General features: G+C 42.9%; 1 protein-coding gene across 1 annotated transcript; it reads right to left on the bottom strand.

Annotated features, from left to right (window-relative positions):
- Positions 1-27,794: 27,794 nt before the first annotated feature.
- Positions 27,795-65,943, bottom strand: C7 (complement C7). The gene is made up of 18 exons (XM_077817188.1): positions 65,812-65,943; positions 64,188-64,243; positions 63,420-63,495; positions 62,286-62,427; positions 59,475-59,616; positions 56,188-56,326; positions 54,486-54,620; positions 49,957-50,200; positions 49,088-49,201; positions 45,795-45,961; positions 44,717-44,945; positions 43,018-43,189; positions 42,504-42,591; positions 41,294-41,426; positions 39,553-39,744; positions 34,833-34,929; positions 29,684-29,868; positions 27,795-27,982 (listed from the first exon to the last, which is right to left on the bottom strand). The coding sequence occupies exons 1-18, from the start codon at positions 65,941-65,943 to the stop codon at positions 27,795-27,797; spliced, it is 2,631 nt and encodes an 876-aa protein (XP_077673314.1).
- Positions 65,944-68,729: the final 2,786 nt, after the last annotated feature.

Raw genomic sequence — 68,729 nt, 5'->3', positions numbered from 1 at the left:
ATATCCTTCCATAGATTTCTGTCCAGCAACTTCTGCTCGTGGCCTGAATAATAATATGGGCTTAAAACTCATCTCACTTAGTGCTGACCGTTGACATTGCTTATGGAGTTAAATTGACGAAGAAAGTTACAAAATGATATTTTGTGTTCAGTTAAAACTTAACTAAAACAAACCCTCTGATATGAGGGGTCAGTTATATTTCTTGATTTGAAGGGCTGTTTTCAAACTGCTCCCAGAGCTGTGTAGGGTTATGTATGCCTGTGAAACTGCATTCCAGTTACTTGGCAGGCAGCCATCGCCTTTTGTAAATTGTCAAGCAGACTTGCTGTTCCATGACTTCCCACAATCTCTGTGTCAAACACCAGAGGAAATCTGCATCTTTTAAATGGGATCATTCATACGCATTGTGCATGTGGTGGACAATGGAGCCCAAGGGAGTTAGGTGCCCAAATTCCATCCCTTAGTCCAGCATAGAATCATAGAATATCAGGGTTGGAAGGGACCTCAGGAGGTCATCTAGTCCAACCCCCTGCTCAAAGCAGGACCAATCCCCAATTAAATCATCCCAGCCAGGGCTTTGTCAAGCCTGACCTTAAAAACTTCTAAGGAAGGAGATTCTACCACCTCCCTAGGTAACGCATTCCAGTGTTTCACCACCCTCCTAGTGAAAAAGTTTCTCCTAATATCCAACCTAAACCTCCCCCCTATAAACCTTACCCCCACCCTATAAACATCCACCGCACACAGGACTCGAAGGGGTTAAAATGGCCAGTCAGGCCAATTAACTCCACCGGCTGCACGTGGAGGAGAAGTCAGGGAGCAGGGAATTGATTGGAAGCAGACTCAGCTGGAGGGGCCTAAATAAGCCAGGAAGTTGCCACAGAAGGGGCTGGAGGGAAGGAATCTCCAGTCACTACCTGGGAGAAGGGAAGTGTGTCGGGGGCAGGAGGCACAAAGCCTACAGTTACTCCCTGGGAGGGGAGGGATTGTGGCTGGGAGAGCCAGAGAAGTAGACAAGACTGAGGGGAAAAGCAGCAAGGTATGGGGTAGGTCAAACCTTGGCTGCCAATGGGAGGGCCCCTGAACCTGGGCCTGGGTCCCCCTACCAGCCACTGACGAAGTGGCACCGGCAGGGCAGTGAGTAGGAAGACTGCCTCAGCCTGTTTGTGAAGAGAGACTTTCCCACCCCAGAAGGGGGAACGCTGGAGAGACCTGGCCAGAGGGCTAAGTCACAAAGAGGAAGCTGCAGTTCCTAGAGCAAGAGGGGGTCAGCAGAAAGAGAGGACGATAGAAGAAACACCAGAAGGGGAGAGTGCAACACCTGGCCAGAGCTAATCCCAAGGATTGCCAGGAGAAGGTGCCACAAGCAGTGAATGAACCCGAGACAGGCACTTTGCAGCTTCTAGATGTTTGTTTACAGCCTCATCCAATGTAGGCTGGACTGACACTAGTGATAGGGGCTGCATTTACATATCTTATTCCTCCAAAATGCCCACTGATTTCAATGGGAGTTATGCATGAGTAAAGTCTTCAGGATGGGGCTCCTTTAAAGAAGTGGAAGAGAGACCCTTTAAAGAATAAGAGTGCAAGACCTGGGAGATCCACATTTCCTCCCAGGCTGATTTTTGTAGTTGGGTGAATAAAACCTGAATAGATTCATAGATACATAAGTACATAGATCTGAGCATCACACAGATGAGCGTTTCACCCAGTAATTCCTGCAACAATTTTGACTGAGCTAGAACATATCCTTTGGAACATTGCCAATCTTGATTTACAGATCTCAAGCAATGGAGAATCTACTACACATATCCCAAGGTCAGTTGTTCCAATGGTTACTTACCTTCTCTGTTTAAAAAAACTGTACCTCGTTTCTCATCTGAATTCTTCTAGCTTTACCTTCAAGCCACTGGATCTTGTTTAGCCTCGTGTTTGCTAGACTGAAAAGTAAAGCTGGGCATAACATTTCTAGCAAAACAGGATTTAATCAGAAAATGCTGATGCGTCAAACCCACCATGTTTTGCAGAAGCATGTATCAGCTTTGACAAGCTACAAGCAAAGTTCCCTTAGAAACCTGCCTGGTTTCCTGCTAGCTCACCTGCTGGGCTGCTGGTAAGCCCCAGGTTCCCAGGGTCTGCATCTCCAGAGCAGCCTTGCTATGTGGGCAGTCCCACGGTTGGGTTTCCAGGGCTTAAGTGCTCCCTGCCTCAGAGCTGGCAGCCTGGAAACCCTGGGGGTTCTCAGCGCTTCTAGGGTCCTTGGCACAGAGCTGGGAGCCCCAACTCCCAAGCTAAAAGGCTCCTGACTACCAGGGCTTCTAAGCTCCTGTCAACCCTAGTGGACTGACAGGGAGCTGGGAGCCATGGCTGAGCCAGAAGCCTCACAGCTTCAGCTCCCAGGGTCAATTTCATTTTGAAATGAAACCTTTTGATTAGTTCAAAATGAATTTATTATGGATTTTCCTTTCCACAAAAAAATCTACTTTTTGTTCTGAAATGGAACTAATTTTTTTCAGAATTTCAAATTTTCCTGCAGGATGGAAATTCTGACTTTCAGCCGGCTAAGAGCCATCTATTATAAGAAATCTTCCTCTGTTGGTACTGTTAGACGAAGAGAGTAATACAGTTTAGAATGAAAACACTGATTAAACTGTAACCTTCTCAACAAGCTGAAATATCCACGGTTCCATTTATGACAATTCACTATTTCTCTCCTGAAGAGGACCTGACAGACCCAACACAACCCCAACACTTTTGAATGTTTTGTTCACTCACATGTGCATGAATGTGGCTCCTTTCCCAGCCAGTGTGAGCCCCTGAGGCAGGTATTTGGTGAGTGGGCCGACGGGCTGTGAATGGAGGCCACTGCCACTAGACCTCCCTATTTATGGTGAGAAAGAGATAAAAGAAATGCCACTGGCATGGCCACTCAGGCAAACATGGGGAGGAACAAGAAAGCTAGCTAGTTAGCTAGTGGTCCCCTCAATAGAGGATAAGTAGGCAAGGAAAAAGCAACTATCCTTGAAACAAGGAACTAAACCTGCTATGCTGCTTTCCAAAACTATTCCGTTAGTAGCAGGACTGACAACCCGACCTCTCTCCAGCCCCAACAAAGGGAAAAGGTTTATTGTCACTGCGTTCCAAGGAGCATAAAAGAACCACAGAGAACACCCACCTTTTGGGCAAGTGACCCATCCTATTGCACCTTGGAGACCAGATCTACAGTGAAAAGAACAAGCCTTCTCCAAGTCTGTTCTTGTTGGTGGTGGGGAGGGAGATCACAGAGCCTACTTTAGGAATACTACTGTATTACTACTCCCATATTACTGTAATAATACTCCTTCTCCTACTGTCAAGGAGGAGAACAACAGAGGCTCTACCTGCAGAGATAGCCTGGGTAGAGAACTGATCTGAACCAAGTGGCTTGCATGGCTGGAGCCTTGTGGTGCAATTTGGTGAGACCATTGGATTTTGCTGAGACCATTGGGTTTTGCTTGAGACAGGACAGTTGGACCATGTGGTTTGCTTGAGTTGGAAGAACAATGGGATAGGACTAGGCCATTTAAATAAGGGCTACATAGCCTTTATATTGTGAACTCTTTGGGGCAAAAACTCATTTATTTGGCACAGTTTACTTTCTATGTATAGTTATGTACATGTACTTATAGAATAAACAACCAATAGTGATATGCCAGAATCTGCCACACTTACTCAGATTGGGCAATACATCTTCACACCATTGAAAGCACTACTTCTGATGCTGTATGATTGAAGATGATCATTTGTATCGTTGTTGCTATCACTGTTCTACAATTGCAACTAATCTTATACAAAGTATGTCATGTTAAGGTATCAATGGCAAAGTTATAATCTGCCAAGTAAAACAATCCTATTTATATGCCTGTATCATCTTTGTATCTGAAGGTATGAATATTTGCTATGTATTTGTATCTCAAACATGTGTTTTGTTCTTGGGTGACGACCACAAGATAGTTTTGCATCCAGTCTAGCCAGCTCAGCTGTGATGAACCATTCAGTTGTTCATGGACTATTGAAGCTTGATGGGCCATTAAGAAAAATCAACTATCCAGATGTCTCTTCCTGGAGATGCTTCAGACAGCAAGGAGCCACTCTTGTGAATCAGCAACACGTGTAAGGGCATGTGATATGGAGATGTGACCTAGGATTCCATCTTTGTCAGTAACTTTCCATCACACAGGGGCTGAGGGCTTTGTTTGGGACAGTAAATTTCTATGCACATGGCAGAAGATGTAAAAGACACCTGAGACAGCTCCATGTTGCTTCATTCCTGCTCCAGTCAGGGCTGGCTCTACAGTTTTTGCCACCACAAACAGTGAAAAAAACTGCCTCTGCGGATGGCAAAAGGAAGAAGCTGTCGCCGATTTGCCACCTCGGCAGGCGGAGGAACTGTCGCCCCTTTCGAACTGCAGCCCAAGCACCTGGAGTTCCTGGAGCCGGCCCTGGCTCCAATTCTCTGGACTGTGGATTTACAACTAAAAGGAGTATTTTGAACTATGGACTGAGGACTTTGCAATCTTTTGGAAGTTACCAGAGAGACTTTTGCAAGCCAGCAGTCTATTCCATCACTGCTCTGATCCTGACCTATGAACACTGAAAATCACTTGTATGTATATGATTCTTTAACCATTCAATAAATCTCTTCTTTTCTTTTATTAGTAAAGTCTTTAGTTAACTACAATGAACTAAGAACTGGCTGCCAGCGTGCTATTTGGGTAAGATCTGAAATACATATTGACCTGAGGGTAAGTGTCTGATCCTTTGGAATTAATAGAACCTCATATATGGTGAATTGAGTTTTCAGTAACCTCTCACTCTATTAGACCAGTTTGTCTGGATGGGAGCCAAGGGCTGGAATGCCTTAAGGGGACAGTTTGGGTTCTTGTTAACCAGTGTGGTGCTACAGAAGCTCTTTTGATACTGGCTTGGTGAATCTAACTATAGAATAAACCGCCAGTTTGCGGGGGATTGTCTACCCTGTTTCTTGTAATCTGCCCTGAGTGTGGCATTTTCAGTATGGTCCATCCCAGGCACACGGTCACACTACTCACCGTGGATAAGGACCACAAAATTGGGCCAAGAGACCATAGGAAATGGTGGACTTGTAGTAATAATTTTATTCGCACTGTCATAATTCCCATAACAAATAAATGTTCTTATGTCTCTGAATAGATAAAGGCATTCCAGTTCTATCAGGCACCAGGCACTCTTCCCTTAGGAAAGAGTGCACATCCCCTTCCAGAGGAGTTCAGGGCATAATGAGAGAAGCAAATCTCTCAGTTTGCCCTCTTTGTCCATATAATAATTTTTAGCAGTTGCAGCATTGGATAAAGAGAAAGGAATATGGCAACATTTCATTTTCAGCTGTTGTTAACAAGCAAAAATGAAGTTAAAAAGCCTGTTTGTGTTTTTAACTTGACTGTGTCTCAAGTGATTTGGGGGGACATTTGACATGTTTAACAGCTTCTGAATATCAGAATACAGTGAATAACATATATTCATATTCTGTAGTTGGATACCTTCAAACCTTTGGACAAGGTTATGTTAGTATACTTCATCCTGCTGAGGGGTCCTACTGTGACATTACCCATGGAGTTCATGGGTCAAGCTGTTCAAAACCCTGCAGTAATGGAGCTGAGAGCAGAGAGAGATGGGTGTGCGCTGCTCCATTGCTTTTATGTATTCAGACATAATGGGCCTCTAGAAAAATGAAGTTAACAGTCAGGGAAGTAATTGTTCTGGCATAGGAAAGCCTAAAAGAACCAGAGGTCTGTGTTAAAAATCACATTTTCCCTTTGGCAATTGTTGCTTCCATAACCTTCCTGATAAAACAGAACTGTTCATTTATCAGAATACTTAGATGGCAAATAAATTTCAGACCCGTCCCAAAGCATATAAGACATTTACAAATTCTCATGAGAAAGAATTAAGAGTTAGAGTGGGACATAATTAGTAATTGTGTTGGCAAATGCAGACTTGTTAATGATTGATTAAATATTAATCTGTGCATTGACCTAAATGTGATCACCAAGAACTCGTTATATTTCTCTTTCTCTCCCTTAGAAGCTGCTGAACAATGAAGCTGGTTTACAAGACATAGCTCTTTTTAATCTTGGATCCCACTGTGAGCAAAGCACATATATTGTACTTGATGATAATGCCATAACTAACTACCCTTTTGCTTTTCAGACAAATAAGAAATGACACCTACTACATACAAAAGTCTTGTGGCCAACTGTGTGCAATGTGGGATTCTCAGGCATGCAACTATCAGGCTTGTCTTATCAATTACCAGCTTGGAGACATTGGTCTTTGGTCAGAATGTGACCCGTGTGTCAAAAAACAATTAGGTAGAGAATAAAATGGGTGGGTGGTTGTAGAGAAATGGTGACTATTAATGGTCACCTTTATGTCAAGCAAGTATTTTGATACTGGACAACATGTAGTTTATTTGCTTTGTAAGGCATATGTATAAGTTAGAACATAAGAACGGCCATACTTGATCAAACCAAAGGTCCATTTAGTCCAGTATCCTGTCTTCCCACAGTGAACAATGCCAGGTGTTTCAGAGGAAATGAACAGCACAGGTAATCAAGTGATCCATCTCCTGTTGCCCATTCCCAGCTTCTGGCAAACTGAGGCTAGGGACACCATCCCTACCCATCCTGGCTAATGGCCATTGATGGACCTATCCTCCATGAATTTATCTAGTTCTTTTTTTAACCCTGTTGTAGTCTTGGCCTTTGCAATATCCTCTGGCAAAGAGTTCCACAGGTTGACTCTGTGTTGTGTGAAGAAATGCTTCCTTTTGTTTGTTTTAAACCTGCTGCCTATTGATTTCATTTGGTGACCCCTAGTTCTTGCGTTATGAGAAGGAGTAAATAATACTTCCTTCTTTGCTTTCTCCACATCAGTCATGATTTTATAGACCTCTACCATATCCCCCCTCAGTCGTCTCTTTTCCAAGCTGAAAAGTCCCAGTCTTATTAATCTCTCCTCATATGGAAGCTGTTCCATAACCCTAAACATTTTGGTTGCCCTTTTCTGAACCTTTTCCATTTCTAATATAGCTTTTTTGAGATGGGGCGACCACATCAGCACCCAATATTCAAGATGTGGGTGTACCATGGATTTATAGAGAGGCAATATGATATTTTCTATTTTATCTATCCCTTTTTAAATGATTCCCAACATTCTGTTTGCTTTTTTGACTGCCACTGAGTTTTTGACTGCTGCTGCACATTAAGTGGATGATCCACAATGACTCCAAGATCTTTCTTGAGTGGTAACAGCTAATTTAGACCCCATCATTTTATATGTATAGTTGGGATTGTTTTCCAATGTGCATTACTTTGCATTTAAGACCATAACGTAATAAGCCTACAAGCCTCAAGACCTTGAAGACAATAACTTAGCTAAACTAATTGAGGCATAAGGCTTCAAAAGCCTTAGCATAAGCAGCTAACCAGGAGTAACCTTGGATCATAAGATATCACAAGATATCCGCTGCCAGGACCCCCAGGCCCTTTAAATCACCGGCCTGGGAAAGTCGGTCTGGTACAGCACACTGGCTTTTGCCAGTACGCCGTACTGATCCATACCGGCTTACTTTCACCTCTGGACTAAATACACAGATAAAGTTTCCACACTATCTGGATTCTCTTATGGGGAAAGACTCGAGACAAATTTGAGAGGCAACAAGCTTCTTTGTGTTGCCATGAAAAAGCTGATATTTGTCAAAACACCACAAAGTTAGTTGGTGACATGCTAAGATTTCAGTATTCTCAGAAGAAAGAAGAGAAGAGGAAGATCCTAATGAAAAGAGTAAGTAGCATGTGAAAATACTAAATAGAATGTGCTATCTTATGAAAGACTTGCCATTATACTGAACAAGTTGAAAATATGCCCTTCAATGGAGAATTTGACTGTAACTTTATTCAACCGCTCTGTTTTGAAGGCAGAATATGATCCTGATATTCCAAAATGGCTGAAAAGAGTCAAGACAAATTCACTAGTCCAGTTATTCAAAAATGAGATACTAGAAATCACAGCTCTTAGAAATGTGAGGGATGTTTGAGGAAATTTCTGGAAGATGAAATACAATGGTGGTAAATGAAACAACAGACTTCTCCAACAAAGAGCAAATGGTTTTATGCCTGTGATATGTAGATGATGACATGAATATTCATGAAGAATTAATTGGATTGTATAATATAGCCTATATATCAGCGGAGGAAATAGTATCAGTAATTAAAGATAAATTATTGTCCAAATCTGAGGATCAACAACTGTGGCTGACAAAGCTATCTTGGTGTCACTAACATGGCAGCCTTAGTATCAGGTGTTAGCAGATTGCCACAGGAGAACCGATGAGCTGCTTATTTTCATTGCTGTGAGCATGTTTTGAATTTGGCATGCTCAGAACATTATTAAAAATAATATTATCCTAAGAGATCATTTTGAAATGGCTTATGAAATTAAAGAAATCACCCAAATGAGCTGCTATATTTCAGAACATAAAATATGAAGTGTTAAGTGCGTCTCCAGGCATCCGTGTCCTCTGCCCAGTGAGATGGACTCTCCATGCAAAAGCATTGGCTTCCATTTCAGAGAAGGACCTGGCACTATGTACAACTTTGGGAGGATGCAAAGGATACAATGAGAGACTGTGAAATGGGAGCTTGAATTGGTGGCACAGCAGTTCAAATGGAAAAGTTTTAACTTCCTCTTTGGTGTTGACCTAGGTTGACTGCCATGTTTAGGACTTTTCATTCTGTCCAAAACTCTGAAAGGATTGGACATCTCAGCAACAAAAGGCCAATCTCTTATTAAAACAACACTTAATTCACTTCACTCCATCCAATCAGATGAAAGCTACATATTTTAAAGTTGGAGATAGTTGGAATGCTTGAGTTTACAAGGAGGAGATAAGTTTCCAAGAAAATGCAAATAGGAACAGGTGACCCATCTACCCAAATTCAGCAAAAGAATTTTACAAGTGCATCTACTTTGAAGTAATTGACTTTACAATGTCCAGTATTCAATCAAAATTAGGACAGAAAGGCTACAAAATTATTCAAAATCTTGAAACTCCTACAATTCAAACACAAGTTGAAATGTGCTTCGGGTGTACGGTTCCAATTTCAACCATGATCAACTGATTACCCAGCTTCATCTGTTGCAAGCCGACAGTCAGAAAGATTATTGAAGTCAGGTCAGAAATATCTCAGTTCATTTGGTCAAGTCAAATGTCAGCTGTTTACCAGAGTCACGAAGTTGAAGAAAATAATTTTGGTGTAAATGCTATAAGTGAATGCTTTGAATTTCAGTGCTCTGCATTGTATTAAAAGATTACTTTGATCCACAATGGAATAATCACGGCTGAACTGGTGCATGACTTTGCATGTGTATGAGGACAAAACTGATAGCTTACAGTTTACAGAAAAATGTTGCAGAATAATTCATTTAAAAAACACAGGGTGAAGATAATTGTTTGGAACCTTTTTAGCTGTGTCATTCTCTTTACTCATGTTTGAAAAAGTAATGCTTTAATAAGTAGTTCTGCACCATGACTAAATCTGTCCATTTTAATAAGGTGAGATAATTGAGCGTCTGTTCCAAATTCAGTGTTTCGTTTATTTATTAATGCAATCCCTAATTTTTGAAATAGACTAAAGATTCCCCAAATCCCAAGCTGTCTACATCCATGAACTAAAAACACTGTATAGATATGTAGAGGGATGGTTACCCTGCTCCTGAAATAAGAGGAGTGTGAACAGCTGGGAGAACACAGGTGTGGCCAGCACAGTCAGGGCCCAGCTGGCCCTGATAAGAGGGCTGAAAGGCAAGAGGAGATGGGGAGCTCCAGTCTGGTAAACCCCCAGGCTGCAGGTCTTGTTAAAGGCCAAAGCAGATACTGGGGTTGCAGAGGTACAGCCTGGGGTTAGGCTGAGGCAGCTGGTCCAACCCCTTTGCTGATGTTGAGTGGCCATCACAGACTGCAGTCTGCCCCAGTGAAAGGGGGCTAGATGATGACTGGCAGTAGCCACTGAGGCAAGGTGGACTTAGAAGCTTGGGGGTTCCCCTGGGAGGGGAGACCTAGAGCATGGAGACTGCTGTAGGGCAGAACCTCTAGGGTAAAGGGGCACCGGGGTCAAGGAGGGACATGGGGCCTGGGGCAAGTGAGACTTTGGCCAGCAGAGGGCACTCCAGAGCTGGAGTTGAGCTAATTCACAGGATGACCAGCAGGAGGCACCATGCCGGTGAGTCTCGGCTTTGCGACAAGGTACAATCTGCCTCTCCAGAACTGTGAATGTCTTCTACTTATGTGTATGTACAGCTACTAGCAAAATGGGGCTTTGGTCACAGCTGGGACCTGTATGTGTTACAGCAATAAAAATGAGTACATTCCTGGTATTTGAGCTTTGTGAGTTGGAAATTCTTATCAGTAGTTCTTTCACAGTGCTGTAAAATTTTTTTACTCTTCTGTATCTAATTCCAGTAAATTACTTTCCCTCTAGATTTAAACTTCTGGTGGGAGAAAGCTGTGGTGAAATCCTTTATAATGTGTTCAATGGAGGAAAATGCACAACAATAAAAAACAATGACACAAGGAAAACATGTCATGTTCCTGCAAATCTTGAGACCGTCAGCTTTCAGGTATTGTATGAGGATTTTAAAATATCCAACAACACTTACCTGAAGGACTCATAATAATCTTATGGCTCACAATGTACATGACTATATTAATCAGTGATTTACGTTACCTTTTAGATACACTTTTGATTATGACTCATATGGAAAACTCTTCTTAAATACTTGTGCACTCTGGTCATGTTGCACATCAATTTAGTGCAATATGTTTTGGTTTTTAAGCATTCAGGCATGATTTTACCTACCGTAGACCACATCTAAAGGTCCTGTTTGAATAGATTCACTGGATGTGCACTGTACATATCACATACTGTAGGTCCAGCGATTGCACCAATGGCTAATGCAGGAATATATATATATATAATTTCTTAATGGAGGAAATAAATTGAAGTTTGCTCAGTTGCCCTGATAATAGAAACATTTTTCCATGATGACTTGGACACCCATAAAAAGTATCAGTAATGGGTGCACTTCAGAAAGTTTGGCAGAGTTTAAGCAAATAAACATCAACACTTTTTGGAATTTTTAATCGAGCCTCTTTGATCTAGAAACCTTGCTGGAAATTTCACAAGAACAGGCTTTCTTTAGAGAGTTTGGGTTCCAGATGGATTGACAATGCTGTGAGAATTGCCTTTCACAAAGAGAGAGAGTCTGCTGAAAATGAAGTATATAAAATATTCAGAGAAGTCATGATAGACTCTGCATATCATAAAATCATAGAAATGTAGGGCTGGAAGGGACCTCAAGAGGTCATCCAGCCCAGCTCCCCCTATGCCGATGCAGGACCAAGTATACCTAGACCATTTATGCCAGGTATTAAAAACCTCTGATGATGGGGATTCCAGAACCTCTCTTGAAAGCCTACTGCAGTGATTAACTATCCTTATACAGTAGAACCAGAGTTACGAACACCTCAGAAATGGAGGTTGTTTGTAACTCTGAAATGTTCGTAACTCTGAATAAAAGTTATGGGTGTTCTTTCAAAAGTTTACAACTGAACATGGACTTAATATAGGTTTGAATCTTTACCATGAGGAAGAAAAATGCTGCTTTCCCTGTATTTTTTTAGTAGTCTACGTTTAACACAGTACTGTACTGTATTTTTTTTGTTGTTGTTCATAGAATCATAGAACATCAGGGTTGGAAGGGACCTCAGGAGGTCATCTAGTCCAACCCCCTGCTCAAAGCAGGACCGATCCCCAATTAAATCATCCCAGCCAGCGCTTTGTCAAGCCTGACCTTAAAAACTTCTAAGGAAGGAGATTCCACCACCTCCCTAGGTAACGCATTCAAGTGTTTCACCACCCTCCTAGTGAAAAAGTTTTTCCTAATATCCAACCTAAATCTCCCGCACTGCAACTTGAGACCATTACTCCTTGTTCTGTTGTTGTTTTTGTCTCTGCTGCTGCCTGATTGTGTACTTCAGGTTCCAAATGAGGTGTATAGTTGACTGGTCAGTTCGTGATTCTGGTGTTTGTAACTCTGAGGTTCTCCTGTAGATAAAATGTTTTTCCTAATATCTAACCTAAATCTCCCTTGCTGCAAATTAGGCATATTGCTTCTTCCCCTACTTTCAGTGGACATGGGAAAACAACGACAACAACCTTTAAAATATTTTAAGATTGTTATCAGGTCCCCTATCAGTCTTCTTTTCTCAAGATTAAACATGTCCAATTTTTTAAACCTTTCCTCATAGGTCAGGTTTTCTAAACTTTTTATCATTTCTATTGCTCTCCTCTGACTCTCTCCAATTTATGCACATCTTTCTTAAAGTGTGGCACCCAGAACTGGACACAGTACTCCAGCTGAGGCCTAACCTGTGCCAAGTAAAGTAGAAGATTTACTTCTGGTATCCTGTATCTGACATGTACATGATGGTCCTATGCAATGGTTTTCTTTCTTCTAAGAGGAAATAAGGATATCATGAAGATTACTGATATAGAGTAGTTTTATTAATGGCTGTGGTTTTGCTCCTTTCCAGTGAACAGGAAACTGTATTGACTGTATAATTTGAAAAATAGATATAGATTAAAAGAATAGCTTTTCTTCAAATATCTTCACTTTTGTTTCCAGTCCTCCTGACTGAAATCAGGAAGCACAGAAGTGTGCAAACTTCAAGGTAAGACTATTTTCTCAAATGCTAAGGTTTCAGTTCAAGTTTTGGATGATGGAGGAGGCTATTTTTATATCCGTGTACCTTAATCTGTGTATTCATTGTTATTCTGTATAGAAGCGGCACGACTGCGGAAGGTGGGAAACACAAACAACTTGGCCCTGATCCTGCAAACTGATCTACATGAGCGGACTCCCACACATCCCCATTGAGATTATTGGGGCGTGGCATCTAAGGTATTTATAATGCCCCTTATTACCAGGGTAACCGATTGCCTCACAGCCTTTGTATTTATTATCTGTATTTTACAGGGAAGGAAATGAGGCACAGAGAGGCTAAGTGATTTGCCCAGGGAACCACAGCAAATCTCTTGCGGAGTACAGCATGAAGCCAGCTTTCCCAAGTCCCAGACTAGTGATCTAATCATTGGACAGACACACATGCCCCTTCCTCTCATACACGAGAACAAAGGTTTGCTTGCCTAGATCAACTTTTAGAGTTGTGGCCTTAAGAGACTAGTTTTGTGGTTCTGTTTCTTTGGGTGGAAAATCAAGAGGGTGATTTTCAAACATTTTTATAGCAATACAATTTCAAATTCAAAGTCATAATAATTCCTGGGAAAGTCCACCCTCTCTAGTGATGGTTCTTCTGGGATCTCATATCTGTGGTCTACAGGTACAAGCATAAGAGTCTAATCATCCTCCACCATAAGGGAAGCCGCTGATTCCTCTCCTATAAAGGTAAAATAATACAGCCCTCACTTTGTTACTTTTCTAATATCAATCTGCTTTCATCATAGTATGACAGATTGACTGAAGGAAATTTTTCTTCCTGAATATGGCCATCAAGTTGTCTCTCTGCTAAATGAAAATGGGCAGGTTGAGTTGGGTTGACTTTTATTTTTCTCTGGGGGTGCTCCACCCCCACTCCACGCCAAGACCTTGCCCTCGCTCCACCTCTTCCTGCTCTGCCTCCTCCCCCAAGGCCCCGCCCCCACTCCACCTCTTCCCATGCCCACTCTGCCTCCTTCTCCAAGGTCCCCATCCACCGTTCCCTGCTCTGCGCCCTCCCCAAGTGTCTCCTCCAGCTGCCGAACAGCGAACAGCTGTGGCTGGTGGGTGTTGAGAACTCACTATTTTTTTCCATGGGTGCTTGAGCCCCAGAGCACCCACGGAGTCGGTGCCTATGTGTTAAATCCATGTTTGTTTGCTAGGTACAGTGCACACAGAATTAGGTTGTTTTGTCTTCAAAATTCCTAAAAGAGTTAGTATGTCAACATTCATCGTGCAACTCTGCTATTTACCGTGTAACAGGGTGATAACAGCAGTGAATTTTCCTGTAAACTTGCAAAATTTTCTTGGCTGGCACCATGCAAAAAGTAGTTCTGCCAGGAAAAAGGGTAGCTGGCAAACACTTCCTTCACATGTGGCGGGCGGGGGCAGGGGGGAATGTTTGCACTCACAGATGAGAGAGACCATCAAAAGGTGCCCCTCAGAGTGTGCAAAAATTCAGAGACATTGCTTAACTGACATTGCATCCTCATAACATATGCCCCATATTTCCAGAAAATAAGGGGATATGTGAAAATCAAGAATCCTGTATATAATCCAACAATGCAAGTGTGCAGAGCAAGTTCCTACATCTCCTTGCAAGATTCAGTTTCAAATCCCCCTCCCCCTCTTTTCTACTTTGTTTCATCAGTGCTGACACCTGCTTCCTTTCTTCTAAGTACATCTCTAAGCACACCCAAGTCATTATACCTTTTTGAGTAGGTGCATCTGAAAAACATTGAAAGGGTTGCTGTGCACATCATGCGCATTTACAGGGTTGAACTTAAATACCTAGGCCCTTTTACAACCACTTCTCCATATGTTAGTGCTCACGCATGTATTTTCTCAGTTTACACAGAGAATGCCACTAACACTAGTGACAGCTTTTGTATCTTATCTTTTTGCTCTTGCCTTAATGCCAGCCCCAGGGATTAATTGCTGTATAACCCAGCAAAGAAAGCTGAGACAAACCCTTTTGCAAAACTGGTTTGCATATAACCCCCAAACTCTTCCATTCACAAAGTCAAAGTGCCTCTGCCTCATGCATTATCGGCGTCCAACGGATGAGAACCAGCCTATCAGAATGGGATTTGCGTGCAGAAAGAAGAAATCCAACCTGTGCAGTGGGAGCAAGGAAACGTGCTAAAATGAAATCTGAAACATTGCATCCTGGGAAATGTTTGACTTAACATGTCATGCAAGATAATAAAGAATAAGTCATCCTCATTGAAGAAATTCTGGCCTTCACTTATAAGGATGTTACTTTACTTAGAAATATTGTCTTCAGAAAAATCAATGAATGCTTGTAGAGGGCCTAATCCTGGAACCTTCACTGAAGTGACTAAGTAGGTGTTACCCATGTGCCAGTGGGACTTCTTGCATGAGTAAAGACTACTCTATCTGTTTCTCCATTTAGGTACTTATATGGCCCTCATCGACTTAATACTTGAGCATATAAGTAAGGTTGCAATATAAAGCCCTAAAAATGTAGGAATATTGCATGTTAGCCTGCATGGAGTTTGTGTTTACACAAATAAAGGCCAATGGTAGAAGCATATTGAGACATAGGAGTATTTATAACTTGTGTGTAGTTATTCAAGATCATAATATTAGAAAGAGCTCTAGTATAACCTCTACCTACAGCATACTGCAGAAATGTTATTTTGTCACAGAAGCTGGCCACATAGTCATGGTAAATTATCTCCATGCTCCCAGGCTGCTTGCCTCTTGCTAAAATTAATTCTGTACATTTAATTGTAACTAATTTTTTTCAAACCAGTGAATAGAACAAAAATAATTTTAAGCAAACATTACCAGTGCTAAAATGAGTGAGTCAACAGTTCTGTCTGCTCCTGTCAGGGCAGAATTCGGCCCAATGACTTTACAGAACCTAAACAATAAATGGGAAAAAAAAATCCCTAAGGAATACACAGAGAACGAGTTCCTGAAATAGAAATCTGAACCCTAAATGAGCTAATACTTCTCAAGAATTCTGTCAGAAAAGAACCCCATATGCCTCATCCCTCCATAGGGCCAGAATCCATCCTTTCTGGTGTTAATCCAAATCGATCCCATCTCTAATAGTACAGAGAGAAAAAAAATCAATAACATTTTATTTTACTTGGCCAATAGCCATGGGCAGTAATTACTCCATAATTAATTGTGAGAGTGGAGCATCAAATTGCATGGAGAAGTAAATGCACAGTCTGAGAGAAGTGGAGCTGATATATAATGTTATGAATAGCGAGATGTAACAATTTTAGGAGCACGGTATGTGCCCGGGTCAGTGAGGGGGAGTAGTGTATTCGATTATAAGGACTTCCTTCCTAACTGCATTAATTTAATTTAGATTGGGGGCTGAGAGGAGAATGAACAGGGAGGCAACACAATGGCTACCCAGTTAAGAATACCCAGTCTCACACTTGAAAGACAATGTGTAAAAGTATCCTCTTCAAGGACCTTGCACCTGTCTTGAAGGAAAATGCAAGTTTCTTTTGCCAGGCTGGGAACTTGGAGCTCAAAAGAATGCTAAATAGTTAAAAGCCCTCTGAGAAGAGATGGGCAGTCACTTGTCAGAAGCTGACTAGAGAGACAAGCTAACAGAGTGAGAGAGAGAGAGAGAGACTCTGCGGAGGGCATCTGAGCAGAAGGGCCTTTCCAGATCCAGAGAGTGATACACCTTAGGGATAAACTAGGTATGTGTACGGTCCATTATATTGGTTTTGATATGTTGTCTCTGAAATGTGTTTGTTCTAAATGTAACCCCTCAGGAATTATTTGTCCCTGACATATTATGCTAAGATTCAAGGGGACTTGCCCCTGGACACTGGAGGCTCAGGACTCCAGTTCCCGGATTGCCTGAAGTCCTGGATGCAGATAGAACAAGCTTGTTGGGGACACTGGGCACTACACTAGGTAACTCGGGAGGGTGGAAGACCACGAGTGTTGAGGAAGCCCTCCTGCTCTAGGCCCAGATAAACCAAGGCCCCTTTGTTCCTTGAATCCTCTGTGATCCTGCATAACTCTGAGGAAGCTAGCACACAAACAGAGAGGTTTGCACACGGCTCGCCAGCCAAGGCCAGCTTCGGCTTGGGAAACAGATAGATAAGGCAGAAATGTTTAGCAAAAACCAGTAACAAATAGGACCAAATAAGGCAAGGCTCGGGCAAGGCTACTGAGGAAAAACACAACTGGCTCCTTTAGCTGATTGGCTACGGTATTGTACGGGGCAACAGGTAATTGGTTGCATAAGCTTGTGTAGTGAAGTAGGAAAAGGTATAAAATGTATACTGGACTCTGCTGCACTGCTGCAGGATTTGAGACAGCTCAGTCCCCCTGCGCCCTATTTGGAGCTCCAAATAAATCTCTCTGCTTCTCCACCCCATTGTGGTCATTGGCGCGATGCATACTGGGAAACGAACCCAGCTGTTGCTTGCCTCGGGCACCCTGTGCCAGCAACAAGCTGGAAGCTACTACCAGATCCAATCATAATCCAGAATTCAGGGACAAAGGGGTTGGTTTTACTTTTATTTTTGGCTGTTGCTGGAGAGTGGGGAGAGAAACATCACAACCTGGGGGCTGGGAAGGTGTCCCCATTAAACTGCCCAAAGAATAACTTTGAACGCTGTCAGTGGTTGGTGGGTCATTGAAGGGTTATTATACTCAGATGCACCCCAAAACTGTAATCCCAAACGACCAAAAAAATGAAGCAAGACACACAGGTAGGTCGTCAGTCCAAACATGTAATAACCATGAACCAGGTACATCAGTAATAGTCTGAACAAAACAAAACAGTCCAAAAGGCTGGTGTGTAGCAGCAGACCCTGAGTAGCTGCACACGTTTTTTGTTGAGCTGTCTGTGATGATGACTCCTGGGTCTCTGTCCTCAGAGTATCCTGTGAACTCAGAGCCCATCAACATATTCAAGAAGTTTATTTTGTCTTTGTCAGCATTAAATTTGATCTACCACAGTATTGCCGAATTCCCCAATGAGATTAAGTTTTGCTGCAATATCTCATAGTCATCTTGTTTTTTCTACAGTTTGAACAGCTTAATGTCCTCTGCAAACTTCCCCACCATTCTGTGAACCTCCCATTCACAATGACTGCTGAATATATGAAAATGTACATCCCCAAACCAATCCCTGAAGATCCTCGCCAGCAAAAAGAAAACTTTTTCTTCTGTGGATGTCACAAGTCATTATCTAGATTATTCAGCCATCTAGCTGCTGCATCTTCAGGGGTAGCAAACAGTTGCAAACGACCCTCCAATTATGTTTGACCATCTGTATTGCTGCCCTGCAGTCACACTGTGAAGATTGAACTAAGCCAAAATTCTGCATTTTGGAAGCTATTCTGACCATTCCAGTCAGCGGTCTGTTGAGCCAATTCAGGATCAGCATCCCAGATTGAAAACAGGTGGCTGTAAATTAGGGCTTCTATCCCACAGTTGCTGCTACTCTGTGAGGACATAGCTATTGGCCCTGGTATGCCATTGTTCACCCCAGATTAGCACTGGACTGGCAGCACTGGATGGGCAGTTCTGGGCATGAATGCATGACAAGCTGATGAAAAAGGATGTTGCAAGGTCAGTCATGACAAGTCAGCAGGAACTGCAGTGGTAGATGTTTTCTTCTGGAGATGGGCAGATCTTGTGAGACATGTGTGTTGCTTATTGGAACCATTGTCAGCCTTGTGTGCAGCAGCTTGTTGTCATTTTTCATAGTCCTCCGTGCAGTTTTAAGGGTGATGGCCTCTTGTTGATGCTCTGGAGGAGCTATCTGAGCCAGCACATATAAATTAGGTCTGACTGTGTGACTAAGGCAACCACTAATGAGATGGGTGGCTGTATTCAGTTCTGAATCAACGAGATGAGTACACCAGCATCTGCCCCAAACTGCTGAAAATATTCCCCTGGAGCAAATAACAGCACCAGGACTGAGAACAGGCTTGACTCCCCAGAAGGTTCCTGATAGCTTCTGCCCTGATGTGTGGCCAGCAGAGACACATTGTGAAGGGATGAATGAACTGACCCAATCAGTCCAATCCCCAGTAAAAAAATCTCAAATGAACCCAACATTTTTGTTGCTGCTGTTAACAGGTTGAACTGATTTTGGATGAACTTCCCACCTCCTTGCTCACTTCTTAACTTTGCTGATTCTTTATTGTGGTCTCAGCTGGTCTAACAGTTTTTAAATGGAAGTTGATGCCTTCAAATCTCATGGGTTCCATGGGTTCCCCAGAGTTTCGATCAGGAGGAACAGCATTCAGTACATTCTGAGCACTTCTGAGCTGGAGACGTGCAGAGTATGTGAGATTTGAAAAGAACACGTGACCAGAGTCCCACGGAAAAATTTCTAAACTGACATTGCACTAAACGGCATATCATCAAAGACAGGGAACTCCTGGAGTCAGGTAGAGGGAACAGAAATATGAAACCAGAGGAAGCATCTGGTTGGGGTGAGAGGAAAGGATGGGAGACAGAGAGGATGAGGTACGGGGTGGAGAGATGGGAAGAGAAAGGAAGGACAAGAGCACCCTCAGAAGGTTCAGATGAGGCAGATAAGTATCCAGACTTAAAGGGATTAGCCAGAGTGAACTGTTTGAAGTTCACCCAGCCACAATATTTTGTCTGTCTTATCTCAGTCAGGCAGTAGTTTATTTTGTAAATGTGGAGATCTCTGTGTGCCAGAATATAATTATAAAGCACCATAATTTGGTTTCTTTGAACTGTTTCTTAAGCAAGTATTTCCAAGCTTTCTTAAGGTACCATGCTATTTTCTATGGACATTTTCCTATTTTTAAGGCATAGATCACTGGGTTTCTATCATCTGTGTGCTATTTATCAGGAATTTTCCACTAAATATGGTTTTCTTTTTGCCTCCAGCAGTGTAAGGAGGCTGCTTCTACCCAGAGCAATAAAATCTTTGTCAATTCACATTTCATGCTCATAGGAAAAGGGTAGCGACTGCAGCTCTGTAACCTAGGAATAACACTCTGTGCACTGAGGGGCTAATATTCTGCAGCCCTCCAAAAACGTTAGAGCAGAGCAAATATTTCAGCAAATAATCTATTGGATTCACTGTACCTGGGTGTGGGGCTGTTTCTCCTCTCTGGGAGAAGATTATTCAGGTTATGCTGGTTGGTTTTCAAAGAACATATGTGTTGCATGTTCCTTACTCGAAGTATTTGAATCAAGTTTCCAGTGCAAATACTCATGTTTATAAGTTCAAAATTAATCTCTCTTAATATTTTATTGCTTAAAATTCACTATGTCCATGAACAATCCTGTCAATTAGGGGAAGGTGACGGGAGGTGGGGGTGGGTCTCTTGTGTGTTAAGGCATTGATGGGGAGTCAGGAATGTAACGGAATGCTAAGCTGTGTGTAAAATACTTTATTAAAGCTAACCTCAGCGCATTACCTGGTGGAGCATTAAAAGATCTTGAACACATTTGGTGTGCATAAGCAAGCTCTATAGCCAGTCCAAATCTGGTACAGAAACATGAGATGGAAGCCTGCTCCAGACTGCTGTGGGACACTGGGCATTAATCACGCAATGATTTGGACGTATAAAAGGCAGGCCCTGTAGCCCAGCTGGGGGGAAGCCACTGAGGGAGGCAGATGCTTGGACCCTGCTGCTGGAGCCCGAGGCTGCTGAGGACTTCTTCTGCCTAGGGTTGCCAACTTTCTACTCGCACAAAACTGAACACCCTTGCCCTGCCTCCTGCCCCACCCCTCCTCTGGGGCCCTGTCCCTTCTCTGAGGCCCCACCCCTGCTCACTCCAGCCCCCTCTCCCTCTGTCGCTCACTCTCCCCACCCTCACTCACACATTTTCACTGGGCTGACTCAGAGGGTTGGGATGTGGGAGGGGGTGAGGGCTCTGGCTGGGGGTGTGGGCACTGGGGTGGGGCCAGAGATGAGGGATTTGGGGTGCAGGAGGTGGTGAAGGCTGAGGGGTTTGGAGGGTAGGAGGGGGATCAGGGCTGGGGCAGGGGGTTGGGGCATGGGTGCAGGTGAGGGCTCCAGCTGGGGGTGTGGGCTCTGGGGTGGGGCTGGGGATGAGGGGTTTAGGATGCAGGAGGGTGCCCTGAGCTGGGAACAATGGGTTCAGAAGGCAGGAGGGGGATCATTGGATAAATTGGAGAGAGTCCAGCGAAGGGCAACAAAAATGATTAGGGGTCTAGAACACATGACTTATGAGGAGAGGCTGAGGGAGCTGGGATTGTTTAGTCTGCAGAAGAGAAGAATGAGGGGGGATTTGATAGCTGCTTTCAACTACCTGAAAGGGGGTTCCAAAGAGGATGGCTCTAGACTGTTCTCAATGGTAGCAGATGACAGAACGAGGAGTAATGGTCTCAAGTTGCAGTGGGGGAGGTTTAGATTGGATATTAGGAAAAACTTTTTCACTAGGAGGGTGGTGAAACACTGGAATGCGTTACCTAGGGAGGTGGTAGAATCTCCTTCCTTAGAGGTTTTTAAGGTCAGGCTTGACAAAGCCCTGGCTGGGATGATTTAACTGGGAATTGGTCCTGCTTCGAGCAGGGGGTTGGACTAGATGACCTTCTGGGGTCCCTTCCAACCCTGATATTCTATGATTCTATGATTCTATGATCAGGGAAGGGGTAGGGGGTTGGGGCACAGGAGGAGGGCAGGGGGGCAGGCTCCAGGAGGCACTTAGCTTAAGCAGCTCCCAGCAGCAGTGGCATGTTCCCCCTTCAGTTCCTATGTGGAGGCACAGCCAGACATCTCTGCGCGCTGCCCTCTCCACAGATGCCACCCCTGCAGGTCCCATTGGCCTCGGTTCCCAGCCAATGGGAGCTGCAGAACCAGCGCTTGAGGTAGGGGCAATGTGCAGAGCCTCTTGGCTGCCCCTATGTGTGGCAGCCATTCCACCTTCAGCCAGGAGGCCTGTGGGAGTCTACTGTCTTCTTGGGCCCCCAGACTGCGTTGGGTGCATGCCCCTTGCCTGCCCCCCAGACTGTGTTGGGTGCTTGCCTCTGCCTGAGAGCTGGAGCCCTAGGCTGCTGGTACCCCACCCTGCTTGAGGTTCGGGGTCCAGATTATTCAATGCTCTGTCCTGCCTGAGGGCTGGAGCCCTAGACAGCTGGTATCCCACCCTGTGTGCTGGCTGGAGTCCCTGGATTATTCACTGGTCTGCCCTGCCAGAGAGTTGCGGCCCTAGACAGCTGGTACTGTGCCCTGCATGCAGGCTGGGGGTCCTTGGATTATTCACTGGTCTGCCCTGCCAGAGGGTTGGGGCCCTAGACTGTTCTTGGTACCCCACCCTGCCTGAGGGTTGGGCTTAAGACTGTTGGTGCTCTGTCCTCTCTGAGGGCTTGTGCCCCTGAACCACTTGCTGCTTGACCCCACCGAAATGATTGAGCCCCAAGACTGCTAACTTCCCCCTTGTCTAAACCAGGGGAGTGACAACTAAGAGGCGTGGCCTCCCTCGGAGATAGACAGCGAGGGAGGGCCACACAAACCTACACGTTTACAATCTGCATACACAACAGTTTGTGTTGTGACTCCCTAGATATAATAATCTAAACTGCAATAGACCACATCATAGAGGATTGGTCCATCAATGGCTTTAGCCTAGATGGTCAGGGCTGTAAACTCATACTCTGAATGTTGCTAGCCTCTGTTTGCCAGAATCTGGGAGAAGGCTACAGGGGATGGATTGCTCAATGATTGTCTGTTCTGTTCATTCCCTCTAACGCATCTGGCATTGACCACTGTAGGAAGACAGGACATGGGGCTTGCTGGACCATTGGTCTGACTCACTATGGATGTTCTTACGTACATCAGTACTTGGATTGGAGACCACAAGGAAATTATTACTCTTTAATAAGTGGATTGCATCGAGATGTGCCACCCAGATTGCAGTCCCCTTGAGCTAAGTGCAAACACATGGTAACAGACAAGGAAGGATGGGTTAACAGTATGACAAGCTGTGGTGTGGTAATTCAGTAAATGAACTCTTCTTTCTGATTTGGTACTGAATCATTGCCACGGTATGATGTTAGGGGCACAATGCCAGTGGAGGGGGCCTGATTCTAAAGCAGGTAACAACATTCTGCAAACCCAAAATCCCCCCTGCAATTTCTGTTGAATATGAAATTCACTCCCTGCCCTACAATGCTGTGCAATGTAGCTGTGAGCTGTTAAACAGCTTTCTTGTTCCATCACAGTTTCTGCTCCATTTCAGTGGTGCCAGCAGGTAAAGTGATCCTTTCACATAGGGACATTGTGAATGGAGAGTGCCTCAAGATGTAAATTTTGAACATTACTGAGTTTGTGGTTTTTCTAATCTGGAGGTTTAGGTTGGCTCCTGGTAGAAATAGGGGCCAGCTGCAAAACTTGGATCCAGTTCTAAATTTTATTTCCAAATACACACATCCAGTTTGGGAGTGTTCAGATCCAGGGTTTCCATTCAGGCAGTGAGGTTTAATTGACCAGTGTTTGTACATTGTTTTAAGATCTTGGATAAAAAGGCAATACAGAGGTGCAACATATTGCTATTATTATTATCTGCTGGCCTCATTGGCAATCAAAAATAAAATTATTTGGAAATGGAAATGGAAAATTTTTTGTACATAAATGATCATTACAGGGCAGTGGAATCTTTCTAGTATCCATATTTCCCTTAATACCAGAACTCCTGTACCAGCCTTGAGCAGTTGGCTTGCTCTTGTATGACAGACTGAAATCTAGTTATGCAGTAAAGCTTGGAGCTGTTATACCCCAAAGAATGTTCTGTCTGGAGAAATCCAGTGACACTTTCCATCGCATTAGTTCTGCACTGATGGCGCTTTCTTCCCTCATCAAGGGAAAGGCAAAATTTAGGGATTTATCATTTTTACCAGTCCTCCCGTGGAAAGCTCCCCTGATAGCAAAACTTGGTAAACAGGATTTCTAACTAGGAAAATTGGCAAAGCAATCAATGAGACTGATTAAAGTCTTTTATTATGGATAACAGGAAAGCCAAAACCCAACAACTGAGATTCATATCCTACCTTATCCTGACAGAGCATCCCAAAGCCTTTTACTAAACAGAACAGCTGAGACATTCTGCAACCAAATTAAACTTCCAGACAAAATAATAAAATCTGCTTTGAAGCTTGGACCTAATATATTTGGGAGGAGCAGTACTCGAGCTGATTTGATTTTAGTGAGAGAGAAGCCTTAGTTGCAAAGTCCAGAGAGCTGCTCCTGCACCACTCCAGTCCATGAGAGATTATTCATTGATTTCAATGGCATCAGGAGGAAGCCCTAGATCTGGATGCAAATTTTCCAAAGTCCGCAGCTGCGGATTGATTTGGACCTAACCCAGATTTGGTTTGCAAAACCTAAACAAGGACTGGTTCAAATGTGGGTCCCATTTTACCTAAGCAGGTGCAGCTAGTCAGTAGTTGCTTCTGGGGTTTCAGAGCTGAAGACGTTGTTCTGGGTACCTCCTACCAGCGTATCTGACCTCACCTCAGTTCAGGAGTGCAGATCAGCAAAATGGTACTGGTGTCAGGCCAGAAATTCAAACAGAAAAACTAACTCAGGACTAAAAATGAGCAAATCATTTAACAAATCATTTAGTTTTGCCTCTTTTTCTCTTGGTGATAAGACTGTGAGCAAATCATGATTTTCTCATGGTTTGTCATAGTTCAGTACATTTCAGTGAATTTAATGGAATAAGTTTGTTTAGCATCTGACTTGCTACACTGACTTTCCAAATCTGAAACTGAAGTTGTGCTGCTTCCTTGTGCTTGGATACTGACTGACTGAGCATAACTCTTCCAATCAGATTTCTGGTGCAACTGATTGCAGCAAATGAATACAGAGTTTGTTTCCTGACCCCATCTGAGTGTCTGAGCTCAGAAGTCTCATTCAGAGAGCATTTGTTTTGGTAAAACTCTTTTATTTTACTGTTTGAAGAGAGTAAACACAAAAGTCACTCAAACACGGTCTGGAAAATTTGTTTAAAAGTTGAGACAATGATTTGCTAACTGGTTTATATTAGTTTCCCTGTTCTACTCAGCACCCACACAAGAGAAACCAAATGTTCTGGTTTATTCTGAATATCTGTGAGCTGGAAAGACATGGTGAGTGTAGCTATGCAAATGAGCATGCACAGAATCCTGCTTTGTCTCTAGAATTCAGGAGAGCCACAATCCATAGATCTTTAGGTCTCCTCTAGCCTGGTCTTTAAACTCATGTTTGGAAATTGAGTTTAAGCATGGTTCCATCTAAATCAGTTCCTAATACAGTTTGGCTAAGCAATGCTGGTGGGGAAAATCTGTGTAATAACCATGCTTTAAAAACATGTTCTAGCTTCTTTCCTATGGTCTGACCACACGGTTTTGGTGATATACAGCCAATCCATGTGATAATCTATTCAAACAACAAACAAACAGGCATCATAGTTCAGTAACATGGCTATAGCATGGATAGTTCCTGTCTAAAACTGGTCAGGGGACCTTAATACACCTTAATAGACCTTGACAAGGACTTAAATTCTCAAAGACTATTTCCCAGAACCCACCAGGCTCCCTCGCCCCCGGGGGAATGCTGGGGCTCAGGGCTTCAGCTCTGTGGAGAAGGGGGGCTCTCAGGGCTTCAGCACCTGGGGGGGGCATTGACCTTCTGAAACCGACTCACAGCCCCCTAGTGGGCTGCAGACTCCCCGGTTCAGAACCATAACAGCATCAGGCTGGAGACAATGTTTGAAAATATTTACCAGAGCTCTGCTCCAGAGAGCTCTAGCTGAATTTAAGCCCTGCCCTTGGCTTAGTAAAATGTTCTGCGTAGACATGCCTTTTAATTGTTCCAGGGATTCTCTTTGGGCCTGTTTACACTACAAAAGGTACCATGCTATGATACCTTATTACGACACAGTTGTGCTTTAGAGCCTGTGTGGAAGGAAAAAAACTTGTCATAACACTGTGCTCTGACACAGGACATTTGCAAGTTGGTCAGGTCCTTATTGTTGCACACTGGCCAGCACAGGTTGGAGCATCAGATTCATAGATTTTACGGCCAGAAGGGACTATGAGACTGATCTCCTGCAATACACAGGCCATAGAATTTGATCCAGTTAAAGGCTAGAACATGGTTGTTAAATGTGGTTCAAACTCAAACAGATCAAATGACTAATTTAAAGAGACGGCTCATGTGAGTAAGCAATACTCAGCCTGAGTGAGGACTGTCGAATCTGGCTCTTTATGCTTGGGATGCGGAAACGTGACAACACTTTGCTAGCCAACAAAATAAGTTATTGTGTAAGAGCAGCTTTAGTGGTGAACCAGGATGTCCAAGGGTCAAATGATAAATATAGGAGAATTGTACCAGGGGAAAGAAACCTCACTGCACAAATAAGCATGTCCAGAGCTTTAAGTTTGCTTCTGAAGCTAGGGCACTTCTGTGAAAATATGTGAGCTGGCAAAGTATTGAGAGGCCTAGTATGCAAATAAGTGCCAGAGGAAGATTTCAGAATTCTCATTTCCAGTACTACCACAGAATGGACCTTTTCAGGCTGAGGTAGGGTTTATGCAGGTCAATCATACAAATAAGCCAATAGTCATTATATGGAGAAACGACGGGACCTGTTATCTTTGATAGGCATTTAATGATACATATAAATCCATTGCTTTAAAAATGTACAAGTTTCACAGTTTTATCCCACTCCTTTTATCATCCATTCTGCTACTCGGCCCCTGCCCATGTCCTTGTTTTGATCTAAGAGTAACCACGAGGGAAAAAAAGAGGGGGATTTTCAAACACAGGTACCTAAATTGCACTTGCAGCGTATGTGTGTATACCTGCAAACATGCCATTGCATGCATAAAACAGGTAGGTGCGTGTTGCCTGTTTGCAGAGTTTAGGTTCACAAGCTGCGGTGTGCAAGACACCACCTTTATTGGACAGCCTCCTTCCTTAAGAAGTTGCCCCAAAGTACCTCCAAGGAGACTGAGTGCAGTTTTTCTCCATTTCTATTAGAAGACACCTCCCCAAAGCAACCTACCTTGAGAAAATTTTCCTTTGAAAACAGATTTTGCTAGATACTTTTCCATACGTAAATTCATATTTTGCAAATATACAAATGCATTTTGGCAAGTTCCATTTAGCTGCCTATGTTTGAAAGTTTAGCTCTCAATGAAAGTTAGGATAATGTGCAATATATGGTTATATTTCTATTAAGCAGAATTGAGTACAAGAAGCTACAGTATATTAATTCTTTTCATTATTTTAAGCTGTCTTCATTATTAGTGCACATTGCTTTGACTTATAAATGCTTCAGGCTCAGTGATAGGTACAGTACTGTGCATGCAGTGTGCTTAATTGAATAAGGCAAAATGGTAATAAAGTTACTTCATTAAAAGGGAATAATCATATCTCTTATTGCATTAATAGGCCATTCTTTCCCCTCGTTTCTACACAGGGAAGCTATCCAGTCCAATCAGTGTATGTGTGCACTTGTGGGTTGTTGGGTTTTTTTTCAAATTAATTTACATGCTTTAGATACTTAAATCAATCACTCTTTATAAATAGCATCTTGGTATTTGCAGATTTAGACTGAGTCTACAAATTGTTCCATGCGCCTGCAGGATGTAGGATCAAGGCCAATTCTGGAACATTTTTAACCCAGAGGGAAATGTAAAGCAGACTTGCCAATTCCATGTAGACCTATAGCCCTTATTTTAGCTTCAATGGGACTGTTCAAGCTGAGTAAGGACTGTGGGCCCTGATTCAAAGCCCAATGAGGCTAATGAAAAGACCCTCATGGATTTCAGTAGGCTTCATGTCAGACCCTACATTGGGTAGAATAAGGTTTTATGTACATCGAAAAGAAAAAACAAACTCAAAGGCTCTTTTAAGCATGACCTGCCCCACTATTGACATTTTGACATATCCCATGGCAATAAGCAAAATGAACCATAAAATATCTTATTTACTCTGTACATCACAGGGTCTTATGCTGACAGGAGTGACAATCTCCCCCCGGCACTTCAGGAGACCAGCCTCACATTCAGTCATTGTCCTACTGGTGACTTTCCCGTTCACTTCAATGCAAATGCTTATTCCTCCCTCGTCGCATTGCCCAGCTTCTCGGCACACACATCTGTTGGTTTGAGCTTAAAAAAACACACATACCCCAATATTAGTATCTCATCCACTGAAAGAAAAACAGACTCATAACTGCCTCGCTGTCAGAAATTGTCCCATTAACTGAGCAATTTGTAGGAGCTCCTGCTCCTGGTCAGATGTTAATCAATATTCAGGGTCGGTGGAGAAACTACAAACACATTCAAACAGCAATTCTATTGCAACAGAAGTCATAAGTGTGTATTGGGGCTGCTGCTAGTCTGAGCAGTACTTGCTGAGGATGACTGAGAGTACAGCACTCTCCTACTCATTTGAAATTACTGCTTGAAAAAAATCTTAGCATGATTTATTATTTATCTGATGGACAAGAGGCTTAAAAAACATATAAGACAACAGGTCCCTGCACCAGAGAGTAACAAGCTAAGGCACTGATCCTGCAAACTCTATATATGTGTATAACTTTACTAATAAGTAATCTCACTGATGTCAATGGATCGGCTCACATAAGTAAATGTATGCATATTTATATGCAAATGTATGCATAAGCGTTCACAGAATCAGGGCCTAAATAGCAACATACAAACAATAAGGGATATGAGATTTCTTTTTCATTTGTGTGTTGTTTTTTTAGGTTTAACCTTAGTCCACAGTTGTCCTTATTTAAGGCTTAGTTATTTTGACTGTCTATTTGTTTAATCTTTGCCTGATTTCTTCCCTTTCTATTTTAATGCTTTTTACCTATTTTCTGTTCTTCAAAACAGTGTTTGCTAAGGATCACTGCTTGAACCCACTAGACAAGAGATAAAAATATGTTTTTGATAGTTTTATTATAAGAAATATAATAACAACTAGTATGTATGTCGGGATCTCAAAGCACTTAACAAACACTAATTCTGGTCACCCTAGGTCAAAAGAGATGTAGCAGAAACAGGGGACATTCAGAGACCAGTGATAAGAATAATTAGGGGCCTGGAAGAACTTCTAATTGATGACAGATTGGAAAGATTGGGACTGTTTACTTTAGAAAAGAGAGTATAATGTATGAGAGCGTAGACCAGGCACTTCTCTTCACCTTTTCTCAGAATGAAGGAACAAGGGGATGTTCAATGAAACTGAAAGGCAACAATTTTTGAACCAAGGAAAGGAAGTACTTTTTCCACATAATATGTAATTAGCCACTGAATTTATTGCCACAAGATAACATTGAGGGCAAGCGCTCAGCGGGATGCAGAAAAGGATTGGACATTGCCATGGATAGTGACAACATCCAGAGTTAAGATGAGCAAGGATTTAATAACAAACACCAGGGTGAAATCGTGGCCCCATTGAAGTCAATGGGAGTTTTGCCCTTTACTTCAGTGCAGTCAAGATTTCACCCCAAAGGTTCTAGAAGGGATATCAAATTTCATGCTCCAACCTCTAATTAATGGGAGTTAGCAAGAAACTTTCCCTATTATTCCACAATTACTCCCTACAGGCTTTTTTCCAGCATAGAAGCATATGGTCGCTGTCAGAGCAGGGCACAGGACTAGATGGGCCTCAGCTCTGATTCAGGAGGGCAATTCCTATGTTCCAAACACCTTTGGAAGGTAGGTAGGAATTATTATATCTATTTTACAAATGGGTAAATGGAGGCACATCAAGCCAGGAGCAGAGTCATGGCTAGTGTGCCTTTTATTCACAGGCAGCTTCTCCTAATTTACCCACATTAACTGTGAGGACTCTCTTACCATCACATGTTTCCCACAAATGACATAAGCCACAAGGTTTTGCAGCTGCAGCAGGCATTTTGCAGTTTTCCTCACTGGTCAAAGAGTATTTTCTGCCCATACACTCAAGAACGTACATCTTACACACAGTTAAGGCCGTGTTTCTCTTGCTTCTCTCATCTGTGGCACAGACATCCAGAGACGGTCTGAAAAGAAAAGCAGAAATCACATCATTTACTTCTGCTTTATTTTGGTACCTCTTAAAAAGGGGGGAGAAAGTGTCATATTCTGATCTCACATACATTGGTGCATCCCCAATGACTTCAGTGAAGTTACTCATGGCTTACACCCAGGTAAGTGAGATCAGAATTAGGCTCTCTCTCTCTCTTCATCACAGGTATGCTGTGCCTAACTTAAGACCTTTATCTGCCCTTTGAAGTCTCTGTGAATTTTTCCACTGATTTCAATTGGAGCATGCTTTAGTCTTTAGGCCCAGATCCACCAATGTATTTAGGCATCTAAACCCCAGATTTAAATGCCTAAATATCAGTTGTAGGCATCACTGCTATCCACACCCTCTTGACAGCTAAACTCAGTTGCTTCTACCATTTGCTATTTTAAAAACACATAGTAGACTTACTGTATTGCCTTATTTGTCTGAAAATAACAAATTTCAACACCTGATTTTTACAATATTTACAAAAATGTGTATACAAGGCTGTTTAATTTAGATGAAAAGAAAAGACTAAGGGGAAGATCCTAACTCACTGATCTGCCTGCTTTGTAATGCTTCAGCAATCCAAAGCAAGTGAAAAGCTGATTGAACCAGCTGGTAAGGGATTCCCCCAGGGCAAGGATATACCAGGGGAAGGAATGTGGCTGGAACATGCTGCACTCCGGCAATCCCCTTGTTGCAAAATAGCCCTTTGGGAACGGCTGCAGCCAGGCATAATTTAGGGCCTCCTTGGAGACAGAATATTAGGATGCATATGGAATGGGATGAATGATAATATGGAGAATAATATATTGCCATTATATAAATCAATGGTACACCTTCAACTAGAACACAATGCGCAGTGCTGGTCACCCCTTTTCAAAAAGGAGTTTGCAGAGTTTGGAGGGGGTTCAGAAAAGGGTGACAAGTATGATTAAGGATAAGGAAAAAACTCTCATAGGAAGAGTGATTGAAAAGACTGGGATTGTTCACTGTAGAAAGGAGATGAATAAGAGGTGACATGATAAATGTCTATAAAATAAAGAATGGTCTAGGGAAGGTAGATTGGGAACTTCTGTACTTCCAGTCCTCTAACAGAAGAACAAGGGGACATTAAATGAAACTGAAAGGTGAGAAAATCAAAACTTATAAAAGGAAATAGAATCATAGAAATATAGAACTGGAAAGGACCTCGATAGGTCATCTAGTCCAGTCCCCTGCACTGAGGCAGGAATAAGTATCATCTCAACTATCCCTGACAGGTGTTTGTTTAACTTGTTCTTAAAAACCTCCAGTGATGGCGATTCCACAACCTACCTAGGTAATTTGATCCAGGGCTTAACTACCCTGACAGTTAGGAAGTTTTTCCTAATGTCTAACCTGAATATCCCACCCATGTAGCATCCAGACCCACCCAAATCTGAGCAGGGGTGTCGTGCTGCCACAGCAGCCCGGAGCATCACTCGGGCACTTGAAATCCAGGATGGAGCGCAGGCGGGGCCAGACCCCCTGAATTCACAAGCTGGGAGTGGGTGAGACGTCCCAGACAGGGAGTGGGCCTCCTGGAGGCAGATCTGTGTGGGGCTAGCACTGGGGCCGGAGCGGAGTGAAGCCAGGCCAGACGCCAAGATGCATGACTGGGCTGGGCGCTGGAGACCGGAGCAGCAGCATGCAGTGCAGGAAGCACGGGCACACAGATGCACCGGCAGGACAGAGGGACATGGCCGGCTGGGCGGCCAGACAGACACCAAGCTGGGGTCAGCGGGGCGGGTGGAGCTTGAGCCCTGGTGAGACCCGCCCCTCCACCCCATGGGCGTGCCCCACACCCTGTGCGCCCCGGGCAGCCTTGTCTTCTGATGCCTGCTGAGCGGTAAGGGCTGGCTGGAGGGGGTAGGGGAAGATGGGCCCCCAGATTCCTCCTGCCCCCCCCCCGCAACTCCGATCCCTCCTGCACCCCAGTCTCATCATCCCTGTGCCCCCAGCTCCAGGCTCTGCTATGCCCCCAAGTTCTGCCACCTCACCCATGTCCTGTACCCCCCGGGTCCTGCCCTGCCCCTTTCCCCCAACTACGGCCCTTGGTCTCTGCCCTCCCCTGTTCAGCCCCTCCCTTGCCCCAGTTTTCCCTCCCCGCTCTGGATAAACTTTCTCTCTTCCCAAGATGGTCAGGCTCAGGGAATCTGTTTCCCTGCCTGGGTACCCTGCGGGGCTGGGCTGGGGGTAGCCTTCGGACTCTGCTCAACTGAAGTGGGGGGGTCAGTTCCTATTATCCTCCCTCTGCCCTAAGGAATGTGAAGAATTTCAGCCTGAAGGGGGGAACCTCTTTTACCCCAGCAGCTACCCACACTGGAGCATGGGGGTGGGGTTGTGGGCCCATGCACATGCCCAGCTCGGCAGGTGAAGCCCTGTGTTTGGGGTCACCAGGGCTAGGAAGAGGACATGGCATCGGGGGAGAAGCTGAGCTAGCACAGTCTGTCATTGCCCGCCCACTGGAAGGTCAGGGCTCACCCAAATTTCCACTCCTAGCTACACCACTGTGGTCTACTCTAGAGTAATTAATTAGATTCACAGTGACTAGAGTGGTGGCTGAGCGGCCGTTGCCCAGTATTCTGCTGTATTTCTCTTTTCCAGTCTTCTGGGATCTCTCCCACCCTCCACAGTTTCTCCATCAATGGCTCAGAGATCTTTTCTTATATTTTTAATTAGACTGTGGAATTCAGTGTCACGTGATGTCAAAGAGGGATTAGACATTTGTATGGATAACAAGATTATAGTTTTGGAAGGATATTAAACCTTCTGCTTCAGGGTTGAAACCAATGTCTAGCTATTGGGGATTAGGATAAAACTCTCATGTGGAGCAGATTATCTCACATCTGCCTCCTGTGGGGTTTTTCACTTTCCTACCTCTGATGCTGACTACTGTCAGAGACAGGGCAGTGGACTAGATGGACCATGGGGTCTGACCCACTGGAGCAATTCCTATGTAATCTGTCATTGCTCCCACATTTCCTCAGCTGGGCTGAGTGGAGGCTGAGTTGTCTCCAGAGCAAACTAAGGTACTACCAGGCTCAGAGTAAGAACAAACTCAAGTTATATCCTTTAATCCCTACATGGCAGTACACTAAATCCCAACTGACTAGATGCCTATTCCATCTAATCTTCTTTAATAATTGATTTATTCTCTCTGCTAAAATGTTGGGGTAAGCTGGGTTTTCTTTCTTTCTTTCTTTCTTTTTAGAAATAGTGAACTGTTTACTTACTTTTCTGCCACTTTGAACAAAAGGTGTTAAAGGCTAAAAAGAACTATAAACCATGAGCCAAATCCAGACCTTTGCATAAGTGGCTGCAACACTACTGACTTCCAAGACTATATTGCTTACACGGGGCACAGTTTAACAGAGTGTTACACGTTGTTTATCTTAGGCACTGAGAAGGCCCCCATCACCATAGTATCTGAGCACCTCCTAATCTGTAATGTATTTATCCTCAATATTCCCCTGTGAGGTAGAGCAGCACTATTATCCCCCTTTTACAGATGGGGAATTGGGCACAGAGACTAAGGGTCAGACTAAAGGTATTTAAGCATCTCAAGATAGAGTTAGGTGCCTAATGGGATTCTCAAAAGCAAGGTGCTTATCTATATCTTTAGGTGCCTAAACATCTTTAAAAATCAATCCCTAAGTGACTTACTGAGGGTCACACTGGAAGTTTGGATTTAAAGCCATGTCCTAGGCTGCTGCCCTAACCACATGGCCATCCTGCCTCATAGCACAGTGATGAATCAGACCTACTAAAACTGAATGAGGCCCATTAACTTTAATTAATTTTCAGACATTCAAAATGTGCTAGTTAGAGCTTGTGTTGGCTAGGTGACATTTTCAAAAATGCCTGAGTGACTTCGGAGCACAACTTCCATTGACAAGTCCCAGTGATGTTAAGTCACTTAGAAGACTGAAAATCCTCTCCTTGATCCCATTGAATAGAATCTTTTTCCCTGAGCCACTCCACCACAGTCATGAGGACTATTCATGTCATTAGTAATTGCTCACCAATAAGGAGCATACAGTCTAGTCCTGGGGCCAGATTCTCAAGAGTTCAGCTCCCATTTAGGCATCTAAACAAGGGCCCGATTCTCAAAAGTGCTCAGCCCCCAGTGGCTCCCACTGTGATGAACATGGCCAGATTTCAAGAGCTCACAACCAAAGTGCTCAGCTATTATGAAAATCTCACCCCGACTGTGGGTGCAGATCAATTTTGAAAATCCAACTTTTACTGCCTGGTGGGGTCCCGGACACGCTTCTGTTTTCTCAAATTAAAAAAATAAATAAATCCGTGGTTGAGCCATTTGATTTCAAGCACAATAAAGGCCAATCCAAACCACAGCACCATTTGTCCCATTGGTAAAGTGACCCAGAGACTCAAAGCACCAAATAAATGAACAATAAACTCAAGCCAGACTTCACATTATGAGGTGCAAAAAGGTGAGTTTAAGCACTCTGCTGGTGTCACAGACTGCCTCTTCAAATTGCTGTGTAAATGGGAGCTCAGATTATTGCATCTCTCCTAGCTCTCCGGTCTCTCAGAAGAACCACCTGCTTTATTGCACATGTTTATTACTTGGAGAATTTATGTCCCAGGAGGACTCGGCTCTTACTCTTCCTTGATCTTATAAATATCCAGAATAGCATTTTATCTTTCCTTCCCTCCCCCATTTCACAGATCAAGTGGAGCTGAAATTATCCCTTTACCTTCAGCCGTTTACCTAAGTTCCATCACTGCTAATGCCCACTGACAGGTAAGTGAAGAACAGGGATTGATTGAACGGTAATGTAAACAAAGCACAATGACTTTCCCTGGTATAAGTAAAGCTGTCTAATTTGTCATGGACTGAAATCCTGAGAAATTTAATTTGTCTTGAATGAAGTGAGAAAGTTATTGTCAATGTCAGGCTGGACTTACCCACACTCATAGGGCATTTTACATACACATTTTGACTGTTGCACTTTCTCCCATGGCTGACATTTAGGTTCTGTCAGTTCTGGTTTCACGCTGGGTACTAAAGTGAAAGAACACAGACAAAACCATTACAGATCAGAAAAATGAAGGCTATTAAATGGCGACCGTGGAATTATCCCCCTGGTTGCATTAAAAAGGTACTGGATTATTATACAATGCCATAAAATTACAGCCTGCTTGTAATTAAAATTATGTACTGTGTAGATGGAATTAACAGAATTTAAAAATATAATACACTCTGTAGCTAGTGCAATTGCTGAATGATGCTTTAGCTCTGGGCCCAGAGTCAGCCAGGGTAGGGGGGGAGGACAGATGTGAGTACTGTATGTGATTGTGGGATACTGAGACCACAGCCTATCATGCTGATCAATATTGTCTCGTTGTTTCCTTTTCCTCCCCCATCAGTCTGTCTGTATTGATCTTTTGTCTCTTGTCTTCTACTTAATGCATGCTCTTCTGGGCAGGGACTGTCTTTTTGTCCTTTGTTTGTGCAGCGCCTAGCACAATGATTATCCTGGTGATAATACAAATAACAAATAATAATAATTAATATGCAAGTGCTGTCTACAATCTAAAATTCCACTTCCCACTTTACAGTAACTATTTCTACTGTACTGATCAGCATTGAATAATAGTTAGCAATGTTGACATCTACTTTACTGGGTTTCATCTACACTAGGTTTCAGAGTAAAAGCTCATCTGATGTGAATGGTGGAAGTTGAGACTTCAAATCTCTAGTTAGAAATATTCTGATTTGGAGGTTGCAGCCAATGAAAACTACAAATACCAGTTTGTGATCCTATATGCATAAAGACTAAAAATAAAGGCAAGAGTGGATCTTGTAGAACTCTATGGACATAGATGCTGGAACCGGGCTGCTGAGGGTGCTGCCACACCCCTTGGCTTGAAGTGGTTTCCATCATATACAGGCTTTACAGTTTGATTCAATGGTTCTCAGCACCCCCACTATACAAATTGTTCCAGCATCTCTGTCTGTGAATTGTGTTTGGACTGTGCTCTGTGCTTTGGCCTGCTGTATAATATACTTCTGTATTCCACTTTGGCCTGCTGCATTATATTCCAAGCTTAAAAGTGAAAAAGGTCCTTACTGAACTAACAGCCCTCCTGAGATTTCTCTAGCTAGTAACAGTCGGACTTTGCTAAATCCCTACAAAACTGTTTTCTGTAAGAAAGAGGTTTAACCTGGTTTGTGTTTTGGATCTTGGATTTTGTAATATCACTGAGCAGAACTGCATTTTTAAAAAGAAATCTTTCTTATAATTTTAGGCTTACTTTAGCAAAATAGGTAAGAACAGATAAACTGTCAAAGATGGTGGTGGGAGGGAATGACAAGAAGGAAAAAGAGAGAGAACTGTAGTAGAATTTTAATATAAACACTAAGCCTAGTCCTGACTGGGTGTAGATGAGAAAATTATACCCCACCCTCCCAAAAAACAATTCCTGGGATCAGCAGGTCAACCAGCCCTGTCTTTACTCCATAGTTTATAGCTAGAAAACTTAGTTATCTACTGACAATTCTTATCCCACTCTGTCTCAGAAAACCCAGTTATGTTTTATGTCATGCAAAATTATAGTGATTCCCATTCTTCCTTTTTTGATTTAAGTGTTTGATTTAGTACATCCACTTTTTCTAATGCTTGTTTTTATGTACCTTCTTTTGTTAAAAATGTTATATTATTGGATTGATCCTCCATGCTCTTCCACCAGTGCAACTGTAATTCCAGGCTTGTCACACCCTGCTGGATGCATAAGGCTAGATCAAGGTGGGCAAACTTTTTGGCCAGAGAGCCACATCGGGGTTGTGAAACTATATGGAGGGCCGGGTAGGGAAGATTGTGCCTCCCCAATAGCCTGGCCCCCTCCCCCTATCTGCCCTCTCCCAATTCCCGCCCCCTGACTGCCCCCCTCAGTACCTCCAACCCATCTAACCCCCCTGTTCCTTGTCCCCTAACCACGTCCCTGGGACCTCACCCCCTATCCAACCTCCCCTGCTCCCCATCCCCTGACTGCCATGACCCCTATCCACACCCCTGCCCCCTGACAGGCCCCGCGGGACTCCACGCTGATCCAACCGCCCCTGTTCCCTGTCCCAAGAGTGCTGGCGGCATGGCGAGCTGAGGCTGTGGGGAGAGGGGGCAGCATTGGGAGGGGCCAGGGGCTAGCCTTCCTGGCTGGGAGCTCAAGGGCCGGGCAGCACAGCCCCGCAGGCCGTAGTTTGCCCATCTCTGGGCTAGATTATGATTTAAAGCTGTAGCTTACTAATGAGCTGGAGGGGTTCCTTTGAGACCCTTGTTAACATAGTTGGCCTTTGAAGACCATAAAGGAGCATCAAAGCTTTCATTTTTGTAAGAGTTCCTAGCCATTGTCCTTGCACAGCATTTGAAAACATAAAGCAATGTAAGCTGGTGAAAACCAGTTGCTAGGGTTGAAAGGAAAACCAGATGGGCTACATTTCAGCAATAGGAGGTTGTTATATTTGGGATGTACTCCAGGAAGTGATTTTGCTATTCCTTCCCAAATCCTTAGGTTGGCCATATTCATGGTGGTGTGATAATGGAGGACAGGAACTGGTTTGGGGTAGTGGGTGTGACAGGGTGGTTGAGCCTTTAAGAAGAGCCAAGTCCAGCTCTCACCTGTGCCTGGTTTCCTCCCAGATCACATAACTGTCGGCAACAGCAAAGCCTGATAAGGAGGGGAAGCAAGATACATTAGGTCCTGGTATTCACAGTAAAGAGGGACCTGGGAGTCTTACCACTAGACAAGCTGCGGGGGAACAGCAGTGGCTGTTAATCCTCTCCAAGCTAATGTCTGGGAAGGGATTAACTGTAACCTAGGGGAAGAATTTGTGAGCACCAGTTCCCAGGGGAAAAAGTCACCTAGGCTCTAGTGAGAGGAGACAGTGGAGAGCTAAGAGACAGTGTATAGAACTAGGAACAGATAGACGGAATCAGTCCTGAGGTGGCATGGATGAGAGAGGTTTCCTATATGGATCTTAGGATATATTTCATGTGTTCATGAGACTATTAACCAGACCCTAGGGGAAGAGGCTTTGTTCTAGAACGTCCTCCCATCCATCTCCCCAGAAGTGGTGCAATCCTACCCAGAAAGGGTAGCAACCCCCTCACAACAGTGAGTGCAAATAATTGTTTATCAACCTTGCCCCAAAATGCTAAAGCCAGTATCACTTCCCTAAAGGCTTGGCTTGAGTGGCCTGCTACTCTCAGGCAGCTACTGCAGTGGCCATGGCAGCTGCTCCAAGGCCCAAGGCCACTGCCCTTCTACTTCACCTACCAGCACTCCTAAAAGTACATGGGGAAAGTCCAGTGCAGCACCTGCCCTCAACTGGCTGCTCCAGCGTGAGGGGTAGATGAACAGAGGCTAAGGTGCTGCTGTGCTGAGTGGGAATCCTACAGCTGCTGTATCCTGCCTCTGTCCTGCCAGTGCCTGTATGCCCTGCCTCAGCCTAAAGCTTGAGTAGCCACTACTGAGAGGAAGCCTGGAGCCGCACTCCCCTAACTCAGCTCCTGCCCCCAACAACCAGAGGACCCCAATCCCCCACCAGCTAGGGGGAGGCCTGCCTGCCTCAAGAACCAAAAGGGACCCTTTTCCTAATGGACCACCCAGCCCCACCATTGGAGGACACCCGCTGCCCACCTGACCATCCACCCACAACCTCAGACCATAGTGTGCCCTGCTGTGAGGAACAGCTACCGGGTTGGAGGGACACACAGAAGAACCACTTTGTGGTGCAGTTCCCATGATGGGCTGAGAGGAGTCAGGTGGAAAGATGGATACCCTGGGAGGGGGTGTCACCCGCATAACCAGCTGAGATGGGAAATAACGGAGGGAACTCCTTTTTAAAATGTTCGCAGCTGCCACAGCCTGCAGGGGAACAATATGTGAAGGGGCTACATCATAGGCACCGACTCCGTGAGTGCTCCAGGGCTGGAGCATTCACGGGAAAAAAAAAGGTGGGTGCTGAGCACCCACTGGCAGACCCCCTATCAGCACCTCCCCCTCCATCCCAGCACCTCCCGCTCACCACAGATCAGCTGTTGTGTGGTGTGCAGGAGGCACGGGCGGGGGGAGGGGGAGGATTGAAGGGGGGGGTGCACTCGGGGGAGGGGGCAGGAAGAGGCAGAGTGGGGATGGGGCCTTGAGAGAAGGAGTGGAGGTGGGGCAGGGCCAGGGCGGGGCTGGGGAGAGCAGCCCCCGGCACATTAGGAAGTCAGTGCATATGGGATACATTGCAAAAGGAGCCGCCAGGAGAAATAGTCTTCGGACACCTGAGGTGAACATCATAGCAGCAGCAACTCCATCAGCATGGGCAAGGGTGCAGCACATTTTATGGCATGAGTAACTGTGGCACACTTAGGGAACAATACATATATAATACCTAGCTCTTCGATATCACTTCCCATCAGTAGATCTCAAAGTGCCTCACAAAGGAGCTAACCCATTTTACAGATGAGGAAACTGAGGCACAGAAAGGGAAGGGACTTGACCAAAGTCACCCAAGAGACCAGGGGCAGAGCCATGAATTGAGCCCAGATCTCCTGCAGCTAGTTCCATCCATTAGGAAGCACTGCCTCTGTAATCACTGCTAGGATTTCATTCAGACCCAATTACTGCAGTGGCTTACCTCTTCTCTTGCACTTGATATCCTTCATATCAGGAGACCACTTGAGGCTGGGCTCACACAGAATGAGAGATGACCCTTCCAAGTGCATGCCATCTGGACAGGACAGAGTCACCTTCTCTCCAATCTCATATGAAGGTTTCCATGGCTCTCCTCTCATATCCTCCACCAGGACAGGTAAGACACAAGCTGTTTCTAAGGAATGAAGATAGCAAAAGGAATGGTGACTCTGTAATTTGTTCAGAAAGTTGTCACACATTTCTTGTCCTGTCTTAAATTCTTTGAGTCTACTGTCCATGTTTAGAGCAAAACTCAGCTCTTATTCCTCTAGGAAGACACCAATTGTGTTAGTACAGAATATTAACCTATTTGTTAAACATTTGCTATGTGCTTGGGGCTGTTCCAGAGACCAAGACAATCCCAGCCCCCAGGGCTTACAATCTAGTCTGCACTGGGATCTCCCAGGAGAAACTGCCCTGGTATAAACCTCTACTAAGGGCTTGCACTGATGCAATTACACCAGTGTCCTACACCCCAGTATAGACAAGGCCCAATTAAGACACCCTGAGAGACCCAGAAGAAGATGTTAAAGCTTTTTTTTGTAGAGAGAGCAACTGACTGCCTGGGCTAATGTTTGTGGACAATACAAAAGAAGTGAGTCTTTAGAGTGATTGAAATGAGGAAAGGGTAGAAGCCTGACCCTGCAACTGGGAGGATAACTCCATGCATGTCATAGAAGAAGGCAAAAAGACAGGAATGGGAGGCCATGAAGTGGACATTAAGGCTGGCATAGGTGGTAGAAGGAAGATGGGATCTGGATCTAGACCTACCTGCTTTCCATCTAGAAAGATACCAATCTATCTGATACACCATTTTAATAGGTGACTCACAAATGAAAAATAAAAAAGATCTAATCACTCTGACCAGCGGGGCAGGAAGTGAGAAGAGAATGTTGAAGACATAAACTAACAAACATTTCTTTATAGGTCCCACAGAGTTCACTGGCTGAGTTTTGGATTCACTATGTTGTCAAAACAGCTACTGGAGAACTTTGCTGTAGCCAGGAGCTTCCCATAGGACCCCAAGTAAGTTGTGGCATTATTATTATACACAGAGATTTTTTTTATCAGCTAATAATGGTAATGCTTGTTCATAGGCTCAGGGCTAAGTTGATCACCAAATGTGAGGCTCTCAGAAATGAATTCGCCATCCACTCCAAGTTCTATTAGCTAGGACCCTGGAGAGTTTTCATTTCCTAAAGAGAATTAAGCAGGGATTATTCAATATATTACGAGAGTATATTTCAGTCAACTTTCTGCTGCAGCAGGACAAGAGTATGGAGCGCCTCAATCCTATATACATTGAATAGCATTGCAATTATTTTACCTAAGATTAAAATCATCAGGGCTAGCAATCCTCTGACTTCAGGGGGGTCAGGAAGAAATTTACCCCTGCAGTATACCTTTGGCCTGGTGCATTGTGAGTTTTCTGGTTCAATTTTTGCCTTCCTTACAACTAGACCAAATGGACCAGTTGTCCATTCTATTATAGCAATTTCTATATTCAAAGAAAGAAAAAGCAATTTAAGTCTGATTCTAGTTCGAGAATTGGAAGACTACAGCTGTCTACATCCCCCCTCTGCCCTTTCCTCTATTTTTGAAAAATAGATGTGGGGAAAAGTTTCACTGGGATTCAAAAGTCAACTTTCAATTGTACTTTGCAGTGAAAATCAATTTAAACATACTCTTGCACTGGGGATATGCAATGAGCCACTTTAAACCTTCCCCACATTTAGCAACAGGATCACCAACAAGAGAATAACCGTCTCTGCAGGCGTAAACAACACTTTTCCCGACAGGATATGAGGAATCGGCATTCTGAAAGGAAATAAATAGGGGAAGCTTTGAATTTGAAACAATGAATGTGTAATTACCACTAAAAATATCAAACTCTTTTTTGGTTTCTAAGAAATCTGACTGAATTAACCGAGCAAATACAATTCCATGGTTTGCAGGATTTTACCTTTATCTTCTGAGATAAACTAATACATGCAGGGTGATAACCAGTGACTGGAAAAATAAATGGCAAAATACATGTTAGGGTACAATCCCTCAAGCCTTATTCATTTAGGTGGACCCAGTGGAGTAAGGGTTTTCAGGGTCAGGCCATTAGATTTTAGATTTTTTTAGCTGATTCCTAGTTAATTTGAGGGAAGGATGTTTCTTGCACATTTCTCCAAAACATACAGTATTGCTATAGTGTTAGTTATTTCTCAAAGCAACCAAAAGGGTGCTAGGCACCTCACAGTGTGGTTAAGACATAATCTCTGGTCCAAGGAATTTACAAGATCTCTTGTTACTCCTTATTAAATCATGTCTGATATTAGGCCCAATCCTGCCGCTGCAGGCAGTTGGATCCCTGAGCATGTGCGGAGTCCTGGTGGGGACAAAAAGAGTGTGTTCCAGTAGTTAGGGCACTTGACTTGGAGTCAGGAGATTCTATTCCTAGTTCTACCACCAATTTGCTGTGTAACATTGGGCAGCTCACTTCACCTCTCTGTGCCTCTTTCCCATCCTGCCCTTTGTCTATCTTGTCTATTTTAAATGTTCAGCTCTTTGAGGCATGGACTCTCTTACTATGTGTTTGTACATTGCCTAGCACAACAGGGGCCCTGATCTCTGTTGGAGACTCTGGGCATTGCAGGTAATAAAAAGGGGAGTAAAGGTGGTGTGGGGGGAGAGTTACAAATAAGTAAAATAAGTCTTGGCTAACTTCTTGTAAACTTAATCCAGGAGGAACATGCTAAAGAGATTTTCATACATCATCATATTAAATTGATCAAGACTAATACATGGTTGTAGGGAATTACTATGAGTATATTAACTGCAGCTCTAGTACTGCAGCTCGAAACTGAGCATAGATTAAGTAATAAAGAGAACTTTTTTATAACCTACTTGAACAAATCCATTTTCCAAGAGTGGGGGAGGTGAGCAGAATTCTGTGGGGATTATGGACACATCAAAGCAGTGTGGTTCAATCAAACTGTAAAGCAAAAATTTTAAGATTGTGATTATTTTTACTAAGTTAAAGAGGGTTTTTTAGTCATTCTTTCTTCTAAAATACTGCCCTTCTCACTGCCCTTTTCAGGGCCAGTCTGTGTTCCTTTAAGCCATGATCAAACTAAACTCATATATCATGTGTTTTTGAGAAAGCATGTGAAGACTAGAGTAAAGTTAAGCTCATAGGCTTCACCCTTTTTTCCAGATCCACTTCACATCTAGATCACAGCTCCTGAATTTCATTTTGTTTCATGCTTGAACAAACACAAAAACTTGATCCTTTGGTTTAGCCAAAGCCACTGAATTTCTGTGACAGTCCAACAAATTACAAGTCGCTTTGAGTCAAAATCATAAATCGCCCCAGATCTCCCACTTGCATTCGTGCTCAAGGTGTTTCCAATCCACTTACCGAAAATGTTGCAACTCCTCATCCTCACACTGTCTGCTTTCAAACTGTTCTCCAATGCAGGATATCCCACCGCCACTAGGTGGTGGATTATTGCAGGTTCGACTCCTTGACTTCCTTTCTCCTGAGCAAGGGCTCCAGGAGGACCAGCAACTCCACCTTCCATCAATGACTCCTGTGTAATGTTAGAGTGAGACTTTACATTATAGGAATATGTAGGAAATTCTATTGTCCTCTTAGTAGCTGCTAGTATCTTAAAAGCAGGAAACAACAGTCAGAGCTAATGATGATAATGAGCTGAATCCAAGATCTCACTATTATGGACCTGAGACTTTTCTTGCTTATATTGCTTTTATACTGGTGTAATTCTGTGGAGTCATTGCTCATTTATACCAGAATGAGTAAATAGAAATATAGTACCATACTACAACTGGACAAAAAAACTGAATGTGTTCCTGTTTCACAGAATGTGAAATGGACCCATTGTTCATTTTTGTTAATTTATTCCAAAAATGTTATTGAAATGGTTATTGAACTCTTTCATTTATCTGCATAGCAAAAAGAATAATTATGAAACTCAGTTTGTCAGGAGAAGACCAGCATAATATTAGTCACTGGTGCTCTTTGAATCCAAATTTTTATTCAGGTTTAGATTAGTTAAAATAAACCCATGCAATCCAATACTGATCTCTATGCTGTTATTCCCTCCCTGCACACATACTCCTCTCACAGATCTGATCCCTCCTTGCATCACCACTAGAACAGTTGTTCCCTTTTCTCTACTCATCAGTGGCATTTCATGCATCACGGACACAAGTAATGTAGAAGCCTAGGTTATTGGCAAATTTGAAAAAAAGCAGTTTGATCTAGTGGACTGAGTACTATACTTTGAGCCATGAATTCATAAATGCTAATCCTGGCTTTGTACGTAACCTTGGGCAAGTCAACTTTCAAGCTAGATGCCTAAAGTAAGGTACTTAAATAATCAGAGAGGCACATGACACAAACTCTAATTTTTTCAATAGTACTTATGGGTGCTCGATATCTCTGAAAACTGGGCAATAGTTTAGATGCTTAAATGTGCACTTAAGTGTCTAAGTTTGGTTACCTTCCCCAGACCTGAAGAAGAACTCTGTGAAGCTCAAAAGCTTGTCTCTCACCAACAGAAGTTAGTCCAATAAAAGATATCACCTCACCTACCTTGTCTCTCTCATATTCTCGGACCAACACTGTTACGACAACATGGTAAACAATGTGTTTAGGCACCCAAGTTTGAAAATTCTGGCCTTGATCTTTTTGCATCTCAGTTTTTCTATTTGTAAAATGGGGATAATAGAATCAGAGAAGCAAGAGATGGAAAAGATCTATTAATTCATCTAGTCCATTTGCTTGCCAATGCAGGACTGCTCTCACTGTTACTAGTATTGTCCACAATACTTAAAGAAAATACTTGGAAAATGTAAAGTGCTGTATACAAATGTTAAGCAGAGACCCAGAGTCTAACAGAGAGGAATAGTCCCCATACTCATTTAACCCCTGTCCCCTGGCAGCCTGATGCCCTCAAAAATCCACTTGACTTCTACAAGTTGCTGGTGCCCAATATCAGCTGCACATTCAACCTGCACAATAGCACTGATGATATCATTGCAAGCAGAAAAGTATGCTTTAAACTTTTGAAATCTCAAAACAAATGCAAACTTACCTGGTTGATCTTGTACAAGAGTTCCGAGTTCACAAGCTGCTCCAAACGTATAAGGTTTGCAGAAACACAGGCACTGAGTTCCTACTATGGCAGGTTCACCACCATTTTGACATGGCCGACATTTGCAGGGATCGTTCTCACTCAGATACTCTTCAATGGCTAGTTTCAGGTAATGCCTTTTAACTGAGGCACAGGTCACTTCTTTTACCAGCTCGTACAACGGTGTTAGCTAAATGCAATAAACAGATACTTAAATTTAAAAACTACATATTTTAAGGGCTCACAGTTTAATAACACATTGGTCCTGTACGATACTTGGAGATGTATATGGTGTGGACAATTTTGCAAAGAGGGAAAACTCTTCATCTGTCATTAGTAGGAAAGATCAAGTAAGGACTTATCTACGCTCAAAACCAACTTTGTGAGACATTTGTTAAAGTCACTTGCAGCTCAGATGTATTCAACACAGTTCAGCCATGGCTGTGTGGATTGGAGCTAAATAATGCCGTGCCGTGCCATGCTCAAAAACTAGGCACTAGCAAAGTCTCTATGTGAGCTTCCCAGTCCAAGAAGTTGTATATTTTAAACAACTGTAAGGTCAGTTTCATTCTATAATGATTAAGAAGATAAAAAATAATTCTTTGTGCTTCAATTCCACAAAATCTACACTTCCAGAGCTCACATTAAATCCCAAACTCATTGACAGAATTCATCCTTTTCATTTGACACTGTGCTCCAATATTTGGGCCCTGAGATCTAAGCAGATGGACCCCTGTGCTTATGCAAAGCCGTAGTGAAATTACTGGGGCTCTGCACAGGGGCAGTGTCTACTTGTACAAAATTCAATGCAGGATCAGAACCTTGATTTTGTAAAACTGCCAGTCGTTACCGTACATCTCTCAAACAGTCTGCTTTGCCTGTGCACATTTTTCTGATTTTAATTTTTTAAAAACAATCTGGATACAAAACTATTGCCATTTACAACTGGTGCTGATTAACCCCTATAGCTTAGTCATGTCCCCACTTCAGATAAACCCACCTCTCAGGGCTGTTTTAGGAAAATAGTACCAAGTCTTACCTTTTGTTTAATTACTCTGGGATAGTATTTCACTGATCGAGCCCAGAAGGAATATCTTTCACTATTTCCAGCAGGATTATTCAAATCTAGATAAGCAAGGCCAGCAACAGCCGCTGGATTTCCTCCCTCTACATAGGGATCACCTCTAATCTGATTCTGACTGGTTCCTACACATTCAGGAATGAGAAATACAGAACAGCAGATTGGTATGTTTTCATGTAGCAATAGAAATTCCACAATATAACGCAAATACTTGTGCGAGCAATTAAAGGGACATCAGTAGAGAATTTAAGTAATATAGCACATGTATCCTAGAATGGAAATAGCAGGCCAAATCTTGAAATGGTGTTTCCCAACCATGGGAGGACCTGACTAGGGCAGAAGTACAGATAGGGAAAGCAGCATGGCTCTGGAATCATTCCAACTCCTTACAAGAGAAATGCTGTTGTGAGTAAAGAAGGTGCGCATCTTTTAGAAACCCACCTTTATTCCCTGCTCCTGCAGTGGATCTTAATGCAGATGACCACTGGAGCAGCTCAGGAAGCAGCTTACCAGCCCAAGCTTTGTGTGTCTGCTCTTGTAACACACAGTTCAGCTCTGCAAGCGTGTGTCTATTGCCCCATAGAACCACCAATGGAGGTTCCTCACCCTGAGCTTCAGGTGGTCTCCTGGTGAGGAGAGGAGTTTTCACATAACAAGTGAAAAACAAAAATGAATACAAATAGAAAGCAGACAAGAGTGAACAGGAGGAGTATGATGGGGAACTGGAGAGGGGAGAAGGGACAGAAAAAAATAATTATTTTAGGCCTGGATCCACCAAGGGACTTAGCCATTGCAGTGCTGAAGACCGCAACACCTAACTTTTAGGCACCTAGAAAATCACAGGAACAACATTGCAATTCACAAAGCCTGAGTTAGGTGCCTTGAACAATGCATGAGGACAGACAGGCACCTAAGAATGCAATCCACAATGCCAGCATGCTAAGCAGGGAGCCTCCTAAGCCAGCCAATGGGAGATGCTGACAAGAGGGATGTGTGCTAAGCCCTGCCCCTGTCACGGAGGTAGGCATCTAAGTCCAGGCTGCAGGGAGGCTCCTAGCTAGCAGTTCATGAATAGGAGTCCCTCTCCTGGAGTCAGGTGACTTAGATACCTAAGTCATTGCTTGTAAGAAACACTCCACACAAAATGGGAGGAGGTGGAAGTGGTGCTGATGGTGCCCAATGGGCTAGAAGTTATAAGGTTGGCAACCCCTCACCATTCCTCTTATTCCCCACCAGATTTTGAGTGGAACCCACTCTGGTGGGCAGCCTCGGATCATGCCTACCAGATTGGATCCCATGGTGAGATAGGCACTTCTCTGCCTACCTTCCCCCACTTTGTAAATCACTCTGGGGCAACAGGTAGATTTCCAGATGCCTAGAGTAAGGCAGTAGTGCACCCAGAGGCACCTATGGAACTGGTAGAGTAGAAGTTTAGTGCCAAGTGAGATAAGCACCTGCAGGACTAGGTGGCAGCCAAACAGAGGTTTGTTGATCACATTGGTGCATACAACTGGGACTTAGTCTTCTAAGTACCTTTGTGGATCTGGGTCATGCAACTGTGAATGAGTATGGCTTAAGGGATGTGGAAGAGAGGCTATCCACCAATCTACCACAAGATGGGCTCTAATCAAGTCAGGCTGGGAACAGCTGTCATAAAATCGTAGATACGTAGGGCTGGAAGGGACCTTGAGAAAACATCTAGTCCAGCCCCCTGCGCTGAAACAAGACCATGTAAACCTAGGCCATCCCAAAGAGGTGTTTGTCCAACCTGCTCTTAAACACTTCCCGTGACAAGACTTCCACACCCTCCCTTGGAAACCTATTCCAGAGCTTAACTGCTCTTATAGTTAGAATTTTTGTCCTAATATCTAACCTAAATCCTCCTTGCTGGAGATAAAGCCAATTACTTCTTGTCCTAGCTTCAGTCCTCTTTATAACAGCCCTTAACATATTTGAAGACTGTTATCAGGTGCCCCCCTCTCTCTGTCTTCTTTTCTCAAGACTAAATAAGCCCAGGGGTTTTTAACCTGTCCTCACAGGTCTGGTTTTCTAAACCTTTATCATTTTTGTTGCTCTCCTCTGGACTTTCTCCAATTTGTCCACATCTTTCCTGAAGTGTGGCACCCAAAACTGGACACAGTTCTCCAGATGAGGACTCATCATTGCCAAGTAGAGAGGGTAAATTACCCCCCATGTCTTATATAAAAAACTCCTGTTAATACACCCCAGAATATTAGCCTTTTTCACAACTGCATCACACTGTTGGCTCATTTTCAATTTGTGATCCACTAGAACCCCCAGATCCTTTTCACCGAACCAATTATTCCCCATTTTGCATTTTTGCATTTGATTTTTCCTTCCAAATGCAGTAGTTGGCACTGGGCTTTATTGAATTTCATCTTGTTGATTTTAGACCAATTCTCCAATTTGTCAAGATCATGTTGAATTCTCATCCTGTCCTTCAAAGTGCTTGTGAACGCTCTTAGCTTGGTTTTTATAAGCATACTTTCACAAGACATTAATGAAAATATTAACTGGACAGGACCCAGGACTACCCCTGCAGGATCCCAGTAGATGGGTCTCCCACCTTTTATATGAACCATTGATATCTCCACTTTGAGTATGGGCTTTCAACCAGTTTTGCACCCACCTTGTAGTAAGGTAATCTAGACCATATGTGAACATCTTGTGGGACTGTGTCAAAAGCCTTATTAAAATCAAGGTATATCACATCTACTGCTTCTCCCCTATCCAATAGGCCAGTAAACCTGTCAAAGAAGGAAATTAGGTTGGGGGGTATGATTTGTTCTTGACAAATCCATGTTGGCTATTACCCTATTATCCTGTCCTGAGAGATGCTGAGCACTTGCCATTCCTACTGGAACTCAGCAACTGCCAGCTTTGGCCTAGTGACCAAAGGGATGAGAGGGACTGGTCTGCATTTGTTTTTTCTGATCATTCCACCAACTTGCACAATATTTTGACAATTTTGATACCTTTTCCAAGTTCCTCAAATGTTAACCCTTTAATATCTGAAATCTCGATTATGTCACCAGATATGCATCATTTCAATGAAAACTCAGTACTCCTTATCTGAAACCTGTTTGTGCAAATATGTTCCCTGTAATTCCATTCAGATAGTCGGGTTCTACTATATCCAAAAAGCCCTTCTGTTTTATTGATCTCCCACACGTAACCGGTTCTGACATATCCCACAATGCAAGAAATCTCTGTGCCATGGAATCATTTACCTGAAGAGGATTTTAACAGCTCATCCAGTTTTGAGCAAGTAGTCTTTTTCTTTTTTACGATAAGTAAGTTCCAACCTGATGATGTACATTTGTACATGTCTGTAATACTCAAACCTGAAAAGAAATAGATCCAGTTACCTTCACAGTAGGCTGAAAATTAATTTCTGCTTTTGGATTCATGTGTGAGGCTCCCATTGACTGAGGGGCCACGTTAGGTATAGAACAACTGCAACATTTTCTTGAAGGAGGGGACAACTACAAAGCAGATCCCATGCTAAGGGTTACCAGTAACCAGTAGCTATCCAAAGGCAATGCCTAAGGATACTGGCAGAAAGCTGAATGATGTATTTGCCTGATATTTTATTTCCTTTTTTCTTATTTATCCTTTTTCTCACCCCCACCTCTGCCCTTCCAGCAGTGGTTGTGTCTTTGAGAATCACCATATGTGCAGTTTTGCCCTTTGCTTTATTTTTATTTTGTTTTGCCTTCGCTAGAGACGGACTTTAATCACACCTTGTATCCAAACACCTCTGAACTTTGAGGCTGTTCAAAAGCCAAACCAGGACTGGGATCCAAATTTTTCAAATAGCCCTTTCGATTTATAATGTGTGGAACCAAATGTATAACAGGCTGAACCCCAAATCCAAATCTCTCTGAATGTTGAGTATTCAACACCCAGATCAGGATCTAAAGATAGTGGCTTCAGCCCACCTCTAGTTTATTATAGATAAGGAGAGTCTATGGCGACTGACTGGTGAGAAAGCAGTCTCTTTATTTTTGTTTTATTTGTTAGCTGAGAGGATCTATGGAGGAGTTTCTTCACTTGTTCATTCTTTTGGTTCATTATAACAAATGCTCCAGTACTCTACCTTCTGCTTTGATTTTTTCAGTATCCATATAAAAGAGAACTTTGTAATGTCCTCCCAGAGATCCAGAGTGCAGGAAGTGAGTACCAAAATGTTCAATTAATCTTCGGTATGCACTATATTCATAGACAGCAGGAAGGTTGGCAAGCTCTTTCCAGAATGGCTCCGTAAGAGTGAGAAATTCTGGGTTGTTATTAATGAATTGAGCAACTTCCACATCATTCTCAACAACCATGAAGTGATTACTCTAAGAGGATGAAAATAAATTAGTCATACAGCTATTTAAAAATGGAATGGATTCTGCCAATCAGCTCATCAGGATCCTGTACTTGCTAATGGACAATAGTTTCTACAACTGTTCAGTATGTTACCCCTGCATTCTGATTCACTCCTGTCCTCAGTACTTATCATTTATGTATGGCTCTTGTGATAAGGTGGTCTGTTTCTTTAAGAGACTGGATTTTTGTTTTGTTTTGTTTTTCCCTTTAAAGTTCTCTTCTTCCTCCTGTAGTGCGGTTGCCTGTTTTGTGTGATAGGACCGTCTGAGTGAACGTGATATGAATAGTGTGGGAGGTAGACAAAATCACTATTTTTTTTTCTTTTTAATGACTGCAGCATTCTTTCTGCACTCTCTACCTCCCAAAAAAGCTTCAAAAGGACAAATAGGCAAATACATAGTCCTGTGTAAAAGTTAATGGTGGTTGCCAGGCATTAGGTGCCTGGAAAAGCCTGATTAATGAGCCCTGCTGGAGACAAAGGTACTGCAGTTTAGTAAAAGGGAAACTGAGACACCAGAAAGTTCTCTTTTCTTAGAATCTTGACTGGTCTGGAGCACCCTTTTCTTTATAAGTACCCCACTCACTCTTGTCTTTGTGACAGCTTCTCAGACACATGCCCACAATAAATATGGTCTTCTCAGGTTTTCTTCCAGTTAAAAAATAAGCATTATTTTGAACTTATTTACTGTTAGTCTTAACATATAGATTCATAGATATTTAGGTCAGAAGGGACCATTATGATCATCTAGTCTGACCTCCTGCACAACGCAGGCCACAGAATTTCACCCACCACTCCTGCAAAAAACCTCACACCTATATCTGACCCGTGCCCCATGCTACAGAGGAAGGTGAAAAACCTCCAGGGCCTCTTCCAATCTGCCCTGGAGGAAAATTTCTTCCCGACCCCAAATATGGCGATCAGCTAAACCGTGAGCATATGGGCAAGATTCATCAGCCAGATACTACAGAAAATTCTTTCCTGGGTAACTCGGATCCCACCCCATCTAATATCCCATCACAGGCCATTGGGCCTATTTACCATGAATATTTAATTACCAAAACCATGTTATCCCATCATACCATCTCCTCCATAAACTTATCGAGTTTAATCTTAAAGCCAGATAGATCTTTTGCCCCCACTGCTTCCCTTGGAAGGCTATTCCAAAACTTCACTCCTCTGATGGTTAGAAACCTTTGTCTAATTTCAAGTCTAAACTTCCTGGTGGCCAGTTTATATCCATTTGATCTTGTGTCCGCATTGGTACTGAGCTTAAATAATTCCTCTTCCTCTCCAGTATTTATCCTTCTGATATATTTATAGAGAGCAATCATATCTCCCCTCAACCTTCTTTTAGTTAGGCTAAACAAGCCAAGCTTCTTGAGTCTCCTTTCATAAGACAGGTTTTCCATTCCTTGGATCATCCTAGTAGCCCTTCTCTGTACCTGTTCCAGTTTGAATTCATCCTTCTTAAACATGGGAGACCAGAACTGCACACAGTATTCCAGGTGAGGTCTCACCAGTACCTTGTATAACGGTACTAAAACCTCCTTATCCCTACTGGAAATACCTCTCCTGATGCATCCCAAGACCGCATTAGCTTTTTTCACGGCCACATCACATTGGCAGCTCATAGTCATCCCATGATCAACCAATACTCCAAGGTCCTTTTCCTCCTCCGTTACTTCTAATTGATGTGTCCCTAGCTTATAACTAAAATTCTTGTTATTAATCCCTAAATGCATGACCTTACACTTCTCACTATTAAATTTCATCCTATTACTATTACTCCAGTTTACAAGGTCATCCAGATCCTCCTGCAGGATATCCCTGTCCTTCTCTAAACCTCCCCCTCCCCCACACCCCACACCAGTAGGAGAGTGGGGTGTGGGGGGAAAGAAAACCTTTTGTAGTGGTAAACACCCATTTTTTCATGGTTTTTGTGTATAAAAAGATCTTCTGTACTTTCCACAGTATGCATCCGATGAAGTGAGCTGTAGCTCACAAAAGCTTATGCTCAAATAAATTGGTTAGTCTCTAAGTGCCACAAGTACTCCTTTTCTTTTCTCAAAGAAGGAGATCAGGTTGGTTTGGCACGATCTACCTTTTGTAAAACCATGTTGTATTTTGTCCCATTTACAATTGACTTCAATGTCCTTAACTAGCTTCTCCTTCAAAATTTTTTCCAAGACCTTGCATACTACAGATGTCAAACTAACAGGCCTATAATTACCCGGATCACTTTTTTTCCCTTTCTTAAAAATAGGAACTATGTTAGCAATTCTCCAACCATACGGTACAACCCCTGAGTTTACAGATTCATTAAAAATTCTTGCTAATGGGCTTGCAATTTCATGTGCCAATTCCTTTAATATTCTTGGATGAAGATTATCTGGGCCCCCTGATTTAGTCCCATTAAGCTGTTTGAGTTTCGCTTCTACCTCAAATATGGTAATGTCTACCTCCATATCCTCAATCCCATTTGTCATGCTACCATTATCCCTAAGATCCTCTTTAGTCTTATTAAAGACTGAGGCAAAGTATTTGTTTAGATATTGGGCCATGCCTAGATTATCCTTGACCTCCACTCCATCCTCAGTGTTTAGCGGTCCCACTTCTTCTTTCTTTGTTTTCTTCTTACTTATATGACTATAGAACCTTTTACTATTGGTTTTAATTCCCTTTGCAAGGTCCAACTCTACTTGACTTTTAGCCTGTCTCACTTTATCCCTACATGTTCTGACCTCAATAAGGTAGCTTTCCTTGCTGATCCCTCTCTTCTTCCACTCCCTGTATGCTTTCTGCTTTTTCTTAATCACCTCTCTGAGATGCTTGCTCATCCAGCTTGGTCTACAACTCCTGCCTATGAATTTTTTCCCCTTTCTTGGGATGCAGGCTTCCGATAGCTTCTGCAGCTTTGATTTAAAATAATCCCAGGCCTCCTCTACCTTTAGATCTATAAATTCTTCAATCCAATCCACTTCCCTAACTAATTTCCTTAATTTTTGAAAGTCAGCCCTTTGAAATCAAAACCCCTAGTTGCAGATTTATTTTTGTTAATTCTTCCATTCAGTTTGAACTGAATTAGCTCATGATCACTTGATCCAAGACTATCCCCTACAACCATTTCTTCTATGAGGTCCTCACTACTTACCAAAACCAAATCTAAAATGGCATCCCTCTAGTCGGTTCAGCAACTACTTGCTGAAGGAATCCATCAGCAATCGCATCTAGGAAAATCTGAGCCCTATTATTATTACTAGCACTAGTCCTCTAGTCTATATCTGGGAAGTTAAAGTCTCCCATGATCACACAGTTTCCATTAGTATTTACTTTATTAAAAACATTAAAAAGGGCTCTATCCATATCCAAATTAGATCCCGGCGGTCTATAGCACACCCCAAGTACTATCCCAGGGGAGGCTCTAGTAGTTTTCTTCCCCAGTGTAATTTTTGCCCAGACGGACTCAGTCATATCCATTTCATTGCTTCTTATTTCTTTACATTCTACCTCATCATTGATATACAATGCTATGTAATCAGTGTGTACATTTCAGTGTACTAACAACAAAAGGGTAGTTTCTGTCAACTTGGTGGTAATCATATTATGAGCTAAAAACATATTAGCCTTCAGCCTCTGAGTTTATTTAACCCAAGATACTAATATTACCTCATAAACGGAAAGCACTCAAGTTATTGGATTACTACTTGTTTTTAGTTAACTCAAAATTATAGGCACAGTGGAGACAAAGGTACTTTATAAAGGAGTAGGTAAAGTTCTCAGTAGAGTTCAATTCTGAAATACAATTTTTCTTGTGGGTAGGCAAAACAAATTTTAAGCCCTCATTGTAGAATTTTTTTTTAAAGTTGCCTCGAAACACTGAGGAATGTAATAAAAAAGGCAAAGAGAAAACAACATTTAAATGAACTGTTCAGAAGAAAATTATCAGCATGGAGAATATTATTCAGTTATTAGCCAGTGTCTTTCTTTCCTTATAGCAAAAGCAGTCAATAAATCAAATGAATAGATAATAAGCAATTACAATGGCAAAAAATAAACTAACATAACCCAGACCAGTGACCTCTTTGTACAGATCTTTGAGGGATTCTGTTTGTTTTGTCTAAGTTGCACCAAAAGTACCAGGATAAAACAAAAAAATTGTCATGGAGATGTTCAAATTATAAAACAGCATTGAAGGAAGTAAGACTTTAATCATTCGTGGGAAATTCTAAGTCAAAAAGTCAGTTTGTACATACCTTTTTGCTGCCTTTCTCCTGTGTATTTTGTGAATAGTAATGGTCTCTGTTTGATTGTACATTGTGAACTGTGTGTTTCATATAAGACCAGCTACTGTTGTAAAACTCATAGCTAAAATCATTCTGAATTTTCACCTAGAAAAAAGGAAAATGCAGACCTTTATGAATGGCTGTTAGAAGCACATGCACTTCCTGGCACAGAGAGACGAGGAAAATTTCTTTGGGTTGAATACATTCTAGATGGTGTATGAATACAGGATAAAGCAAACATCTTTATACAAACATAGCAGTAGTATGCAAAAAGAAAAGGAGTACTTGTGGCACCTTAGAGACTAACCAATTTATTTGAGCATAAGCTTTCGTGAGCTACAGTTCACTTCATCAGATGCATATGTGTGTGCATCCGATGAAGTGAGCTGTAGCTCACGAAAGCTTATGCTCAAATAAATTGGTTAGTCTCTAAGGTGCCACAAGTACTCCTTTTCTTTTTGCGAATACAGACTAATACGGCTGTTACTCTGAAACATAGCAGTAGTATGGCAGTGGATTTCAGGACTGACCCTGTTCCCACTGATGTCAATGGGAGCAGGATCAAGCCCATTAAGGATATGACAGTGAACAAAGTATCCCTCCGAAAGGGATGTAATATGTCTCTGCAAATGTCCTAAGAAGCATATGTATGCTATACTTCTAAAGAATGAGCAGGTGCATTAGCTGCTCATGCTCAGAGAAAACCAAGTGAGGAGAGACCCCTGCACTCAGTAAAGATCTGACCCTGAGAGATGAAGACTACGTCTACCACACTTTGGCCCTCATCTTGCAAACATTTATGCACATGCTTGACTTTAAGGCATTATTTGGTTATAGTCTTCTCTCTGAAGCCCTCAATGAGTTGAACACATTCCATGGACACGCAGTGCTTCTATTGAAATAAAGGGTGCACAGGATCAAAACCTTGATCTAAGCAATAACATTCAGGGTTCTGTTCCTTTCTTCTAGTGATAAACCCTCCACTTAACATCATTAAAACTTCTAAACATATATACAATTTTCTGGGAAGAGATAAACTTAACTCTAAGTAGATGCATGAGCTAGATTCTCACCGGGTGTAACTTGGCATAACTCCATTGACTGACAGAGCCATGCTGACTTTCACTAGCTGAGGATCTGGCATGTGGTCTCCAACACTGCTTTTTTGCTGTTGGCAATCCTGTTCCTTAAATTCATGGGCTGCTCAGGAGACAGTTACCCAGCTCAGTTCAGTTCAGTGGTGTTGACTGCTCCTCTCTCTGGATTTAATCTTGTGAGAGGTGCTGATTATTGACTTCCCCAGGGCCAGATTTCCAATTAGGCACAGTAGGCATGTGCCTAGGGGTGCCAGCGTTCTAGGGGCACCCTACCTCTCTAAAACTGTGTGCAACATGAAGGTCAGCTGTAGGCAGGGGAGCACGGAAGAAGTTGTGCCTAGGGGCGCATAAAGTGAAAATCCAGCCCTGGATTTCCCCCTGGAGGCTGGCCAGGTGGAGGAGCCACCATCTAACTGAACCAGCGAACCAGACAGCTGGGGCTGGCTGAGTGCATGTTTGCCGCAAGGAACTCTTTCCTGGAAGCTTGCCACCCTCATTAAACCTTTCATGTTTCGCATTATTCTCCCTTGTCTAAATATGACTCTAAAAACAAGGCTATGGTAAAGCAAACATACTTGGAATGTGTAGGCAAGAAGGCTTTCACTCAGTCTGTAGTATTCTCTCTGATCGCCACTAAACACCTTTCTGCACTGTCCACCAAAACTCTTAGTATGAATCACTCTTCCCTTAGTCTCACCAGAAATGGCATCAAAGCTGCAAGAGAGAAAATACAAAAGATAGCTTAAAGCAGCAGAGTCGCTGAGAAGAATGCATGGTTGACAGGATCTTAAAACTACAAAAAGCTGTTGTAATTGAATAGCATTAAATCTGCATATAACAATCAGAAATGGACTTAGGGCCTGTGTAGTCAGCAAGTCAGTGCACAGCAAGCCAGGGAAGGAATCTACAGTGCACTAGCCGCCTGTGCGAACACTGCTCCCGTGCACTAAAAGTTCCATAGTGGACACAAATCAGATGTCAAGAATTATAACATTCATAAACCAGTCGGAGAACACTTCAATCTCTCTGGTCACGCAATCACAGACATGAAGGTCGCTATCTTAAAACAAAAAAACTTCAAATCCAGACTCCAGCGAGAAACTGCTGAATTGGAATTCATTTGCAAATTGGATACTATTAATTTAGGCTTAAATAGAGACTGGGAGTGGCTAAGTCATTATGCAAGGTAGCCTATTTCCTCTTGTTTTTTCCTACCCCCCCCCCCAGATGTTCTGGTTTAACTTGGATTTAAACTTGGAGAGTAGTCAGTTTGGACGAGCTATTACCAGCAGGAGAGTGAGTCTGTGTGTGTATGGGGGTGGGTTTTTGGAGGGGGGTGAGGGAGTGAGAGAACCTGGATTTGTGCAGGAAATGGCCTAACTTCATTATCATGCACATTGTGTAAAGAGTTGTCACTTTGGATGGGCTATCACCAGCAGGAGAGTGAATTTGTGTGGGGGGGTGGAGGGTGAGAAAACCTGGATTTGTGCTGGAAATGGCCTAACCTGACGATTACTTTAGATAAGCTAAAAGAAAAGGAGTCCTTGTGGCACCTTAGAGACTAACCAATTTATTTGAGCATGAGCTTTCGTGAGCTACAGCTCACTTCATCAGATGCATACCGTGGAAACTGCAGCAGACTTTATATATACACAGAGAATATGAAACAATACCTCCTCCCACCCCACTGTCCTGCTGGTAATAGCTTATCTAAAGTGAGCAACAGGTTAGGCCATTTCCAGCACCTGTTGCTCACTTTAGATAAGCTATTACCAGCAGGACAGTGGGGTGGGAGGAGGTATTGTTTCATATTCTCTGTGTATATATAAAGTCTGCTGCAGTTTCCACAGTATGCATCTGATGAAGTGAGCTATAGCTCACGAAAGCTCATGCTCAAATAAATTGGTTAGTCTCTAAGGTGCCACAAGTACTCCATTTCTTTTTGCGAATACAGACTAACATGGCTGTTACTCTGAAACCTGTCATAGTGAGCACTGACAGGTTTCAGAGTAACAGTCGTGTTAGTCTGTATTCGCAAAAATACAGTACTCCTAAAAAAAGTACTCCTTTTCTTATAGTGAGCACTGATGCACTAATGTTTGAAATGGGAGTATGCCAAAGTATACAATGGAATTTTTAGTGTGCTGTGTCCATATGGTGAGTTAGTGTGCAGCAAGATAATGCCCTGTTGATTTACACCCTGATTTGCCATGTGCTAACTCACCATGTAGACAAGCCATTACATAAGAAAATAGGACACTATATTATGGACTCCGAGGTGGGCATATGAGTGCCGCACATACATACTAGAGTATGGAAAGTAAAATGCCATGCTTAATTGTGTCAGCAATGAGTACATATTTCACACCTGCTAACTCCAATACATTTGTATCTATGGCAACTGCTTATGTTTAGCTATATCCGCAAAATGCCCAATCCATTACCAAAACTCCTCTTTATTACATCTGACCTAAGATCATTCTCAAGGTAATAGGGCTACATTAAACAAGTTTAAGATAATCATTTTGTTATGCTAATACTTCTGTATGTGTATCTGAGGTCATTAAAGGCCAGATTCATAGTTATACTCTGGCTGCTTTAAGATGCCTCTGTGATGCAGGACAGCTATAAACCCAGTTAAAACAGGTTCCTAGCTATTTTGTATTAGTGGAGATAGATCGGGGTAGGCAACCTATGGCACGCGTGCCAAAGGCAGCACGCGAATTGATTGTCGGTGGCACTCACACTGCCCGGGTCCTGGCCACCGGTCCAGTCAGCTCTGCATTTTAATTTAATTTTAAATGAAGCTTCTTAAACATTTTAAAAACCTTGTTTACTTTACATACAACAATAGTTTAGTTATGTATTATAGACTTATAGAAAGAGACCATCTAAAAACATTAAAATGTATTACTGGCACGCAAAACCTTCAATTAGAGTGAATAAATGGAGACTCGGCACACCACTTCTGAAAGTTTGCCGACCCCTGAGCTAGATCATAACAGCCAGAACACAGCAGCCAGATCATAGCAGTGAATCTTGTCCAAAAATTATACCTATATTGCAATCTTAGGCCTGATTCTCTACCACCATGCACCTTGTTTAATCATCACACTTGTACAAAGTCATTGTAAAATGCTACCATTTTGATTTGGGTGCATTTTATATACACAGTACACAGGTGTCAATGACTACTCAAAGTGTAAGTCAGGGAAGAACTAGGCTCTTTTAGTATAAAGTTTCAGCTCATAGGGACAAATTCTGAAATCATATCTCTGTTTGCAACTCTCTTTGAAGTCAATGGAACTTATATGTGTGTATTTGAGGAGAAAATTTCACACCCATAATGAAAACATATGGCAGAGCTAGGAAGTCCTTCAATCATCTGTTTAATCTATCTACATTGGCAGACTAGAGTGAGAAAGAGGTTGTCATGTGCTATACACTGTACATGTGCATTGCTGCCTTCTGTTAGGTGGAATGCCTGATCATAAACAATTGTTAAAGATTGTGTTGCACTTTAATGAATGCTCTCTAGAGAGACTATAAGCCCTAATTCTACTCTTGCTAAAGGAGACTTTTCTTTAATGCAGCTGTTTGTACAACACCTAGCACAATGGGGTCCTGGTCCATGACTGTGTCTCCTAGGCACTATGGTTAACACAAATAATAAAATAGTAAAAATAATAGTCTTGAGATCTGGAGCTGAAGGTCCCTCTGCTGCATGTGAGCAGGTTAACTGGAGGCCAAGATGTTTATCTCTATTTAGTCACAGATTTGTTGTGAAATGCTACAAAAATACAACGTAAACTAGCACAGATATTGATGTAACACGTAAGATGAAATCTGCAGAGAAGCTTACCCAGCTCCTGTAAGTTCTGCATTAGGAGGCATTTTATCAATGTCACAAGCTGGTCTGCTCTCTTCACACTGATCCTCATCAGCACCGTCTTCCTCACAATCGTGGTCTCCATTGCACACCAGAGATTTGCTAATGCATTGACCTAAAACCAAAACAAACAAACAAAAAAATCTCAGGGAAAGGAGGAAACACGTTTGTTCACCTGGATACACAGAATATAAAATTCAAGCATGTTAATTAGCCGATTCTCATCACACATTCTCATTTTGTGTAGTTCTAATTAAAAACAAGCTTTAATAAAAATTACGTAAACTCAAGAAAAAACTTGGACTCGGGGGCCTGCCTCTGTGACCGATATATCACTGGAAGATCAGGGTTCAAATTCTGGTTTTGGCCATCCTACAATAGCGAAGACTATGTCTCTAAAAAGTGACACTTGAATTGAACTGAGGGCATTGCAGTGCATGTTTTAAACATATAGCGAGGGTTGCTGGAGCTTATATACTAGAATTCAGCCTTTAATTACATGATCATATATTGGGCCTGATTCTTCCATGGTTTAGACCAGTTTTACTCCATTGTAACTCCCCTGATGGCAGTTGAGTTACTCCTGATTTACACTGGTCTAAGGGAGGGGAGAATTTGGCACCTCATTTCCACACAACCCCTAACTCATTCAGTGTGCTGATCAGCCAGTGGGCAGTGGTTGTGAACTATGCAAATATAACACAGAAAATCCATCATTCAATTTATTCTGGTGTAACTAAGAGCAAAAGTGGGCCCTCGTGCGTAGGCTGAACAGTGTACAGCAGGCATATAGGAGTGCTGGTGTCATAATAGTATGTGATCATGTAAAATAATATAGTGGGGCAGGGGAGACGTGTGGTGGGGGGCCCGAAGGGTCACATGCCCCTCCCCAATCGCCTGGGGTGGGGCAAGGACCCAGGAGTCAGAGCTTGAGTGTGGAATGTGATGAGTACTGTGCTACTAATGCCTTCTGCCCTTGGTGCCTTGTTTATAAACAGAGGCAGGGTGATTAAGATAACAAAAGGCTTGTCATTAAATTAAATTAAGGATCATTAGATGATCCTGAAACCATTCCCAGGCACTCCAGTTAAAAGACAGGAAACAAAGGGTAGGAATAAATGGCCCATTTTCAGAATGGAGAGAAGTAAATAGAGCTGTCCCCAGGGGTCTGTACTGGTCTGGGATCAGTGTTGTTCAACATATTCATAAATGATCAGCAAAAGGGAGTAAACAGTGAGGTAGCCAAAGTTTGCAGATGATACAAAATTACTCAAGATAGTTAAGTCAAAAACAGACTGCAAAGAGTTACAAAGGGATCTCACAAAATTGGTTGACTTGGCAATAGGGTTGCCAACTTTTTAATCACACAAAACCTGAACACTCTAGCCCTGCCCCTTCCCCGAGGCCCTGCCCCTCCCTTGGTGGTTCTCGCTCCCCCATCCTCACTCACTTTGACTGGGCTGGGGCAGGGGACTGGGGTGTGTGAGGGCTCTAACTGGGGATATGGGCTCTGAGGTGGGGCCAGAAATGAGGGGTTTGGGGTGAGGGAAGGGGCTCTGGGCTGGGGCAGGGGGTTGGGAGTGTTTGGGGGTGAGGGCTCTGTCTGGGGGTGCAGGCTCTGGCATGGGACCGGGGATGAGGGGTTTGGCGTGCATAAGGGGGCTCCAGATTTGGGGGGGCTGAGGGCTGGGGCAGGGGGTTAGGGCTCAGGGTTGGGGCGCGGGCTTACCTCCGACGGCTCCCGGTCAGTGGAATAGTAGGGGGGCTAAGGCAGGCTACCTGCATGTCCTGACTCCATGCTACACCACGGGAGCAGCCAGCAGGTCCAGGTCCTAGGCAGAGGCGTAGGGCAGGTGTCTCTGCATGCTGCTCTTGCTCACAGGCACTGCCTCTGCCACTCCCATTGGCCACAGTTCCTGGCCAGTGGGAGTGCAGAGCCGGTGCTCGGGGCAAGGATAGCACACGGAGCCCTGTGGCTCCCCCGCCTAGGAATCGGACCTGCTGGCCGCTTCCGGGGTGCAGAGCGGAGCCAGGACAGGTAGGGACTAGCCTGCCTTAGCTCCGCAGCACTTTTAATGGCCCGGTTGGTGGTGCTGAACAGAGCCACCAGGGTCCCTTTTCGACCGAGTGTTCCAGTCAAAAACCGGACACTTGGTCACCCTACTTGGCAAAAAAATGGCAGATGAAATTCAGTGTTAAATACAAAGTAATGCACATGGCAAAATATAATCCCAACTATACATACAAAATGATGGTGCCTAAATTAGCTGTTACCCATCAAGAAAGAGATCCTGGACTCATTTTCAGTACTCTGGAAGCACTATGTTTCTGGAGTACTGCAAATGTATAAGAATCCTTCCCACTGTGCCTGTATCATCCTGAACTCATTCTCCAGCTTCAGAAGACTTAAAAATTATCTCCAGCCATCAATGGGACAGACGCAACTGAATAATGCAGCTGTCCTTAACGTGCAGGTCACGTGGCGGGGGGGGCGGGGGGGCATGTGCCTTTAGCTGGTGCTCCCCTTTGTGTCCCTCCAACGTGTCAGTGGGGTAAGGCATATATGCACAGAGGGACCACAGCAAGGCTATATAGTGGGTTAATAAGGCTGTGTCTGATCTTTGGCCTTTGAATTTCTTTCCAGTAAACACTGGACCTTTCATCCTTTGATTTTATTTAACTCATGATACTGTGATTGTCTGATAAACAGGAAGTACCTTTACATAATCATCTTCATAACTTTAAGTATTAGAAAGTTATGAAAAATAAAGTAAAATAAAGTACCTGAAAAGCACCTGAATCTGTCACCACAGCCCTCCTCTGTTGGGCATCCTCTCGTAGGAACACATTGTCGTGTTTCAAAGGCACTCCCAACACATGGGTTTCCCCCATACTGGCCGTAAACTGCTATTGTCCGTCTGCGAATCTGAATGCAAATCAATAGAAACCTTTAGAAAGTGTAAACCTAAAGCAGAAATATTAGACTGTTTTCATGACAGCACAACAAATCCTTTGCTGTAATTAATTGAAATGTTTATTTTCGTTTCCTGGAAACAAAGACACTGCTCCTCATGTTACTACAAAATAACAACATATAATACAAAATGGTTTAACAGAAAGGACTCTACTCTTTTTAGCCCTAGTAGACTAAAAAACCCAATTGCTCTGTTCTAAAATCTAGGTGCCAACTGCAACTAGTACAAGCCAGTTGAAAATACTGTACTCTTTTTTCATTTTATGAACATTTTGAATGGTGTCACTCACTCTTGGACCTGACCCGCCAGAACTAAAATAAAACAGCCATCAAGTAGTGCACAGGAACGTGACAAAAACTAAAGTTAGATAAACTGGGGAGTTTTTGCATCTCAAAAGAAATTCAGGTTCATGTCAAGTCTTGAGAGAAAGTGCACACTGGCCCTTTTTTAATCTGAACCCATCCATCCACCTATCCCTAATTAATGACTTATCAAAGGAAGCAATAAGGAATCTAAAAATCAAAAATATCTCTCACCTGAGTGAAAGTGCCAACATAGAAAACTTTCAGTTTGTTTCTACTGATTCCTGTTAGGAATGGAATGGAGCAATTGGATCATCCAATAAAAACTGACAGACAATAGGAATCAATAGATATCAAAGCTGAAGAATTATAAGATTTTACTGGAATTTCCACGAGGACATTTTTTGTAACTATCACCAAAATAAAAACGACTGGGACAGTTATGCTTATGATGATTATCCTCCTTCCTAACATCAATGTCCTTTCCTTCTGCACGGTCAGCTCTTAGAATATTGCATCCTTGCAGACACAAATCATATGCTTTAGGCTTTTGATCCTCTTACAGATATAATGCTACCATAATTATTATAAAAATGCATGTTAAGGAAAGCAAAAGGAAAAAGGCATTAATAGCATTATACCTGAGTTTTAGTGCAGCCATCACATTCAGACCAAGGGCCATAAGGATTCCAGTGGCAACTGACTGGAGAGGAAGGACTGTCTCAATATGATTTTTTGCATTATTAAAAAAACAGAAAAAAGTTATAAGGAATTGCAGTGTCTCCATTCATAAGTATTAGAGCCAAGTTTTCAGACACAGCTAAATGAATGTTGATTAAAAAATGGGGCCTGATTGTGCTCCTACTGAAACCAATGGGATTCACTCATCCTGCCACAGAAGAATAAAACTGACTCCCAATCCTTCTGTCTAACCACTAGACAGACATGAGAAACTATCCCACACGCTCAGTCCTGAATGCTCGCATAGGCCATATCAAAACTATACACTGGGATCCAGATTGTGTCATAACAGCACAGCCCTGTGTGTCCTGTGGGAAGTGCAGAGGCCAGATTGAAGTGGGAGCTCCCTGTGGAATTCTCCGGCTCAGCCAGAATTCCCAGGAAGTGCTCCCAGTGGAGCTTCCCAGCTCTTCCAGTGTGTTCAGAAGGGAGGGAGGCAGTGGCCCGCTTCCCATCGCACTTTCCCCCCTGCCACTGGAGAGGTTGGTGGCACTGGCAGTGCTGATGGGAAAGTGGCTCCACTCTCACAGGGGCACAAGCTGAGAGATTCCTTTAACCCTCTCCCCATGTTGTGGGCCAGCCATGTCTATGTAAGCACATTTATATATACATATATTAAACAATTCATAGTCAGTCTTTAGCATACCCAATTCCAAATAAATACTCACCTGGAAAAAACTGGAAAGAAACCTGTAACTTCTACCAGAAGGAAAAACTCAAATACCTGAACAAGGAGGGAAAACATTCATTAATTTTCTGTTTAGTCTGCTTTTTCTTTTGCATGCGTTTTGCCAACTTTGGGACCTGGTCAGCAGCCCTTACTCCACCCAAACTCCAATGCAAATAAATAATAATGGCACTACTAACAATGATGTGAAATCTGAACACTCAGCGGATTAGCCACCCAAACCACATTTTCTTGTTTGTCTACTTTATTGCAGTTTTATCCCATTACGTTTCTCGGCCATGCATCTTCCTTTTGAAATTAATATTTCATCTTATTCATTTCACTGGTAGAAGTTAGCTAAGTGATTGTTTTACCTTCATGTTAGGAGAAACGCTGAGATATCCAGCAACTACCAGGGAAGAAATGTACCTCCTCAGGGACTAGAGGGCAAGTCAGCAGCAGGAGGAGTCAGTCTGTCTGTCTGTCTGTCTGTCTCTCTCTTCTGGAGTCTGACTCTGCCTTGCTGTTTTGCTTTTCTTTTACAGAAAGACTGAGTAATACAGAGGAATGTTAATCTTAACCCATTTAATCACCTCCTGGGACACAAACAGCCTGTTCTTGTAGCTGCTCAATGTCTTAAAGACAGAATAATATACATATAAATCAAGGCTTGGCTATGCTAACTAACTAGGGCTGGCACAAAACTATGGGAAGGACTCCCTGAAAGAAAACTTAATTTCCCTCCCTTTTTTCTGTGATGCAATGTCTTTCACTTTTCAGAGACCACGAGCCAGCTCTGACCTCAGTTACACACACTCAGAGTCACTTCATCCTCTTCAGTGGATGGAGTTACTCTGGTTTACACTTGTACAACTGAGATTAGATTCTGGCCACAAATCCTTAGTACACACCTTTGCAGTTGTGATGTACAGTAGCAAGTCTAATCTCCACACATCAGTTTCTATCATGAAAAATCAGGACAGGGGCCAAGTATTCAAAGCCTGGATGCAAGTTTTGGTCTTAATCTTTCAATTGCCCCTGTAGCCACACAGAGCCTCATTGATTTCAATGGAGGTCCATGCAGGGGTTTGTCTGTGTGGAGGCAGTTGCAGGATTGGGGCCTTTGTCTATGGGATACTCTCACTTTCTCAAAATTTTACTCCTTCCCCTACATTCCTTCTCGCTTTCTCCCTAAATTCTTCTCTTCCACGATGCTCTATCCCTTCTTCAAGAATTGCCCCCCAATCCAGAAACACCATTAAGATGTTGCAGCCAGGGAAATTTCCATTAATTTGCGCCAAAAATAGGGAAAGTCCTTATGATAGGGTGAAGATATTCTTCCTCCCAGGAAATTCTTTGGATGATACACACCATTCTGTACAATCTGGTGTAATCCAAAGGTAAAAAAAAAAAAAAACAACTCTTCAGAAGTATTATTCTGAAGCAGGAAGGTAATAAACACTCTATGCCGGAGTGAGAATCCTTGCTGTGATGTAGTAACTTCTGCATTGCACTAGGTGGAGGCTGTGTGCAGATTCATAGGTTCAGAGAGTTTGTCAGAAGGAACCTTAGATATCTACCCTGACATTCTGTATAACACAGACCATTAATTTTCACCCACTTACCCCTGCATGGAGCTCTACAACTTGTGTTTGACTAAAACATAACTTGTGTTTAGCTGAAGCATATCTTCTAAGAAGGCATCTAGTCTTGATGTAAAGATATGAAGAAGAGCTGAAGAATCCACTACTTCCCATGGTAGAATCCACTACTTCCCATGTTCCAATGGTTAATCACTCTCAGTGTTAAAAATGTGTGCCTTATTTCTAATTTGAATTTGTCTGGTTTCAGTGACCAGCCATTGGTTCTTGTTATGCCTTTCTCCTCAGATTCACAAGCCCTTTACTACCCAGTATCTTCTCCCTATGAAGGTTCTTATACACTATAATCAAATCACCTCTCAGCCTTCTTTACAATAAACTAAACAGACTGAACTCGGATTGACAAACTAAATAGATTGAGCTCTCTTATTATGAGGCATTTTCTCCAGCTCTTTTCTGCGGTCTCTATTTTTTCAGCACCATTTTTGAAATGAGGACACCAGAACTATACACAGTATTTCAGTATCAGCCTAACCAATGCCACATATGAAGGTAAAATCACCTCCCTACTTCTACTCATCTGTTTATGACAGGTTTCAGAGTAGCAGCAATGTTAGTCTGTATCCGCAAAAAGAAAAGGAGTACTTGTGGCACCTTAGAGACTAACAAATTTATTTGAGTATAAGCTTTATGCATCTCAGGAGTTCATTAGCCCTTTTTGCCACATCATTGCACAGAACTGAATGTCAGCTATGACCCCTAAATCCTTTTCACTGTCACTGCTTTCCAGGATACAGTCCCCAATTCTGTCAGTATGGCCTGCATTCCTTTTGCCTAGATGTGGATTCCTAGATTAATTATTCCTTGCTCCTAGATCTGGGGTCATGTTTCTCTGTTTAACTCAGGGATGATGATGACCAGTTTGCTAAAATAAAGCCATTCCAGAGTCAATTTAGCTGTACCATGAGCCTGCTAGAGACTCTTCAGGCTCTGTAATGTGAACCCTTTTGATAACATGCTCTATACTGTTTGAAGATATCTTGTACTTGTTTTTTTATTATTTTATTTGTCTTAGCCCATATCCAGGACCTGGGGTCCTTATTCAATCTGTACTCATTGCTTACATAAGCAACCCCCCCCCCCCAGCTCCTTCCTCCCCACACCATCTCACAGTGAAGTCAGTGTTCTCTGTAGTCTAGACACTTTCTTTCCTTGAAACTAATTGATAGGATGGAAGAATATTGCAAAGTCATAGTTTGTCCCACCAACATTGTGATGTTGCATTCCATATGCTTATGAAAATATGCTTGGAATGTGAATATAATGTAACTAGAATATGTTTTATGCAAAAGGTTTCTTGTGAGATATCATTACATAGCTTATAATTTACTGAGTCTGTTCATTCTATTTGTAGGTATGTATTATGCTTGTATTTAAAATTAGAAATATGAAGTTAACTCTGAAGTTCTATTGTAACTATGCAAAGTGTGGGCCATTAATGGTGGTTTAGAATTTTGATGGCACCCATTGACTAGGACAATTGGCTGTAGATGGTTTATTTACCTGCAAGCGTTCTTCTATGATGAGATTACTGGTTCTGTGGATGAAGGGAAAGCAGTGGATGTATTGTTTCTTGACTTTAGCAAAGCTTTTGACACGGTCTCCCACAGTATTCTTGTCAGCAAGTTAAAGAAGTATGGGCTGGATGAATGCACTATAAGTTGGCTAGATTGTCGGGCTCAACGGGTAGTGATCAATGGCTCCATGTCTAGTTGGCAGCCGGTGTCAAGTGGAGTGCCCCAGGGGTCGGTCCTGGGGCCGGTTTTGTTCAATATCTTCATAAATGATCTGGAGGATGGTGTGGATTGCACTCTCAGCAAATTTGCGGATGATACTAAACTGGGAGGAGTGGTAGATACACTGGAGGGCAGGGATAGGATACAGAGGGACCTAGACAAATTGGAGGATTGGGCCAAAAGAAATCTGATGAGGTTCAATAAAGATAAGTGCAGAGTTCTGCACTTAGAACGGAAGGACCCAATGCACAGCTACAGACTAGGGACTGAATGGCTAGGCAGCAGTTCTGCGGAAAAGGACCTAGGGGTGACAGTGGACAAGAAGCTGGATATGAGTCAGCAGTGTGCCCTTGTTGCCAAGAAGGCCAATGGCATTTTGGGATGTATAAGTAGGGGCATAGCGAGCAGATCGAGGGACGTGATCATCCCCCTCTATTTGACATTGGTGAGGCCTCATCTGGAGTACTGTGTCCAGTTTTGGGCCCCACACTACAAGAAGGATGTGGAGAAATTGGAGAGAGTCCAGCGAAGGGCAACAAAAATTATTAGGGGTCTGGAATACATGACTTATGAGGAGAGGCTGAGGGAACTGGGATTGTTTAGTCTGCAGAAGAAAAGAATGAGGGGGGATTTGATAGCTGCTTTCAGCTACCTGAGAGGTGGTTCCAGAGAGGATGGTTCTAGACTATTCTCAGTGGTGGAAGAGGACAGGACAAGGAGTAATGGTCTCAGGTTGCAGTGTGGGAGGTTTAGGTTGGATATTAGGAAAAACTTTTTCACTAGGAGGGTGGTGAAACACTGGAATGCGTTATCTAGGGAGGTGGTAGAATCTCCTTCCTTAGAAGTTTTTAAGGTCAGGCTTGACAAAGCGCTGGCTGGGATGATTTAATTGGGGATTGGTCCTGCTTTGAGCAGGGGGTTGGACTAGATGACCTCCTGAGGTCCCTTCCAACCCTGATATTCTATGATTCTATGATTCTATGATCCTTGTGGATATGGTGGCCAGCCTGTGGGTAATGAAGAATGAGGTTTTACAGGACATGTGACCATGTCACCTGGTACTGGAATCCATCTTAAACTTGGGGCTCTTCCATTTACCAGGAAGGGTGGGGATCCAGAGAGACAAAAGATTCCCACCTTCTGCCA

The sequence above is a fragment of the Eretmochelys imbricata genome, chromosome 5 (genome assembly GCF_965152235.1).
Source record: "Eretmochelys imbricata isolate rEreImb1 chromosome 5, rEreImb1.hap1, whole genome shotgun sequence".
NCBI lineage: Eukaryota > Metazoa > Chordata > Testudines > Cheloniidae > Eretmochelys > Eretmochelys imbricata.
This window is presented reverse-complemented; position numbering and strand designations above follow the sequence as displayed.

Excerpts from the sequence above, each read along its gene's own strand:
- C7 (XM_077817188.1), bottom strand. The coding sequence starts at position 65,943 with ATGGGAAGTAGTGGATTCTTCAGCTCTTCTTCATATCTTTACATCAAG. Across the intron at positions 44,946-45,794 it reads CCAGAGTAATTAAACAAAAG|CTAACACCGTTGTACGAGCT; the intron begins GTAAGACTTGGT and ends TATTGCATTTAG. Across the intron at positions 41,427-42,503 it reads TGGAAAATGGATTTGTTCAA|AATGCCGATTCCTCATATCC; the intron begins GTAGGTTATAAA and ends ATTTCCTTTCAG.